Genomic DNA, 72,089 nt, shown 5'->3' with positions numbered 1-72,089 from the left:
GGTCATCAGGCTTTGTCCACAGGCTATATATATACTTCATGCAGCATTTGCTTGGACCTGTCCCGCCCACAGCCATGACTCAGTCATGGGTACGGGACTGCAATAGACCAGGTGAGTGCTGCTGAGAGCAGTTCTGCTATTTATATGTGAGGCCGCATGGCACATTTTATAAAAATATTTTAGTGTAGGACTGCTTCAAATGAGATTTGCCGTGACGTGGCGAAGCAGCTCAAGAAATTGCAATTTTTTGCCAAAAATCTCAAAAAAAATTTTTATAATGCAGTTTGGAATATTTGATGCCTTAGTGCACATTGGTGCTGGCTCTTTGTTGTTTCTTTGTTGAATTGGTCGGTGGTTGACCTCCACCTTGCTATGCACCCCAATTTGGGATGTATTCCATCTGTATAGATTTTGGCGTTTGGTGACTGTTCACATTGGGTCATCAGGCTTTGTCCACAGGCTATATATATACTTCATGCAGCATTTGCTTGGACCTGTCCCGCCCACAGCCATGACTCAGTCATGGGTACGGGACTGCAATAGACCAGGTGAGTGCTGCTGAGAGCAGTTCTGCTATTTATATGTGAGGCCGCATGGCACATTTTATAAAAATATTTTAGTGTAGGACTGCTTCAAATGAGATTTGCCGTGACGTGGCGAAGCAGCTCAAGAAATTGCAATTTTTTGCCAAAAATCTCAAAAAAATTTTTTATAATGCAGTTTGGAATATTTGATGCCTTAGTGCACATTGGTGCTGGCTCTTTGTTGTTTCTTTGTTGAATTGGTCGGTGGTTGACCTCCACCTTGCTATGCACCCCAATTTGGGATGTATTCCATCTGTATAGATTTTGGCGTTTGGTGACTGTTCACATTGGGTCATCAGGCTTTGTCCACAGGCTATATATATACTTCATGCAGCATTTGCTTGGACCTGTCCCGCCCACAGCCATGACTCAGTCATGGGTACGGGACTGCAATAGACCAGGTGAGTGCTGCTGAGAGCAGTTCTGCTATTTATATGTGAGGCCGCATGGCACATTTTATAAAAATATTTTAGTGTAGGACTGCTTCAAATGAGATTTGCCGTGACGTGGCGAAGCAGCTCAAGAAATTGCAATTTTTTGCCAAAAATCTCAAAAAAAATTTTTATAATGCAGTTTGGAATATTTGATGCCTTAGTGCACATTGGTGCTGGCTCTTTGTTGTTTCTTTGTTGAATTGGTCGGTGGTTGACCTCCACCTTGCTATGCACCCCAATTTGGGATGTATTCCATCTGTATAGATTTTGGCGTTTGGTGACTGTTCACATTGGGTCATCAGGCTTTGTCCACAGGCTATATATATACTTCATGCAGCATTTGCTTGGACCTGTCCCGCCCACAGCCATGACTCAGTCATGGGTACGGGACTGCAATAGACCAGGTGAGTGCTGCTGAGAGCAGTTCTGCTATTTATATGTGAGGCCGCATGGCACATTTTATAAAAATATTTTAGTGTAGGACTGCTTCAAATGAGATTTGCCGTGACGTGGCGAAGCAGCTCAAGAAATTGCAATTTTTTGCCAAAAATCTCAAAAAAATTTTTTATAATGCAGTTTGGAATATTTGATGCCTTAGTGCACATTGGTGCTGGCTCTTTGTTGTTTCTTTGTTGAATTGGTCGGTGGTTGACCTCCACCTTGCTATGCACCCCAATTTGGGATGTATTCCATCTGTATAGATTTTGGCGTTTGGTGACTGTTCACATTGGGTCATCAGGCTTTGTCCACAGGCTATATATATACTTCATGCAGCATTTGCTTGGACCTGTCCCGCCCACAGCCATGACTCAGTCATGGGTACGGGACTGCAATAGACCAGGTGAGTGCTGCTGAGAGCAGTTCTGCTATTTATATGTGAGGCCGCATGGCACATTTTATAAAAATATTTTAGTGTAGGACTGCTTCAAATGAGATTTGCCGTGACGTGGCGAAGCAGCTCAAGAAATTGCAATTTTTTGCCAAAAATCTCAAAAAAATTTTTTATAATGCAGTTTGGAATATTTGATGCCTTAGTGCACATTGGTGCTGGCTCTTTGTTGTTTCGGTGTTGAAATCTATGTTGTGAAATGCTTCTATTAGCTTAGTTTTTGCCTTTTAATAATTACATTTCTATTTATTTTTTTTTGTGGTTTTTGTGTGCAGAATACATTTTTGTTAATACATTCTATTTTGTTAACAACAGTTATTAACCCGGGCGAAGCTGGGAAGTACAGCTAATATATATACATATATATATAGATGAGAGGAGCTCCTGGAATCAGCTCCAATCTAGACACTACCATCGCCTCGCGCCTTGTGAAATCAGGCCACGCCCCTAACACGTGTCAGAGGTGAAGGAGCCCGTACATTCTAGCAGGTAACATCCATGTAGCCATAGGGCAGCGTCTAGAATGGAGTTGATTTTTTGAGAGAATGACGTCACCGGAAAAGGCGGAGCCTCCTCCGAGCAGGGCAGTTCTGTGAGCAGGAAGCAGCAGTGCTTGGGCTCCTGTGCAGAGGGTTGAGCCTAGAATGTACAGGCTGCAGTCAGGTCATGGGCGTGACCGTTTGGGTTAGGGGCGTGGCGATGTTTTCCTGTCCTCTATTATCCTGCAGGCTCCGCCCCCTGCACTCCCCCATCTGGAGCTGTTACCCCCAGACCCCGCCTCTATTATAATCACCTCTGTGCCCACGTGGTCTAGAATAAACATTGCTTTTCTGTCTGGAAAGTTCGGGCTGGAAACATCAGGCTGCATTGTGACCACGCCCCATCACATGACCAGTGACGTCATACCTGTCAGGAGCCCGTACATTCTAGCATCTCTCCTGTGCAGAGCGGACGGATCCTGACCCTGTGGTGGGGAAGATTCAGCTTTTCCTCATTAGTTATAGAGCTGAGGTCACACTGGATTTTGGGGGAAGAAATAAAAGTGTCTCCTGTCACTACTGGGGCTGCAGCTCGTGTATATATCACAGGGAAGGGGCTGAAGCTGCAGCACAGGGCTGTGGAGGCTTCCATAAGGAAGGGGGATATGGGGGGCTACACAGGGCAGGGGGCGATGCTGCATATTGGGGGGCTTACACTGGGCAGGGGGCGATGCTGCATATTGGGGGGCTACACAGGGCAGGGGGCGATGCTGTATATTGGGGGGCTTACACAGGGCAGGGGGCGATGCTGCATATTGGGGGGCTACACAGGGCAGGGGGCGATGCTGCATATTGGGGGGCTACACAGGGCAGGGGGCGATGCTGCATATTGGGGGGCTACACAGGGCAGGGGGCGATGCTGCATATTGGGGGCTTACACTGGGCGATGCTGAAGTTGGTTTCTTATTCGTCCAGTTTCTTATTCGGGGCTGAAGTTGGTTTCTTATTCGTCAGTTTCTTATTCGGCAATTTAGTTTTTTCAGTTTTTTATGCATTTAACAACAAAAATAACACATCATAATAATAAAATACAATGCACTGATGCCCTAATATACATACACTCAAAACCAGCTGCGAAAATTAAAAAACTGGCAAAAAAATGGGCATCAAAGTGGGCACCGAAGTATGTTAGTGAAAGGGTTAAATGGCTTTGGGCCACTGATCTAACACCAGAATTGCATATCTAGTGATGCCTCTAATCAAACTCAAGTGTCTCCAGCCTGGCCCAAAGGGGTTCTGGGCATCAAAACTGGCATCAAAGTGGGCACACAGCCAATTTTCACAGATTTGAATAAGTAACTGGTGTTTTGAGGGGTTAAATGGCTTTGGGCCACTGATCTCACACCACATTTACATACCTAGTGATGTCCCACATCAAATTCAGATCACTCCAGCCTGGCCCAAACAGGTTCTGGGCATCAGAACTGGCATCAAAGTGGCCAAAAACCCAGTTTTCACAGATTTGAATAAGTAACCAGTGTTTTTGAGGGGTTAAATGGCTTTGGGCCACTGATCTCACACCACATTTACATACCTAGTGATGACACACATCAAATTCAGATCACTCCAGCCTGGCCCAAACAGGCTGGAGTGATCTGAATTTGATGTGTGGCATCACTAGGTATGTAAATGTGGTGTGAGATCAGTGACCCAAAGCCATTTAACCCCTCAAAAACACCAGTTACTTATTCAAATCTATGAAAACTGGGGTTTTGCCCACTTTGATGCCAGTTCTGATGCCGAGAACCTGTTTGGGCCAGGCTAGAGTGATCTGAATTTGATGTGTGGCATCACTAGGTATGTAAATATGGTGTGAGATCAGTGGCCCAAAGCCATTTAACCCCTGAAAAACACCAGTTACTTATTCAAATCTGTGAAAACTGCGATTTTGCCAACTTTGATGCCAGTTCTGATGCCCAGAACCTGTTTGGGCCAGGCTGGAGTGATCTGAATTTGATGTGTGGCAACACTAGGTATGTAAATGTGGTGTGAAATCAGTGGCCCAAAGCAATTTAACCCCTCAAAAACACCAGTTACTTATTCAAATCTGTGAAAATTGGGGTTTTGCCCACTTTGATGCCAGTTCTGATGCCCAGAACCTGTTTGGGCCAGGCTGGAGTGATCTGAATTTCATGTGTGGCATCACTAGGTATATAAATGTGGTGTGAGATCAGTGACCCAAAGCCATTTAACCCCTCAAAAACACCAGTTACTTATTCAAATCTATGAAAACTGGGGTTTTGCCCACTTTGATGCCAGTTCTGATGCCGAGAACCTGTTTGGGCCAGGCTAGAGTTATCTGAATTTGATGTGTGGCATCACTAGGTATGTAAATATGGTGTGAGATCAGTGGCCCAAAGCCATGTAACCCCTCAAAAACACCAGTTACTTATTCAAATCTGTGAAAACTGGGGTTTTGCCCACTTTGATGCCAGTTCTGATGCCCAGAACCTGTTTGGGCCAGGCTGGAGTGATCTGAATTTAATGTGTGGCAACACAAGGTATGTAAATGTGGTGTGATATCAGTGGCCCAAAGCCATTTAACCCCTCAAAAACACCAGTTACTTATTCAAATCTGTGAAAACTGGGGTTTTGACCACTTTGATGCCAGTTTTGATGCCCAGAACCTGTTTGGGCCAGGCTGGAGTGATCTGAATTTGATGTGCGACATCACTAGGTATGTAAATGTGGTGTGAGATCAGTGGCCCAAAGCCATTTAACCCCTCAAAAACACCAGTTACTTATTCAAATCTATGAAAACTGGAGTTTTGCCCACTTTGATGCCAGTTCTGATGCCCAGAACCTGTTTGGGCCAGGCTGGAGTGATCTGAATTTGATCTGCGGTATCACTAGGTATGTAAATGTGGTGTGAGATCAGTGGCCCAAAGCCAGTTAACCCCTCAAAAACACCAGTTACTTATTCACATCTGTGAAAACTGAGGTTTTGCCCACTTTGATGCCAGTTCTGATGCCCAGAAACTGTTTGGGCCAGGCTGGAGTGATCTGAATTTGATGTGTGGCATCACTAGGTATGTAAATATGGTGTGAGATCAGTGGCCCAAAGCCATTTAACTCCTGAAAAACACCAGTTACTTATTCAAATCTGTGAAAACTGCGATTTTTGCCAACTTTGATGCCAGTTCTGATGCCCAGAACCTGTTTGGGCCAGGCTGTAGTGATCTGAATTTGATGTGTGGCATCACTAGGTATGTAAATGTGGTGTGAGATCAGTGGCCCAAAGCCAATTAACCCCTCAAAAACACCAGTTACTTATTCAAATCTGTGAAAATTGGCTGTGTGCCCACTTTGATGCCAGTTCTGATGCCCAGAACCTGTTTGGGCCAGGCTGGAGTGATCTAAATTTGATGTGTGGCATCACTAGGTATGTAAATGTGGTGTGGGATCAGTGGCCCAAAGCCATTTAACCCCTCAAAAACACCAGTTACTTATTCAAATCTGTGAAAACTGGGGTTTTGCCCACTTTGATGCCAGTTCTGATGGCCAGAACCTGTTTGGGCCAGGCTGGAGTGATCTGAATTTGATGTGTGGCATCACTAGGTATGTAAATGTAGTGTGAGATCAGTGGCCCAAAGCCATTTAACCCCTCAAAAACACCAGTCACTTATTCAAATCTATGAAAACTGGGGTTTTGCCAACTTTGATGCCAGTTCTGATGCCCAGAACCTGTTTGGGCCAGGCTGGAGTGATCTGAATTTGATGTGTGGCAACACTAGGTATGTAAATGTGGTGTGAGATCAGTGGCCCAAAGCCATTTAACCCCTCAAAAACACCAGTTACTTATTCAAATCTGTGAAAACTGCAATTTTGCCAACTTTGATGCCAGTTCTGATGCCCAGAACCTGTTTGGGCCAGGCTGGAGTGATCTGAATTTGATGTGTGGCACCACTACGTATGTAAAGCTGGTGTGAGATCAGTGGCCCAAAGCCATTTAGCCCCTTAAAAACACCAGTTATTTATTCAAATCTGTGAAAATTGCCTGTGTGCCCACTTTGATGCCAGTTCTGATGCCCAGAACCCCTTTGGGCCAGGCTGGAGACACTTGAGTTTGATTAGAGGCATCACTAGATATGCAATCGTGGTGTTAGATCAGTGGCCCAAAGCCATTTAACCCTTTCACTAACATACTTCGGTGCCCACTTTGATGCCCATTTTTTTGCCAGTTTTATTATTTTCGCAGCTGATTTTGAGTGTATGTATATTAGGGCGCATCAGTGCATTGTATTTTATTATTGTCATGTGTTTTTTTGTTGTTAAATGCATAAAAAACTGAAAAAACTAAATTGCCGAATAAGAAACTGATGAATAAGAAACCAACTTCAGCATCGTACTGGAGGCTGCAGTCACCTCACAATATCACCTCCATTCTAGTCCCCTCAGTACAGAGCCGTCTACACTGGAGACTGCAGTCACCTCACAATATCACCTCCATTCTAGTCCCCTCAGTACAGAGCCGTCTACACTGGAGACTGCAGTCACCTCACAATATCACCTCCATTCTAGTCCCCTCAGTACAGAGCCGTCTACACTGGAGACTGCAGTCACCTCACAATATCACCTCCATTCTAGTCCCCTCAGTACAGAGCCGTCTACACTGGAGGCTGCAGTCACCTCACAATATCACCTCCATTCTAGTCCCCTCAGTACAGAGCTGTCTACACTGGAGGCTGCAGTCACCTCACAATATCACCTCCATTCTAGTCCCCTCAGTACAGAGCCGTCTACACTGGAGACTGCAGTCACCTCACAATATCACCTCCATTCTAGTCCCCTCAGTACAGAGCCGTCTACACTGGAGGCTGCAGTCTCCTCACAATATCACCTCCATTCTAGTCCCCTCAGTACAGAGCCGTCTACACTGGAGACTGCAGTCACCTCACAATATCACCTCCATTCTAGTCCCCTCAGTACAGAGCCATCTACACTGGAGACTGCAGTCACCTCACAATATCACCTCCATTCTAGTCCCCTCAGTACAGAGCCGTTTACACTGGAGACTGCAGTCACCTCACAATATCACCTCCATTCTAGTCCCCTCAGTACAGAGCCGTCTACACTGGAGACTGCAGTCACACACAATATCACCTCCATTCTAGTCCCCTCAGTACAGAGCCGTCTACACTGGAGACTGCAGTCACCTCACAATATCACCTCCATTCTAGTCCCCTCAGTACAGAGCCGTCTACACTGGAGACTGCAGTCACCTCACAATATCACCTCCATTCTAGTCCCCTCAGTACAGAGCCGTCTACACTGGAGGCTGCAGTCACCTCACAATATCACCTCCATTCTAGTCCCCTCAGTACAGAGCCGTCTACACTAGAGACCGCAGTCACCTCACAATATCACCTCCATTCTAGTCCCCTCAGTACAGAGCCGTCTACACTGGAGGCTGCAGTCACCTCACAATATCACCTCCATTCTAGTCCCCTCAGTACAGAGCTGTCTACACTGGAGGCTGCAGTCACCTCACAATATCACCTCCATTCTAGACCCCTCAGTACAGAGCCGTCTACACTGGAGACTGCAGTCACCTCACACTATCACCTCCATTCTAGGCCCCTCAGTACAGAGCCGTCTACACTGGAGACTGCAGTCACCTCACAATATCACCTCCATTCTAGTCCCCTCAGTACAGAACCGTCTACACTGGAGACTGCAGTCACCTCACAATATCACCTCCATTCTAGTCCCCTCAGTACAGAGCCATCTACACTGGAGACTGCAGTCACCTCACAATATCACCTCCATTCTAGTCCCCTCAGTACAGAGCCGTCTACACTGGAGGCTGCAGTCACCTCACAATATCACTTCCATTCTAGTCCCCTCAGTACAGAGCCGTCTACACTGGAGACCGCAGTCACCTCACAATATCACCTCCATTCTAGTCCCCTCAGTACAGAGCCGTCTACACTGGAGGCTGCAGTCACCTCACAATATCACCTCCATTCTAGACCCCTCAGTACAGAGCCGTCTACACTGGAGGCTGCAGTCACCTCACAATATCACCTCCATTCTAGTCCCCTCAGTACAGAGCCGTCTACACTGGAGGCTGCAGTCACCTCACAATATCACCTCCATTCTAGTCCCCTCAGTACAGAGCCGTCTACACTGGAGACTGCAGTCACCTCACAATATCACCTCCATTCTAGTCCCCTCAGTACAGAGCCGTCTACACTGGAGACTGCAGTCACCTCACAATATCACCTCCATTCTAGTCCCCTCAGTACAGAGCCGTCTACACTGGAGGCTGCAGTCACCTCACAATATCACCTCCATTCTAGTCCCCTCAGTACAGAGCCGTCTACACTGGAGGCTGCGGTCACCTCACAATATCACCTCCATTCTAGTCCCCTCAGTACAGAGCCGTCTACACTGGAGACTGCGGTCACCTCACAATATCACCTCCATTCTAGTCCCCTCAGTACAGAGCCGTCTACACTGGAGGCTGCGGTCACCTCACAATATCACCTCCATTCTAGTCCCCTCAGTACAGGGCCGTCTACACTGGAGACTGCGGTCACCTCACAATATCACCTCCATTCTAGACCCCTCAGTACAGAGCCGTCTACACTGGAGACTGCGGTCACCTCACAATATCACCTCCATTCTAGTCCCCTCAGTACAGAGCCGTCTACACTGGAGACTGCGGTCACCTCACAATATCACCTCCATTCTAGTCCCCTCAGTACAGAGCCGTCTACACTGGAGGCTGCAGTCACCTCACAATATCCCCTCCATTCTAGTCCCCTCAGTACAGAGCCGTCTACACTGGAGGCTGCGGTCACCTCACAATATCACCTCCATTCTAGTCCCCTCAGTACAGAGCCGTCTACACTGGAGACTGCGGTCACCTCACAATATCACCTCCATTCTAGTCCCCTCAGTACAGAGCCGTCTACACTGGAGACTGCGGTCACCTCACAATATCACCTCCATTCTAGTCCCCTCAGTACAGAGCCGTCTACACTGGAGACTGCGGTCACCTCACAATATCCCCTCCATTCTAGTCCCCTCAGTACAGAGCCGTCTACACTGGAGGCTGCAATCACCTCACAATATCACCTCCATTCTAGTCCCCTCAGTACAGAGCCGTCTACACTGGAGGCTGCAGTCACCTCACAATATCACCTCCATTCTAGTCCCCTCAGTACAGAGCCGTCTACACTGGAGACTGTAGTCACCTCACAATATCACCTCCATTCTAGTCCCCTCAGTACAGAGCCGTCTACACTGGAGGCTGCGGTCACCTCACAATATCACCTCCATTCTAGTCCCCTCAGTACAGAGCCGTCTACACTGGAGACTGCGGTCATCTCACAATATCACCTCCATTCTAGTCCCCTCAGTACAGAGCCGTCTACACTGGAGGCTGCGGTCACCTCACAATATCACCTCCATTCTAGTCCCCTCAGTACAGAGCCGTCTACACTGGAGGCTGCGGTCACCTCACAATATCACCTCCATTCTAGTCCCCTCAGTACAGAGCCGTCTACACTGGAGACTGCAGTCATCTCACAATATCACCTCCATTCTAGTCCCCTCAGTACAGAGCCGTCTACACTGGAGGCTGCGGTCACCTCACAATATCACCTCCATTCTAGTCCCCTCAGTACAGAGCCGTCTACACTGGAGACTGCAGTCACCTCACAATATCACCTCCATTCTAGTCCCCTCAGTACAGAGCCGTCTACACTGGAGACTGCGGTCACCTCACAATATCACCTCCATTCTAGTCCCCTCAGTACAGAGCCGTCTACACTGGAGACTGCAGTCACCTCACAATATCACCTCCATTCTAGACCCCTCAGTACAGAGCCGTCTACACTGGAGACTGCAGTCACCTCACAATATCACCTCCATTCTAGTCCCCTCAGTACAGAGCCATCTACACTGGAGACTGCAGTCACCTCACACTATCACCTCCACTCTAGTCCCCTCAGTACAGAGCCGTCTACACTGGAGACTGCAGTCACCTCACAATATCACCTCCATTCTAGTCCCCTCAGTACAGAGCCGTCTACACTGGAAGCTGCAGTCACCTCACAATATCACCTCCATTCTAGTCCCCTCAGTACAGAGCCGTCTACACTGGAGGCTGCAGTCACCTCACAATATCACCTCCATTCTAGTCCCCTCAGTACAGAGCCGTCTACACTGGAGACTGCAGTCACCTCACAATATCACCTCCATTCTAGTCCCCTCAGTACAGAGCCGTCTACACTGGAGACTGCAGTCACCTCACAATATCACCTCCATTCTAGTCCCCTCAGTACAGAGCCGTCTACACTGGAGGCTGCAGTCACCTCACAATATCACCTCCATTCTAGTCCCCTCAGTACAGAGCCGTCTACACTGGAGACTGCAGTCACCTCACAATATCACCTCCATTCTAGTCCCCTCAGTACAGAGCCGTCTACACTGGAGGCTGCAGTCACCTCACAATATCACCTCCATTCTAGTCCCCTCAGTACAGAGCCGTCTACACTGGAGACTGCAGTCACCTCACAATATCACCTCCATTCTAGTCCCCTCAGTACAGAGCCGTCTACACTGGAGACTGCAGTCACCTCACAATATCACCTCCATTCTAGACCCCTCAGTACAGAGCCGTCTACACTGGAGACTGCAGTCACCTCACAATATCACCTCCATTCTAGTCCCCTCAGTACAGAGCCGTCTACACTGGAGACTGCAGTCACCTCACAATATCACCTCCATTCTAGTCCCCTCAGTACAGAGCCGTCTACACTGGAGACTGCAGTCACCTCACAATATCACCTCCATTCTAGTCCCCTCAGTACAGAGCCGTCTACACTGGAGGCTGCAGTCACCTCACAATATCACCTCCATTCTAGTCCCCTCAGTACAGAGCCGTCTACACTGGAGGCTGCAGTCACCTCACAATATCACCTCCATTCTAGTCCCCTCAGTACAGAGCCGTCTACACTGGAGACTGCAGTCACCTCACAATATCACCTCCATTCTAGTCCCCTCAGTACAGAGCCGTCTACACTGGAGACTGCAGTCACCTCACAATATCACCTCCATTCTAGTCCCCTCAGTACAGAGCCGTCTACACTGGAGACTGCAGTCACCTCACAATATCACCTCCATTCTAGTCCCCTCAGTACAGAGCCGTCTACACTGGAGACTGCAGTCACCTCACAATATCACCTCCATTCTAGACACAACCGTCACCTCGCGCCTTGTGATATCAGACCACGCCCCTAACACGTGTCAGAAGTGACGTCATACCAGACAGCAGCCCGTACATTCTAGCTTCTACCATCCCAGTGGCCAGAGGGTAGCGTCTAGAATGGAGTTGATTTTTTGAGGCACTGACGTCACCGGAAGGGGCGGGGCCTCTCGTGCTGTGCCGTGCAGATCTGTGACCGGAAGCAGTGGTGCTCGGGCTCCTGTGCAGAGCGGACGGATCCTGACCCTGAGGTGGGGAAGATTCAGCTTTTCCTCATTAGTTATAGCTCTGGGGTCTCAGCCTGGATGTTGGGGGCACAGAGCAGTGTCTCCTGTCTGTGTTGGGAGCTGCAGCTCGTGTATATGTCACAGGGAATGTACGGAGGCTGCAGCACGGGGCTGTGGAGGGTTCCATAAGGTAAGTGGCTTATGGGGGGGGTTACACGGAGCAGGGGGTGATGCTGTGGAGGTTTCATAAGGAATGTGGGGGTTACTCTAGGCAGGAGGCGACGCTGCATGTTTGGGGGGCTTGCAGGAGGCAATGTGGAACAATTTGGGCGGCTCGCACTTGCCACAGAGCGACTCTGCATGTTTGGGGTGGACTCGCACTGGACAGGGGGTGACGCTGCACGTTTGGGGGAGGGGGGGGGGGGGGGCTGGCACTGGGCGATGCTGCACGATGGAGCGGGCTAACGAAAAGAGGCTGTACATTGAGGGGCCTCGCAGGGGGAAGAGACTGCACGGGGGGGGGGGTCTCGCAGCGGGAGAGATTGCACATTGGGGGGTCTCGCAGCGGGAGAGATTGCACATTGGGGGGGCTCGCAGGGGGGAGAGACTGCACATTGGGGGGGCTCGCAGGGGGGAGAGACTGCACATTGGGGGGGCTCGCAGGGGGGAGAGACTGCACGTTGAGAAGGGCTCGCAGGGGGGAGAGACTGCACGTTGGGGGGGGGGCTCGCAGGGGGGAGAGACTGCACGTTGGGGGGGAGAGACTGCACGTTGGGGGGTGCTCGCAGGGGGAGAGACTGGACGTCTGCACGTTGGGGGGTGCTCGCAGGGGGAGAGACTGGACGTCTGCACGTTGGGGGGGGGTTCGCAGGGGGGAGAGACTGCACGTCTGCATGTTGGGGGGGGTTCGCAGGGGAAGAGACTGCACGTTGGGGGGGGTTGGCAGGGGGGAGAGAATGCACGTTGGGGGGGTGTTGGCAGGGGGGAGAGAATGCACGTTGGGGGGGTGTTGGCAGGGGGGAGAGAATGCACGTTGGGGGGGTGTTGGAAGGGGGGACAGACTGCACGTTGGGGGTTGTTGGAAGGGGGGACAGACTGCACGTTGGGGGTTGTTGGAAGGGGGGACAGACTGCACGTTGGGGGGGGTTGGTAGGGGGGAGAGACTGCATGTCTGCACGTTGGGGGGGTATGCAGGGGGAGAGACTGCACGTTTGGGGGGGTTCGCAGGGGGAGAGACTGCACGCTTGGGGGGGGTTCGCAGGGGGAGAGACTGCACGCTTGGGGGGGGTTCGCAGGGGGAGAGACTGCAAGCTGTGGGGGTGCTCGCAGGGGGAAGAGACTGCAAGCTGTGGGGGTGCTCGCAGGGGGAAGAGACTGCAAGCTGTGGGGGTGCTCGCAGGGGGAAGAGACTGCAAGCTGTGGGGGTGCTCGCAGGGGGAAGAGACTGCAAGCTGTGGGGGTGCTCGCAGGGGGAAGAGACTGCAAGCTGTGGGGGTGCTCGCAGGGGGAAGAGACTGCAAGCTGTGGGGGTGCTCGCAGGGGGAAGAGACTGCAAGCTGTGGGGGTGCTCGCAGGGGGAAGAGACTGCAAGCTGTGGGGGTGCTCGCAGGGGGAAGAGACTGCAAGCTGTGGGGGTGCTCGCAGGGGGAAGAGACTGCAAGCTGTGGGGGTGCTCGCAGGGGGAAGAGACTGCAAGCTGTGGGGGTGCTCGCAGGGGGAAGAGACTGCAAGCTGTGGGGGTGCTCGCAGGGGGAAGAGACTGCAAGCTGTGGGGGTGCTCGCAGGGGGAAGAGACTGCAAGCTGTGGGGGTGCTCGCAGGGGGAAGAGACTGCAAGCTGTGGGGGTGCTCGCAGGGGGAAGAGACTGCAAGCTGTGGGGGTGCTCGCAGGGGGAAGAGACTGCAAGCTGTGGGGGTGCTCGCAGGGGGAAGAGACTGCAAGCTGTGGGGGTGCTCGCAGGGGGAAGAGACTGCAAGCTGTGGGGGTGCTCGCAGGGGGAAGAGACTGCAAGCTGTGGGGGGTGCTCGCAGGGGGAAGAGATTGTAAGCTGTGAGGGGCTCGCAGGGGGGCAGAGACTGCACGTTGGGGGGGGCTCGCAGGGGGGAGAGACTGCACGTTGGGGGGGGAGAGACTGGACGTCTGCACGTTGGGGAGGGGTTCGCAGGGGGGAGAGACTGCACGTCTGCACGTTGGGGGGGGTTCGCAGGGGAAGAGACTGCACGTTGGGGGGGGGGGTTGGCAGGGGGGAGAGAATGCACGTTGGGGGGGTGTTGGCAGGGGGGAGAGAATGCACGTTGGGGGGGTGTTGGCAGGGGGGAGAGAATGCACGTTGGGGGGGTGTTGGAAGGGGGGACAGACTGCACGTTGGGGGGGTGTTGGAAGGGGGGACAGACTGCACGTTGGGGGGGTGTTGGAAGGGGGGACAGACTGCACGTTGGGGGGGTGTTGGAAGGGGGGACAGACTGCACGTTGGGGGTTGTTGGAAGGGGGACAGACTGCACGTTGGGGGGGTTGGCAGGGGGGAGAGACTGCAAGCTGTGGGGGTGCTCGCAGGGGGAAGAGACTGCAAGCTGTGGGGGTGCTCGCAGGGGGAAGAGACTGCAAGCTGTGGGGGTGCTCGCAGGGGGAAGAGACTGCAAGCTGTGGGGGTGCTCGCAGGGGGAAGAGACTGCAAGCTGTGGGGGGTGCTCGCAGGGGGAAGAGACTGCAAGCTGTGGGGGTGCTCGCAGGGGGAAGAGACTGCAAGCTGTGGGGGTGCTCGCAGGGGGAAGAGACTGCAAGCTGTGGGGGTGCTCGCAGGGGGAAGAGACTGCAAGCTGTGGGGGTGCTCGCAGGGGGAAGAGACTGCAAGCTGTGGGGGTGCTCGCAGGGGGAAGAGACTGCAAGCTGTGGGGGTGCTCGCAGGGGGAAGAGACTGCAAGCTGTGGGGGGTGCTCGCAGGGGGAAGAGACTGCAAGCTGTGGGGGTGCTCGCAGGGGGAAGAGACTGCAAGCTGTGGGGGTGCTCGCAGGGGGAAGAGACTGCAAGCTGTGGGGGTGCTCGCAGGGGGAAGAGACTGCAAGCTGTGGGGGTGCTCGCAGGGGGAAGAGACTGCAAGCTGTGGGGGTGCTCGCAGGGGGAAGAGACTGCAAGCTGTGGGGGTGCTCGCAGGGGGAAGAGACTGCAAGCTGTGGGGGTGCTCGCAGGGGGAAGAGACTGCAAGCTGTGGGGGTGCTCGCAGGGGGAAGAGACTGCAAGCTGTGGGGGTGCTCGCAGGGGGAAGAGACTGCAAGCTGTGGGGGTGCTCGCAGGGGGAAGAGACTGCAAGCTGTGGGGGTGCTCGCAGGGGGAAGAGACTGCAAGCTGTGGGGGTGCTCGCAGGGGGAAGAGACTGCAAGCTGTGGGGGTGCTCGCAGGGGGAAGAGACTGCAAGCTGTGGGGGTGCTCGCAGGGGGAAGAGACTGCAAGCTGTGGGGGTGCTCGCAGGGGGAAGAGACTGCAAGCTGTGGGGGTGCTCGCAGGGGGAAGAGACTGCAAGCTGTGGGGGTGCTCGCAGGGGGAAGAGACTGCAAGCTGTGGGGGTGCTCGCAGGGGGAAGAGACTGCAAGCTGTGGGGGTGCTCGCAGGGGGAAGAGACTGCAAGCTGTGGGGGTGCTCGCAGGGGGAAGAGACTGCAAGCTGTGGGGGTGCTCGCAGGGGGAAGAGACTGCAAGCTGTGGGGGTGCTCGCAGGGGGAAGAGACTGCAAGCTGTGGGGGTGCTCGCAGGGGGAAGAGACTGCAAGCTGTGGGGGTGCTCGCAGGGGGAAGAGACTGCAAGCTGTGGGGGTGCTCGCAGGGGGAAGAGACTGCAAGCTGTGGGGGTGCTCGCAGGGGGAAGAGACTGCAAGCTGTGGGGGTGCTCGCAGGGGGAAGAGACTGCAAGCTGTGGGGGTGCTCGCAGGGGGAAGAGACTGCAAGCTGTGGGGGTGCTCGCAGGGGGAAGAGACTGCAAGCTGTGGGGGTGCTCGCAGGGGGAAGAGACTGCAAGCTGTGGGGGTGCTCGCAGGGGGAAGAGACTGCAAGCTGTGGGGGTGCTCGCAGGGGGAAGAGACTGCAAGCTGTGGGGGTGCTCGCAGGGGGAAGAGACTGCAAGCTGTGGGGGTGCTCGCAGGGGGAAGAGACTGCAAGCTGTGGGGGTGCTCGCAGGGGGAAGAGACTGCAAGCTGTGGGGGTGCTCGCAGGGGGAAGAGACTGCAAGCTGTGGGGGTGCTCGCAGGGGGAAGAGACTGCAAGCTGTGGGGGTGCTCGCAGGGGGAAGAGACTGCAAGCTGTGGGGGTGCTCGCAGGGGGAAGAGACTGCAAGCTGTGGGGGTGCTCGCAGGGGGAAGAGACTGCAAGCTGTGGGGGTGCTCGCAGGGGGAAGAGACTGCAAGCTGTGGGGGTGCTCGCAGGGGGAAGAGACTGCAAGCTGTGGGGGTGCTCGCAGGGGGAAGAGACTGCAAGCTGTGGGGGTGCTCGCAGGGGGAAGAGACTGCAAGCTGTGGGGGTGCTCTCAGGGGGAAGAGACTGCAAGCTGTGGGGGTGCTCGCAGGGGGAAGAGACTGCAAGCTGTGGGGGTGCTCGCAGGGGGAAGAGACTGCAAGCTGTGGGGGTGCTCGCAGGGGGAAGAGACTGCAAGCTGTGGGGGTGCTCGCAGGGGGAAGAGACTGCAAGCTGTGGGGGTGCTCGCAGGGGGAAGAGACTGCAAGCTGTGGGGGTGCCCGCAGGGGGAAGAGACTGCAAGCTGTGGGGGTGCCCGCAGGGGGAAGAGACTGCAAGCTGTGGGGGTGCCCGCAGGGGGAAGAGACTGCAAGCTGTGGGGGTGCCCGCAGGGGGAAGAGACTGCAAGCTGTGGGGGTGCCCGCAGGGGGAAGAGACTGCAAGCTGTGGGGGTGCTCGCAGGGGGAAGAGACTGCAAGCTGTGGGGGTGCTCGCAGGGGGAAGAGACTGCAAGCTGTGGGGGGTGCTCGCAGGGGGAAGAGACTGCAAGCTGTGGGGGGTGCTCGCAGGGGGAAGAGACTGCAAGCTGTGGGGGTGCTCGCAGGGGGAAGAGACTGCAAGCTGTGGGGGTGGTCGCAGGGGGAAGAGACTGCAAGCTGTGGGGGTGCTCGCAGGGGGAAGAGACTGCAAGCTGTGGGGGTGCTCGCAGGGGGAAGAGACTGCAAGCTGTGGGGGTGCTCGCAGGGGGAAGAGACTGCAAGCTGTGGGGGTGCTCGCAGGGGGAAGAGACTGCAAGCTGTGGGGGTGCTCGCAGGGGGAAGAGACTGCAAGCTGTGGGGGTGCTCGCAGGGGGCAGAGACTGCAAGCTGTGGGGGTGCTCGCAGGGGGCAGAGACTGCAAGCTGTGGGGGTGCTCGCAGGGGGCAGAGACTGCACGTTTGGGGGTGCTCGCAGGGGGCAGAGACTGCACGTTTGGGGGGTGCTCGCAGGGGGAAGAGACTGCACGTTTGGGGGTGCTCGCAGGGGGAAGAGACTGCACGTTTGGGGGTGCTCGCAGGGGGAAGAGACTGCACGTTTGGGGGTGCTCGCAGGGGGAAGAGACTGCACGTTTGGGGGTGCTCGCAGGGGGAAGAGACTGCACGTTTGGGGGTGCTCGCAGGGGGAAGAGACTGCAAGCTGTGGGGGTGCTCACAGGGGGAAGAGACTGCACTTTGGGGGGGGAGAGACTGCACGTTGGGGGGAGTTCGCAGGGGGGAGAGACTGCACGTCTGCACGTTGGGGGGAGTTCGCAGGGGGAAGAGACTGCAAGCTGTGGGGGTGCTCGCAGGGGGAAGAGACTGCAAGCTGTGGGGGTGCTCGCAGGGGGAAGAGACTGCAAGCTGTGGGGGTGCTCGCAGGGGGAAGAGACTGCAAGCTGTGGGGGTGCTCGCAGGGGGAAGAGACTGCAAGCTGTGGGGGTGCTCGCAGGGGGAAGAGACTGCAAGCTGTGGGGGTGCTCGCAGGGGGAAGAGACTGCAAGCTGTGGGGGTGCTCGCAGGGGGAAGAGACTGCAAGCTGTGGGGGTGCTCGCAGGGGGAAGAGACTGCAAGCTGTGGGGGTGCTCGCAGGGGGAAGAGACTGCAAGCTGTGGGGGTGCTCGCAGGGGGCAGAGACTGCACGTTTGGGGGTGCTCGCAGGGGGAAGAGACTGCACGTTTGGGGGTGCTCGCAGGGGGAAGAGACTGCACGTTTGGGGGTGCTCGCAGGGGGAAGAGACTGCACGTTTGGGGGTGCTCGCAGGGGGAAGAGACTGCACGTTTGGGGGTGCTCGCAGGGGGAAGAGACTGCACGTTTGGGGGTGCTCGCAGGGGGAAGAGACTGCAAGCTGTGGGGGTGCTCGCAGGGGGAAGAGACTGCACTTTGGGGGGGGAGAGACTGCACGTTGGGGGGAGTTCGCAGGGGGGAGAGACTGCACGTTGGGGGGAGTTCGCAGGGGGAAGAGACTGCACGTCTGCACGTTGGGGGGAGTTCGCAGGGGGAAGAGACTGCACGTCTGCACGTTGGGGGGAGTTCGCAGGGGGAAGAGACTGCACGTCTGCACGTTGGGGGGGGGGTTCGCAGGGGGAGAGACTGCACGTTGGGGGGGGGTTCGCAGGGGGAGAGACTGCACGTTGGGGGGGGGGGGTTCGCAGGGGGAGAGACTGCACGTTGGGGGGGGGGGGGTTCGCAGGGGGAGAGACTGCACGTTTGGGGGTGCTCACAGGGGGACGAGACTGCAAGCTGTGGGGGGCTCGCAGGGGGGAGAGACTGCACGTTGGGGGGGGGCTCACAGGGGGGAGAGACTGCAAGTTGGGGGGGTGCTGTAGGAAGGATAGATGGATTGATGGATGGGGGTGCTGTAGGAAGGATAGATGGATTGATGGATGGGGGCACACCTGGGGTGGGCCTGTAGGAAGGATGGATGCACATCTGGGGTTTTTATATCCAGTGACTAAAGACCACAATGTGCGTCAATCAGTGACGTTTCGGTGCTTCCTTGGACCTTTATCAAACTCACACTATAAAGATACATAAGAAAAATACAAAGTGAACATTCTCTCAAAGGTACCGTATTTTTCGGACCATAAGACGAACTCCCCCCCCCCCCCCCCCAAATGTTGGGGGAAAGTGGGGGGTGCGTCTTATGGTCTGAATGTAGGGCTGCGGGGAATGAGGGTGCTGCGGTGGAGCGGGTCATCGGGGGCACGAGCAGGCTGCGGCAGCGCCTGCCGTGACCACGTGGGCCCACTCATTCCATATGCACGCCCATCCTCCCGCCCATCTCTCAGCGCTGACAGGTGGACGGGATGATGGGCGAGGGATAAACAGCCGGCCGCATGATCACCCCTGGCAACTACAGCCTGGAGTGATCATGTGCGGCTGTATTCACTGCTCCCCGTGCATCATCATCAGCGCGGGGTGCAGTGAATCAGTATACTCACCTGTCCCCGTTCCCCTACAGTACCGCGTTCTCCTCCTGGCTGGCCGCCGGCAGCCAGGAGGAGATCGCGGTACTGCAGGGGAACGGGGACGGCTCCACTCAGCGGCGCTGCCGCTGACACAGACGGGAGGAGGGGCTGCAGGGAGTGAGGTAAGGTGAGTATGAACGTTTATTTATTTTTTTTTTTTTTATGTGCCACAGGATGCGGGCCGTATACCAGCATGGGGGTGTATAGCAGGATGGGGGTATATTATGAGCAAGATGGGGGTATATTATGAGCAAGGATGGGGGTATATTATGAGCAAGGATGGGGGTATATTATGAGCAAGGATGGGGGTATATTATGAGCAAGGATGGGGGTATATGAGCAGGATGGGGGTATATACTGTATATACAAGGCAGGAGGATCATTACCATGATGGGGTATCCTAGTAGAGAATTTGGGGACATTAACCCATAACAGTGTCAGCAGCAGATCCTCGCCCTATAATAAGTGTCATGACCACATTTTTTGCTTAAAATTTTATTTTCTATTTTTCTGCTCTAAAACCAGGGTGCGTCTTATAGTCCGAAAAATACGGTGCATGAATATTAGAGCAAACATCATACATATTACTTGTGGAAAGATCCATAGAAAAGATTTATCTCTATAACAGAAAATGGGCACGATTGGAACATGGCCACGTCCCCAGCGGCTGCAATATCCCATAATATTCACTTTGTATTTTTCTTATGTATCTTTATAGTGTGAGTTTGATAAAGGTCCAAGGAAGGACCGAAACGTCACTGATTGACACACATTGTGGTCTTTATTCACTGGATTTAAAAAAAAAAAAAAAAAATTGAAAATATTTTGAATGCCGGATTTATTTCTTCACTTTATTCTGATTTGATGTCAGATAGTGAGAAAAACCCTGCAGATGTGTCTGTATAGAGAGCGGAGGGAAAAACCTGCAGATGTGTCTGTATAGAGAGCGGAGGGAAAAACCTGCAGATGTGTCTGTATAGAGAGCGGATGGAAACTTCTCGTTTTTCTCCTCAGCCCTGGTGTGGAGGAAGTGACTGTGGAGGTATCATACAGTGCTTGTATTATACATTATGGGGCAGTGAAAGGGGAATCTTTGGGCTTCATTAGGAGGAAAGTTACTTTTTAAGGGCTGTAAAGTTGTGAGAGAGGTTCTTATATGACCCAGTTGAATATTAATTACATTTTTATTTTTTGGGGGAGGGGGGTACCAATTACAACTTCCGCTATGGGGTCCCATGATTTTATGTACACCTCTGTTCGTCCCGTTAAAGAAAAACAATTGAATAAAACTAATTTTTTCCAGCACCCATGACTGCACCACGAGAGAGGGGATCCGCCCTTCAAGGACAGTAAACCTCCAGAATAAAAAGGGGCGGCACCTCTCCCCGCATCAGTTGGTTTCCTGTCCTTGAACAGGGAGCCTCCAGGGATCCACTGGATCCAAGAAGGTCCTGATGGGCCGAAGATTCAAGTCTGGCGCCCGGCCGGCCGACTCTGGCAGCGGCACGGGTCCTGCTGCGGTCGGCCGAGGTGCTGTGGAGCTGCCGCAGCGGACCAGTGGGGGTCAGGATTGCGTGCGGCGCGCCCGATAGGAGCGCCATGAGCCTGCGGGGACCAGGTATGTCCGGTCGACCGCAGGGCTCTCCCGACGCAGCATACCCACGGGGGTCCTGTCTGCACGTGGGCTCCTTCCCTCCCTGCTCCCGGCCCCCCCCCTCTCCTTACCACGTCGTACCAGCACCAGGGGCTGGGATACGGGTGGCTGCTGCTGCGCTCCCTGCGGGGCGTCCTCATGGCGGCAGATGCTATGGCGCTTCCGGGTGACTGAGCGCCATGTTGTGTGTGGCGGCGGGGATGTCTGGGCGGTACGCATGCGCAGCGCGCCTTTTCCTGTTGGACGCGCGGATGGGTTGTCATCTACCGGAAATAGGGGGCGGAGTTGCCAAGGTTTTTTTTTTTTGAAAATCAGAGCGGCAATCTTCTCTATGGTGCCTGTGCTCGGTTACCATGGCTGACAAGCAGTCAGCTGCGTCTCCTTCGCCTCCCTCCTTCCCAAAGCCTCCCTCTGATCATGGATACTGCCTCCCTGAAGCGGCAGCAGAGAGGTGGCAAGGATGACAGTGTCACTGGCTCGGGGGTCAAGCGTGGGATGACTGACGATCGGTCCTCCAAGCGGAAGGACCCTGACTCTCCTGACAGAAAAAGGCCCTCTAAAGGAGGGAAGTCAGATGATGTCCCTGCTGACCCGGTATAGCCTCTTGCATCTGTGGGTGAGTGCTACCTCATGAGTTCCGCTTCTAACCGGCGGTCGTCTTGTCTGTGTTTTTTATAGGATCGCAGTAAACCTAAGAAGTGTTTATCTAAATCCAGCCATAAGGAATGTGCCTTGTGCTGTAAAGAACTTTCTGGTTCCTGGACTAAGAGGCTGTGCAAAGGCTGCATTCAGCAGACTTTGTCGGTGGAACAGCCGGGATTTGCCTCCGATCTCCGGTCCATCATAAGGGAAGAGGTCAGGGACTCCCTCCGATCCCTGTCTGGGGCGCAGAGTGCTGGGGGTTCTAGGCCCCCTTCGCCTACCCTCGAGGACTCTGATAGGTCTGATGGGGATTGTGATTCCTCTGGCTCTACTTCCCGCTCCTCTTCAGATAGCGACTCAGGGGGTCGCCAGTGCTTCCCAATCGAAAATATGAAGAAGTTGGTTAAGGCGGTGCGGACCACTATGGGCATCCCGGATGAGAAACCTGAAAAATCTATCCAGGATAGGATGTTCGGGGGCATGGAGCAGAAAAAACGACGCTCCTTCCCGGTGGTGGATAAAGTACAGGCCTTGATTGCCCGGGAATGGAAGAGACCTGATAAGAAGCATTCCCTTCCAGGCGCCTTTAAGAGAAAATATCCGTTTGAGGAGGCCTCCTGCTCCACATGGGATAAGGCGCCAAAATTGGATGTGGCTGTCGCTAAGGCGTCCAAAAAGTTTGCCTTGCCATTTGAGGACATGGGCTCCTTGAAAGACCCGTTGGATAAGAAAGCTTATCACTTCCTGAAGATTACCTGGGAAGCTTCTGCTGGAGGACTGAGACCCGCAATTGCGGCTACATGTACGGCTAGATCCCTGACTATATGGATTGACGAACTGGAAGACCAGTTTAGATCACGGGCACCTAAGGAGGAGATTGCTTCCTCCCTCTCCAAATTGCGGGGGGCGGCGGCCTTCCTTGCGGACGCCTCGGCGGACTCCACTAAGTTGGCTTCAAAGTCAGCGTCCCTCTCCAATGCGGCTAGAAGAGCTCTCTGGCTGAAATGCTGGCCGGGGGATCTGCAAACTAAGTCTAAACTTTGCAATATCCCCTGTCAAGGTGAATATCTGTTCGGGCCGGTCCTGGATGACATCCTGGAAAAAGCTAGCGACAAGAAAGGTGGTTTTCCCTTTCCGTCATTTCCTTCTTCACGGCGGTCCTTTCGCCCCACCCGGCCCCGGGATCGGAATACCTGGTCCGATAGAAAGAATCCGGGAAAGGGGTTCATGTTCAAGGGCCCCTCAAAAGATCAGAATAATTCGTCCAAGTGACTCGCTTTCCCAGGTCGGAGGGAGGCTCTCTCAGTTCCTTCCGGCTTGGGAAAGGACTTCATCCAGTGCATGGATCCTGGGCCTCATACGCTCAGGCCTCCGGCTCCCCTTCCATCACCCTCCTCCTCCCCGATTCCTGGTTACCCCTCTGCGTCGTTCTCTGGCGGAACAGCTGGCTTTGGAAGCAACCTCCTCTTCAAGGGGGTTCTCATGGAAGTTCCCGCACGGGAACAAGGAGAAGGATTCTACTCCACCCTCTTTCTGGTGGGGAAGCCTGACTGTTCCTATCGCACAATCATCAACCTGAAAGCCCTCAACCGGTTCCTTCAAATAGACAGCTTCAAGATGGAGTCCGTGCGGTCCATCGTGAAATATCTGTATCCCCATTGTCACATTGCTGTCATAGACTTGTGCGATGCATATTATCATGTCCCAATCCACTCTCTCTTCCAATGCTTCCTCAGAATAGCCCTCCACATGGACGGTCGGGTCTGCCACTTTCAATACAAAGCCCTCCCCTTCGGTCTGGCCATCGCCCCGAGAATTTTTACGAAGATAATAGCAAAAATGTCGGCATATCTGCGTCAGAGAGAGATCCTTCTGATTCCTTATCTGGACGACTTCTTGATTGTGGGCGCCTCAGCTCGCAATTGTGCGGCCCTTCTACGGCAGGTGCAAGCTTCCCTACTGGAGTTGGGCTGGTTGATCAACGAGGAGAAGTCCAGATTAATCCCCTCCAAGGTTCACCTGTTTCTGGGACTCACTTGGGACTCCAACACTCAACTATGTCGGTTGCCTCCTTCCAAAGTGGAAGCCCTCCAGACCCAGATAGACCGGACTCTGCGGCACCAGCGCATGTCTCTCCGGGGTGCGATGTCCCTCCTGGGCTCCCTGACTGCGGCCATCCCGGCAGTCCGATGGGCTCAGGCACACACCAGGGTCCTGCAGTGGAATATCTTGCAGCATCAGACCGCTCACGGAGACCATCTGGACAGACTCATCATTCTCGACCATAGCACATTGCAGTCCCTCTATTGGTGGCTAGATCCGGTCCACTTGGGCAGAGGGGTGCCTTGGATGGCGCCGGAGCCCGTGGTGGTAACCACCGACGCCAGTCTCTACGGTTGGGGTGCACACTTGGACACTCAGTTCATTCAGGGACGATGGTCTGGAGGAGAAACTCAAAGTTCCTCGAATACAAGGGAATTGCTGGCGGTGGAAAAGGCGTTAGGTCGTTTCCTGCCGTTATTGCGGGGTCGCCATGTGAAAGTTCTGTCTGACAACCAAGCGACAGTAGCGTATCTCAACCACCAGGGGGGTACTCGCTCCAGGCACCTAATGTCCATCACAAGCAGGATCATGTCTCAGGCAGAAGCTCATCTGGGCTCCCTGTCGGCAGTGCACATCCGAGGGAAGGAGAACATTTTGGCGGACTTTCTCAGTCGCACCCAGTTTCACCAAGGCGAATGGACTCTAAATCAGTCCGTTTTCGACAGGATAACGGAGATGTGGGGGGTTCCTGAGATATACCTCTTTGCAACCCGAACCAACAGGAAGGTTCCCCGATTCTGTTCCCTGGATCCGAGGGATCATCCCCACTCGGTGGACGCCCTATTACTCAGATGGGACTTCCGCCTCGCATATGCCTTCCCTCCGATCATCCTCCTCCCTGCAGTGCTCAGGAAGATACGGGAGGATCAAGCAGCCGTGATTCTCATAGCACCCTTTTGGCCAAAGAGACCTTGGTTTTATTGGCTGACGCATCTGTCCATCACCAATCCGTGGGTTCTCCCGGACCTACCGGATCTCCTATCCCAGGGTCCAGCCTTCCACCCGCAGAACACCAGGTTACACCTGACGGCGTGGCGCTTGAGCGGTCACTGTTGGGCCACAAGGGGTTTTCTCCAGGTCTGATCTCCACCTTGATGCAGTGTCGAAAGCCTGTCGCTACTCGTATTTATGGGCGCGTTTGGGCCAAATTCCTGACCTCTACGGGTGCGGATCCTACTAAGCCACCCTCTGTCCCGCTTGTCCTAGAATTGCTCCAGAGGGGTTGGGAACTGGGTCTGTCGGTTAGTACCATAAAGGTGCAAATCTCCGCACTGAGCGCCTTGTATAACCATGCCCTGGCCGGAAATCCCTGGGTGTCTGGGTTCGTTAGGTCCTGTGCTAGGTCTAGGCCTCGGGGCAACATGCCACTGCCGTCCTGGGACCTTAACTTGGTCCTTTCAGCTTTAACACGGCACCCGTTTGAGCCCTTAGATTCTATCTCACTCAAGCATCTGTCCCTCAAAACGATTCTCCTGGTCGCACTCACTTCCGCTCGTAGGGTTAGTGACCTTCAGGCCTTATCCATTTCTCCTCCGTATACCCAGTTTTTTGATGACCGAGTGGTTTTAAGAACTGACCCTGCCTATTTGCCGAAGGTGCATTCCCACTTCCATAGATCACAAGAAATAGTGCTCCCCTCTTTTTATGCCAACCCTTCTACTCCGGAGGAGATGGGATGGCACTGCCTGGATGTTAGGCGTTGTCTTCAACGGTATCTGTTGGTCACCTCAGAAGGGAGGAGGGATAAGTCTCTGTTTGTAGTCTTCCAGGGTTGTAGGAAGGGGCTTAAGGCTTCTAAATCCACCTTGGCCAGGTGGATCAGGGATGCCATCTCTGTTGCTTACACGGCCGGGGGTGAAGCCGTACCTCCTGGTATGAAGGCGAACTCCACGCAAGCGATGGCATCTTCCTGGGCGGAGAGGTCAGAGGTCTCTATCGAGCAAATATGTAAGGTAGCAACCTGGTCTTCTCCGTCCACCTTTTTTAATCACTATCGCCTTGATTTGTCGTTCACCGACATCACCTTTGGGAGACGGGTTCTGCAAACTGTTGTCCCTCCCTAGGTCTTCCTCTCTGTAATTCTCTCGTGGTGCCATCATGGGTGCTGGAAAAATACGTAATTACTTACCGGTAATGTGTTTTTTCTGAACCCATGACTGCACCCTTACATTCCCTCCCTGCACTTAGGGGTTGCTAGTTTGCTTCCTTTTTCGCTCCTCTTCACTGGGCGGTTCTGGTGGCGGGATATGTTTTAACGATGTTCCTTGTTTCGGAGGTCCTGTCATGCTCGGTAATCAACTGATGCGGGGAGAGGTGCCGCCCCTTTTTATTCTGGAGGTTTCCTGTTTTGTAAGGGCGGATCCCCTCTCTCGTGGTGCCATCATGGGTTCAGAAAAAACACATTACCGGTAAGTAATTACGTATTTCCTCAAAAAGACTTTCAAAAATATAACATTGTTGACTAAACCAATTCTAAAATGATGGAAAAATAAGCATTAGGGCATCCAAATTGTGAAGACAAAACAATGAAGGAAATCCCAATGTCATAATGTACCACACTAAGTGGATCCTGCCACGTCTGCTTCTATCCCTGCTGAACTGACTCTGGGGCAGCACGGGCGATATAGGAGGCGTAGAGGCCAAGCATCGATTGGTCTCAGGTGCCATAAGACTCTGGTAGCAGAAGCGTCAATCTAGAACAGTGTTTCTCAACTCCAGTCCTCAAGACCCACCAACAGATCATGTTTTCAGGTTTTCCTTAATATTAGAAAGGGAATAATTCCATCACGTGCAACATTAAGGAAATCCTGAAAACATGATCTATTGGTGGGTCTTGAGGACTGGAGTTGAGAAACGCTGATCTAGAACCTTCCACATGACTTTTCCTTCTGTCCATGACTTTTACATTATTTATTTTACAGCTTTGAAATTCAGGGAAAAGATATGCAGAACGCTGCAGACACAATGGAAAAAGGAGAAATGGATGTGCGGGGTGATGAACGGAGTAGAGACCTTTCCACAGGTAACCCTCCTCAGTGAAGAGTCACCATTAAATAACAAGGAGAACAGTCACATTCCCAGCTGCAAGGAGATAATGAATTTACATTCTCCCTGCTGCCGCTCGTATACAGTCACCGATGCAGTGCGGGAAACAGTAACACTTACCGCTCACAGGCTGTCAGCCAAGGAACAAGAGGGTTGATTACTGTGCACCCACTATGTAGTGAGTGGTGACTGTTTCAGCCTCTCCCACTGTGCTGGTGACTGGAAGTGAGCAGCTGCTGGGAGAATGTAACTGCATTTTTTCCTTGTAGTTACTGTGTCACACTCTATCCGCTGTCTTGTACACTGAGTGACAATTTTGGCTCCCTATGGAATCCGGGTCGTGCCAAGCTGTTTGTTGAGCGAAAGCTCAGTTCAATCTGAAACTGGGAGGTGCTTGGTTTCTTCAGGGGTTCCCTGTTCTGAGTAATCAGTCCTAAACCCAGAGTATCATGGAGGTGCCAGGATAGCTGGAGCAGGGACCCTAAAACTGGCCCTCAAACTAGGGAACTTGTGCTGTCCCTGATCCCAGAGGTAGGCTTGATGGTATCCAGGTCTGGACCTCCAGCTTAACCCTAATGACCCGCCCCAGGGCCGTGGGGTACTCGGTTCCAGGTGTTGGTTAATGGGATTATGTCACGGGGGCCTGTGCCCAGTTCCATGGCCCTGGTGTTCGCTGAAACTCACTAAATAATAAAAATAAAATAAAAAAAATAATAAAGAAAATTAAAAAAAAATAAAACTTTCGTGACGCCACCTACGGTTCCAGTATGGTTACTGGGGCTGCAGGTCAGACCTCTGGGGTGATGGTTAGGCAGCCAGTTGTTTATGCTTCCCGTAGGTGAAGCGGGGTCCCCAGGGCAGTTTTAGCAGTCTCTACACAGATATGGCGGTTTTTCCTCACAGCCTTTTCAACTGTCACTTTAGTGCAGCAGCCTATGGCTCCTCAGATGAAGAAATAAAGTGCGTTACACCAATTCATTAACTCTGACCAGGTTTTACTTGCAGGTGTTATTAAAAATGGGTTCAGTTTCTGATGTGACAGTTTTTGGGTAATCTGGAAACAGTTCAGGATCTCTGCACCATGTTAGTTGTGAGACCTCCCTGCTGCGCTGTCTCTCTCCTTCGTACTAGGCTGCCTGTAGCTATACCTTGTCCCTCTCTCACTGTCTTCACCTGTATGGCAGGCGGCGGGAGCTTCTTTAAGGGGCACTGCTGTACTCACTGCGGTCCCTAAGCTCTGTGTAGCGGCTTTGCCTTCAGGTGCTGCTGCGGCCAGGAGACCTGGAGTCTTCCTGGCCTCCGGTCTTTATTGCTGGGTAGATTAGATCCCTCACAAACTCGGACGCCGGTGTCCCGTAATCAGCGCTGTTCCTTGGGGATGAACCGATCTGGCTCCACCTTCCCGGTCACTCCTCTTTTGCCTCACTCCTGACCCCTCAGGCGGTCACACAGTTGCTCGTACGGGCTAAGCACAGCCCTCTCTATTTTGATGTCTTCCCTCACTCTCTGCTCGCACTGTCTCCTTTTCTCCAACTGTCAACTGTCTTTTTAACTCCGCCTCCAAACCTGGATTTAAAGGGGACCTCACCTGAACTCTGCTTGTAGAGCTCCCCCTCCAGGCTTGGAGTGGAAGTGTTGTATGTGGGACTACCTGATGTGGAGATCCTTCCCTGCCCCGGGTACAGGTATATTTGTGGCAACTGAAGCCTGGGGTGCCACACTAACACCTGTCCAAACCCTGATCTAACCCTCTCCCCCCCCCCCCCCCTCCACCGGGAGTGGAGATGCAAACCCCACAAAGAATCGCCACAAAAACCGGAATGACAGGAGCATAAACTGAAGGTATCATCTGCAGTTACAAGAGGAATCTCAAACCTTAAATGGGGAGAAGACAGCTGAAAAGAAATTAGCCCCCTGAGTCTCAAGAAGCCACAAACCACTCCACAGGACTGGAAAACAGTGTAAAACACTCAGCTGAGGCTGAGCAACTAATTTTAGGTTGCCTGTGAACAGAGTCCGTCGCCACTGTGGCTCCCTGCGAATGTGGGCCTTGGTTATCTGTGCTCTGATCTATAGCTGGGAGACCTTGGACCTCCTCTGACCATCCATTTGCCCATATCCGCTATCCTCCTGATATTCTGACCCCAGAGCTGACTACGCCTTTGTCTTTCCCCTTAGTTCATGGCATGTTCTTTGTATTTGACCCCAGAACATTTGATAACCCTGCCTCACGGCTTGTCCATGCAGTGACTAGCGTCACACACTGTTCTAATAAACCAGATAGAGATCATTTAATGCTAGGTACTCAGATTACCACTATATCTGCAGGTAAATAGTGTTTTTGTAGCTGCCAGATTTTCTTTAACCCCTTCTCGATATATAACATATTATTACATCCTATTGCTTCTGGCGGGCTCAGAAGCTGAGTCTCCATTATTGCCAGCAGATGATGTCTGAGTTATTCAGTGGAGGTAGGCTTCACCCACTGCTGTTAACTTTTCAATCTTTGACAGCAGCATTCGCAGCTTGCAGCCTATGGGGTACAACGTTCCACCTATCCAACGCCCCCAGCAACATTTATCATTGGGTGCATATGGGTCGCCATAATAGCTGGGGTCTGCTAAAGACCCCTTGCCCTATATAAGGGTACTTCTATGATCTCCACACCTAGATACATTCCTTCAGTGGTGTAGATTTCAAAATGAGATAATTTGTGGGGTGTTCCACTGTTTAGGCACATCAAGGGCTTTACAAACATGACATGGCATCCTCTAGTTCAGCCAGTTCTGTTCTCCAATAGTCAAATGGTGCTCCTTCCCTTCCGAGTCCTGGGATATCGGCGTACACACGAGAAATTGCACAACAGAATTATATGGTCCATTTTCTCATCTTACCCTTGGGAAAATAAAAATTTGTGGTAACGCAACACTTTTGTGGGAAAAATTAAAATGTTTTTTTTTTTCCTTCCACATTGCTTTAATTTCTGTGATGCATTATTGCTGTAGGAATATTACAAAAAAGGGATAAATACATAGCTAATGTGAAAAATGAGTAAAAAGACATAGGCATTGCATTACTGCTTTAGAGATATTTGCAAAGAGAGATTCTTAGCTTATGTATTGGCCAATCCATGTGAGGCCGATCACCTTGACAAGGTGATCTCATTATATTGGGAACCTAACCTTAAATGCCTCTGTGTGGTTAAAAAATCTGCATTTCTGCTTCCTGGCTAAATAAGATGGTGGACACACCCTGGCTATAGGGCAGAGTGCTTGGTCAGGTGCTTGTCACGGTTATCGGGCTCACATGGATTGGTCAATACATAAGCTAAGAATCTCACTTTACAAATATCTCTAAAGCAGTAATGCAATGCCTATGTCGTTTTACTCATTTTTCTCATTACCTATGTATTAATCCCTTTTTTCTAATATTCCTACAGCAGTAATACAATGCGAAAGTATCCTTATATTATTGAGTGCCACTGGATATGCTTTTGTAGATATGTTTTATTGAATGTCATTTTGAGCCCTTCGAAGGGTGCAGTTTTTAAAATGATGTCATTTTGGGTATTTTCTGTCACATAGGCCTTTTAAAGTAGAACACTACACACTTTCTTTGGAATTTGTATGGATTTATGTGTGTCTGTGTATGTTTGAGGTTATATTATTAAAAGCTTATAACTTCAATTTTATTTATGGCAGATGACGGTACCAGGAGTTCCACACAGAATGCTAAGGAAAGTGAAAGTAACAAAGAAGCGAAGCCATATTCATGTGCAGAATGTGGGAAATGTTTTGCTAACAAATCAAATCTCATTAAACATGAGAGAATTCACACAGGAGAGAAGCCATATTCATGTTCAGAATGTGAGAAATGTTTTACTTGGAAATCAGATCTTGTTAAACATGAGAGAATTCACACAGGAGAGAAGCTATATTCATGTTCAGAATGTGAGAAATGTTTTGCTTGCAAATCAAATCTTATTAGACATGAGAGAATTCACACAGGAATGAAGCCATATTCATGTGCAGAATGTGAGAAATGTTTTGCTTGCAAATCAAATCTCATTAAACATGAGAGAATTCACGCAGGAATGAAGCCATATTCATGTTCAGAATGTGAGAAATGTTTTGCTTGCAAATCAGATCTTGTTAAACATGAGAGAATTCACACAGGAGAGAAGCCATATTCATGTTCAGAATGTGAGAAATGTTTTGCTTGCAAATCAGATCTTGTTAAACATGAGAGAATTCACACAGGAGTGAAGCCATATTCATGTTCAGAATGTGGGAAATGTTTTGCTCGGAAAGCACATATTATTAGACATGAGAGAATTCACACAGGAGAGAAGCCATATTCATGTTCAGAATGTGGAAATTATTTTGCTCGGAAATCAGATCTTGTTAAACATGAGAGAATTCACATAGGAGAAAAGCTATATTCATGTTCAGAATGTGAGAAATGTTTTGCTCGGAAATCACATCTTATTAGACATGAGAGAATTCACACAGGAATGAAGCCATATTCATGTGCAGAATGTGAGAAATGTTTTGCTGACAAATCAAGTCTCATTATACATGAGAGCATTCACACAGGCGTGAAGCCATATTCATGTTTGTTTTGCTCGGAAATCAAGGCTTATTACACAGGAGTGAAGCCATAGTCATGAATAGAATGTCTGTTTTAGTAAATATTAATAGACTTTTACTATCTGTTAATAAAGAGTTAATTTTATGTCATTACGGTTGTGTACTTTTTATAATGGATCATTTACAAATTATTCATTTTTTTTACACATTTTTTAAATTTTTGATGAAGAATTTTTTTTTTCTTTATTTTTTTTTTATAGCCAAGTTGTATGCTTTACTCATCCATTTGTGTATTGCTTGAATGAGAGCAGAATTCATTTTGTTAAATCTACACTCCATTTTGTCTTTGTGTAAAGCCCCCGTCACATGTAACGACTTACCAGTGATCCCGAAAACGATGTGACCTGATAAGGATCGCTGGTAAGTCACTGGGAGGTCGCTGGTGAGATGTCACACAGTCAGACCTTACCAACGATGCAGTAACGATGAGCGAACTGTATAGGAGGTCATTGTTAGGTGTCAAACACAGCGATGTGTCCTGCCCAGCAGGACATCACCTTTGAAGAAAATGCTCCGGACCCTTCGGCAACGATTAGCGATCTCACAGCAGGGGCTTGATCGCTGGTAAGTGTCACACATAACGAGATCGCTGGCAAGATCGTTACTGCGTCACAGAAACGGTGACACAGCAACGATCTCGGTAGCGATCTCGTTGTGTGTGACGGGACCTTAAAGCCTAGGTCACACGTAGCGACGCAGCAGCGATCACGACGACGATCTGACCTTATCTGGATCCCTGCTGCGTCGTTACCTGGTCGCTGGTGAGCTGTCAAACAGGCTGATTTCACCAGCGACCAGTGACCAACCCCCAGCCAGCAGCGACGCGTGGAAGCGATGCTGCGCTTGGTAACTAAGGTAAATATCGGGTAACCAAGCAAAGTGCTTCGCTTGGTTACCCGATATTTACCTTGGTTACAAGTGCACACCGCTTAGCGCTGGCTGAATGCACTCGTAGCCAGAGTACACATCGGATTAACATGCAAACCGCTTTGCTTATAGTTACCCGATGTGTACCTTGGCTACGTATGCAGGCAGCCGGCTTCAAGAAGCTGCGGACGCTGGTAACAAAGGTAAATATCGGGTAACCAAGCAAAGCCTTTGCTTGGTTACCCGATATTTACCTTGGTTACCAGCGTCCGCAGAAGCCGGCTCCCTGCACGTTTAGTTTGTCTCTGTCTCACACACATCGATGTGTGCTTCACAGCGGGAGAGCAACGTCCAAAAAATGGTCCAGGACATTCAGCAACAACCGGCGACCTCACAGCAGGGGCCAGGTCGTTGCAGGATGTTACACACAGTGACATCACTAGCACGGTCGCTGCTACGTCACAGAAAATGGCGACAGCAGTGACGATGTCGCTGTCGTTGTGTGTGACATGACCATAAGAGTCTGTACTGTGTCTCCCCTGGTGTAATGCAGCAGAGACCTCCTGTTTACGTTAGATAAGGACTTCTATAGTTTCAGTTTCTTTGTTAAAAGTGAAGTTCAGGAATGTGAAACTAAAAAGTTTATAGTCTTATATAAATGAGTGATGATGATGTAATCTTTTATTTATTTGAGACAAAGGGAGAGCTACGTCTGATACTTTATTGTCTCAGAGGGGTGTCTCCTATACATACATACATACATACATACATACATACATACATACATACATGATCTATTTAATTTAATTAGGACCACACACAAAATCTTTTATGTCCCATGCTGAATGGTGACAACAAAATCTGGTGCCTGAACAGGGACCCGCTATTCCTGAGAACCGCTGATCCAACCACCTTGCCTTCCTCAGAAAGGCAACTCGAGCTGTATCAAAAGGTAAGAAGCTTATTCTTACAATATTCGAATTTGATAATGTATAAAGAGAAAACACAGGAGCAATTGCGTATTTAAAAATTAAGAAAATTACTTTTATTACAAAATAATTACAACAACATTAAAAAAGACATACATAAACCTAAAATTGAAGTGTGACAGTGTACAAAACACACATAGATGACTCCCTGCTGCATGCTGGGTCTAGTCAACATTACACAACCATCAAAGCCATTCCAGTTGGTCAGTTCATGAGAACGAAGCGGATCTGTTCCACCCCACAAAAATTTGAACATCAGGCAGAGATATTGAGAAAGAGATTCCAGTCACGAGGGTACAGTAACAGAGCCATCAAAGAAGGCTACAACAGGGCAAAGAACTCTACCAGAGAAAGCAGACTCCAGTCTTCAAAACGAACTTCCAAGGATAATGACCATATTAGATTAATTTCGACCTTCTACTCACAAAGTGAGGAAATTAAGAAAATCTTATAGCGTTACTTGTCAGTTCTCCAAACTGAACCAACTTTGAAGAACTACCTATTGGATTACCTCCAGATGTCTTATAAAAGAAACAAAAATCTGAAAGATTTGTTGGTTAGAAGCCACTATGTGGTAACTACCAACAAACCATTTGGGACGGGCCCACCAATCGGGGTTTTATCTGTATGGTGGATTCAAGGCATGTGCCAATATGAGTAGAATGAAAACGTTTAAAGGGGGCTTTACACGCTGCGACATCGCTAATGCGGAGTTGTTGGGGTCACGGAATTTGTGACGCACATCTGGCCGCATTAGCGATCCCGTTGCGTGTGACACCGATAAGCAATTTTGCATCGTTGCAAAATCGCTAATCGGCGACATGGGGGTCCATTCTTAAAAATCGTTACTGCAGCAGTAACGAAGTTGTTCCTCGTTCCTGCGGCAGCACACATCGCTGCATGTGACGCCGCAGGAACGAGGAACCTCTCCTTACCTGACTCCCGGCTGCTATGCAGAAGGAAGAAGGTGGGCGGGATGTTACGTCCCGCTCATCTCCGCCCCTCCGCTGCTATTGGGCGGCGGTTCAGTGACGCTTCAGTGACGTCGCTGTGACGCCGCACGGACCGCCCCCTTAGAAAGGAGGCGGTTCGCCGGTCACAGCGACGTCGCCGGACAGGTAAGTATGTGTGACGGCTCTGGGCAATGTTGTGCAGCACGGGCAGCGATTTGCCCGTGTCGCGCAACAGATGGGGGCGGGTACCCACACTAGCGATATCGGGACCGATATCGCAGTGTGTAAAGTAGCCTTAAGTCTTCTGGGGGTGATAAAGAATTTACAATCCGACAGTATATCACCTGCTCCACTACGCAGGTTATATACTACGCGGTTTGCGGATGCAACCTGATTTATATCGGGTTGACATCTCGCCAACTGCGAGTCCGGACGAGAGAACATGTCCGTGACATTCTTGCGGTAAAAACTGTTACCAGTTTGGAGGATTTAAAAACAATCCCACGACATTTCAAACTTAAAGGTGCGGGGATCACATCCATGTTTAAGGTGAGGGGTATTGAACAAGTGTCAGTAGGAATTCGTGGTGGTAACATAATAAAACTGCTGCAGCAGGAATGTAAATAGATCACCCTGCTGCAAACGGAATCACCTATAGGGCTAAACGAAATTAACTCATTTGCATGTTTTTTGTGAATTAGTCCATGGTCCACCTTAGTCTTAAAATAGATCTTAAAATTGGCCTTCTAGGTCTGGTTTTGGATTTTTGCGCAGCATCTATGATACTTATTAGTACTTTAAACAGTTGTTATATTTCCATTACTCTCCTACACTGTTTGTTTTTAAGCTATTTTAATTTGTGTATTTGTTGACAGGTAATTTCTCCCTTGCCATCCTGAGGAGCACCTTGTATGTGAAACTGATCCCAATGGAACTGCATTTATCTCCTGGTGATATCCCACACCACCTGGGAACCAAGTCATCACGAACATTAATCACCCTGTATATATTTTGTGAGGCAAACATGTCACATACCTTGTATCCACATAGAATGACATGCGGAGTACTGGTGTGTATGGTGCCGCATTCTAGTGGATGTGATCAGTCCCAGGTGTGTTCCTGTGCGCGTGCCCGCTGCTCTCCACCCATCCCCCGGGTGGCACCGCTGTCATGGGCGACGCACGTGATCATTGGCGTTCTGAGCCACTGAGCACGCACGTGCGATGCTGACGAGCGGCGCTCCCGGGAGGGCCGGTGGACGTCAACGCACATGCGCCGGAGTGTGATCGCAGGTGAGACTCATTTGGGTGACCACACTATAAAAGGTGAGGGTATATCGATTAACAGCAGACCCCTGAGGAAGCATTCTATTGTGAAATGTACATTCGGGTGGAGGTTGAACAGTGCTGATCCACCAATTTACAATGGGTAATGTGATGCCATGATTGCCTGAGCCATTTAGGTCATATGGTAACCTGCACTGAATGAGATGTGAATTTTTACGGATGACAGATTACTAACATGCGCAGGTCCTCTTTTTGAGCCAATTCTATGACCTCTATTCCAGGAATATAGTATTCTTACCTATACTGGTTTATATTATGATGATTGTATTTTACTATAACCATGTTATTTGACCGGATGTAGTGGCTATATATATATTTATTAGTGATGAGCGAGTACTAAAAAGCTCGGGTGGTCGAGGCTCGGGCCGAGCATCCCAAGATACTCGTGTACTCGGCCCGAGCACCGAGCCCAATGTTATCCTATGGGAGACCCGAGTATTTTTATGAAATGACCCCCGGCAGCATGTAGAAACCCTAAAAATGTCACAAAAGTCTCAGAAGAGTGCTCAAATGACATGGAAACAGCATGGGGAAGACCCCTTGAAGCATTTATTACTCAAAAGTCACAGCTGTGAACAATTTTGTCCGCGTTTTACGCCATTTTTACGGACTCACCAGAAAACCTTCAAAATGACACCAAAATGAATTTTCATGGCGGAAATGTTAAGGGCACATACCCAATAGTGAGATAGAGCTGGTGTATGTTACTTTTTGAGATTAAAACATGAAAGATTTTACGTAAAACATTGTGTGGCACTCCGATGTCCCTGAGAAGAGACGTACATGAAGGCCTCTTGAGTCTAATGTGCCCATTTTGAGGAAGTGAGTCTTTGTAGTATTTTCCTTTGCCAGGGCAGTCCAAAATTGTGAGGTTCACCAATGCCCCTGCATACAGACGTGCATGAGGGCCTGTAAACCTGAAGTGCCCATTGTAAGGAAGTGGGTCTATTGTAGTATAGCCCTTAGGCAGGGCAGCCAAAAATTGGGAGGCTCCACATTGTCCCTGGATAGAGACGTGCATGAGGGCCTGTAAACCTGAAGTGCCCATTGTAAGGAAGTGGGTCTATTGTAGTATAGCCCTTTGGCAGGGCAGCCAAAAATTGGGAGGCTCCACGTTGTCCCTGGATAGAGACGTGCATGAGGGCCTGTAAACCTGAAGTGCCCATTGTAAGGAAGTGGGTCTATTGTAGTATAGCCCTTTGGCAGGGCAGCCAAAAATTGGGAGGCTCCACGTTGTCCCTGGATAGAGACGTGCATGAGGGCCTGTAAACCTGAAGTGTCCATTGTCAGGAAGTGGGTGTATTGTAGTATAGCCCTTAGGCAGGGCAGCCAAAAATTGGGAGGCTCCACGTTGTCCCTGGATAGAGACGTGCATGAGGGCCTGTAAACCTGAAGTGCCCATTGTAAGGAAGTGGGTCTATTGTAGTATAGCCCTTAGGCAGGGCAGCCAAAAATTGGGAGGCTCCACATTGTCCCTGGATAGAGACGTGCATGAGGGCCTGTAAACCTGAAGTGCCCATTGTAAGGAAGTGGGTCTATTGTAGTATAGCCCTTTGGCAGGGCAGCCAAAAATTGGGAGGCTCCACGTTGTCCCTGGATAGAGACGTGCATGAGGGCCTGTAAACCTGAAGTGTCCATTGTCAGGAAGTGGGTGTATTGTAGTATAGCCCTTAGGCAGGGCAGCCAAAAATTGGGAGGCTCCACATTGTCCCTGGATAGAGACGTGCATGAGGGCCTCAAAACATTGTTCCCATTGCAAAGGAGCGGGTCTCCTGTCGTTGTAATGTCCATTCTGAAAGAATGGGCGAAAAAATTTACCACTGGGGGTATACCTGAAACAAAGGCCTAACTATTGTAACGTTCATCATGGTGGCGCATGAGGAGAAGGAGGAGCAGTCCAGCGATTATCCAAAGTCCAGAAGTGTGTACCCATGGGTTAGTGGAGGTACATGGCAAATTCCCGTTACAAACTTTAAATTCCGCTCTCATTTGCTGGTGGTGTGGTGAAGTCTGGCCCAATCCAACCCTTGTTCATCTTGATCAGAGTCAGCCTGTCAGCATTTTCAGTTGACAGGCGGGTGCGTTTATCTGTAATGATTCCACCTGCGGCACTAAAAACACGCTCTGACAAAACACTAGCGGCAGGGCAGGCCAGGACTTCCAAGGCGTAGAGAGCCAATTCATGCCACGTGTCCACCTTGGATACCCAATAATTGTAAGGCACAGAGGAATGTCGGAGTACAGTTGTTCGATCTGCAAGGTACTCCTTGAGCATCTGGGCAAACTTAGGATTTCTTGTGGCACTACCCCGCACCTCAGGGGCTGTGGTACGTGAGGGGCTGAGAAAACTGTCCCACATCTTAAAGACTGTTCCCCTACCTCTGGCGGATTGGACTTGTGCCTCTCTCGGCTGTACGCCTTGGTTGTCCACTGATTCCTGACCTATGCCGCTAGCGTTTTGTGAGGGGAATGCTTTGCCTACTTCCGTGACTATGGCCTTCCGGAACGGCTGCATTTTGACTGACCTCTCCGCCTCGGGAATAAGAGACATAAAGTTCTCCTTGTAGCGTGGGTCTAACAGTGTTACCAACCAGTAATGATTGTCGGCCAAGATGTTCTTAACGCGAGGGTCACGAGACAGGCAGCTTACCATAAAGTCAGCCATGTGCGCCAGACTCTTAACAGCCAGTACTTCAGTATCCTGACCAACACGATGACTGAACATCTACCCTGTCCTCTGGCCAGCCACGCTGAACCAAGGATATGACTGGTGTGCATGTCATATCCTCAATTTGGCCGGAGAGTTGCTCCATGTCTTCATCCTCCTCCTCGTCATAGTCCTCCACTTTTCGTTGTGATGAGACGAGGCTGGGCTGTGTGTTATCACCCACACCCACTACTGTTTCTTGCTCCAACTCATCGCGCTCCGCCTGCAATGCATCATGTTTGTTTTTGAGCAGAGACCGTTTTAGAAGGCAGAGAAGCGGTATGGTGACGCTAATAATGGCGTCATCACCACTCACCATCTTGGTGGAGTCCTCAAAGTTTTGTAGGATGGTACATAGGTCGGACATCCATCTCCACTCCTCAGGTGTTATGTGTGGAGTTTGACCCATTTCCCGACGGCTTAGGTGATGCAGGTACTCAACAACTGCCCTCTTCTGCTCACATATCCTGACCAACATGTGCAGAGTTGAATTCCAATGCGTGGGGACATCACACACCAGTCTGTGAGCCGGAAGATGCAAACGGCGCTGAAAGCCGGCAAGGCCGGCTGAAGCAGTAGGTGACTTTCGAAAATGTGCAGACAGGCGGCGAACTTTTACCAGCAGATCAGACAGCTCTGAGTATGACTTTAGAAACCGCTGAACCACGAGGTTGAGCACATGGGCCACGCATGGAACATGTGTCAGCTGGCCTCGCCTCAAAGCCGCCACCAGGTTCCGGCCATTGTCACACACGACCTTTCCTGGCTTTAGGTTCAGAGGTGTGAGCTAGTGATCTGCCTGCTGTTTCAGAGCTGTCCACACCTCTTCTGCATTGTGGGGTTTGTCACCTATGCAGATTAGCTTCAGCACAGCCTGTTGCCGCTTTGCCGAGGCAGTGCTGCAGTGCTTCCAGCTTGGGACTGGTGTGGAGGGTAAAGTGGATGAGGATGCGCAGGAGGAGGAGGAGGCTGAAGAGCATGACATTCCGGAGCTGTAGAGTGTGGGTGAAACCCTGACTGAGGTAGGGCCTGCAAACCTTGGTGTGGGAAGGACGTGTTCCGTCCCTCGCTCAGACTGGGTCCCAGCTTCCACAATATTAACCCAGTGTGCCGTCAACGAGATGTAGCGGCCTTGCCCACAAGCACTTGTCCACGTGTCTGTGGTTAGGTGGACTTTGGGTGAAACAGCGTTGTTCAGGGCACGTGTGATGTTTTGTGACACGTGGTTATGCAACGTGAGGACGGCACACCGGGAGAAATAGTGGTGGCTGGGGACCGAGTAACGTGGGACAGCTGCCGCCATCAGGTCGCGGAATGCTTCTGTCTCCACCAGCCTAAAAGGCAACATTTCCAGCGCAAGCAGTCGCGAAATGTTAGCATTTAGAACTGTGGCATGTGGGGCGTTGGCAGTGTATTTGCGCCTGCGTTCAAAGGTTTGCTGAATGGATAACTGAACGCTGCGCTGGGACAAGGACGTGCTTGATGATGGTGTTATTTCTGCGTAGGCAACTGCAGGTGCAGGACCGGAGGAGGCTTGTTCGCAGGCAGCATGGACAGGGGATTGGCTCGCATGCACAACAAGCGAAGACGTAGCAGTGACATCAGCAAGCACTGCTCCTCGACTCTGTTGTACATCTCACAAAGTCGGGTGCTTGGCTGACATGTGCCTGATCATGCTGGTGGTGGTCAGGCTGCTAGTTTTGGTACCCCTGCTGATGCTGGCATGGCAGGTGTTGCAAATGGCCTTTTTAGAATCATCTGGAGCCAACTTAAAAAACTGCCAGACTCGGGAAGACCTAACATTTGTACAGGCACCTTGTGTCGTGTTGTTGTTCTGGGGAACGGTTGCCTGACTTCTGCCTGGAGCCACCACCCTGCTTCTTACTGCCTGTTGGGATGCTACGCCTCCCTCCCCCTGTGCACTGCTGTCCTCGCTCTGCATATCCTCCTGCCAGGTTGGGTCAGTTACTGGATCATCCACCACGTCGTCTTCCTCTTCCGCACCCTGCTCCTCCTCCTGACTTCCTGACAATTATGTCTCATCATCGTCCACCCCTTGTTGAGACACGTTGCCAACTTTGTGAGAACGTGGCTGCTCAAATATTTGGGCATCTGTACATACGATCTCCTCATGACCCACTTCAACATGAGCTGGCGAGAGGCCAGAATGTGCGAATGGAAACGTGAACAGCTCTTCCGAGTGTCCAAGTGTGGGATCAGTAATGTCCGAGGACGTGTACTCAGCCTTGTGGTAGGAAGGAGTATCAGGTTCTGAAATGTGCGGTGCAGTATCACGGCTACTGACACTTGACCGTGTGGAAGACAGAGTGTTTGTGGTGGTGCCAATCTGACTGGAAGCATTATCCGCTATCCAACTAACAACCTGTTGACACTGGTCTTGGTTCAAGAGCGGTGTACTGCTGCGGTCCCCAAGAATTTGGGACAGGACGTGCGAGCGACTAGATGTGGCCCTTTGTTGTGGCGAAATTAGAGCTTGCCCACGACCTCGGCCTCTGCCTGCACCACCATCACGTCCACGTCCTTGTTCGTTGCCAACGCCCTTGCGCATTTTGCAATGCTGTGCTGACGTGTATTCACTAGACTTGTGCGTTATATCCAAGTTTGTGCAAAACGCACACAAGTGCACCTGTACGCTGCCACCGACAGGCACACACGTGCGGTTTTTAAATGCACGCACGGACGCACTAAGAACCTAACAGGTTTTTAGGAGCGACAATTACTGAGAAGTCTGACACTATCAGACACTGCAGACTGACGTGTATTATACACTAGACTTGTGCGTTATATAATAGTTTGTGCAAATCGTGCACCTGTACGCTGCCACCGACAGGCACACACGTGCGGTTTTTAAATGCAAGCACGGACGCACTAAGAACCTAACAGGTTTTTAGGAGCGACAATTACTGAGAAGTCTGACACTATCTGGACTGTTTTAGACTGTGTACACCAGCCCCAGATATGATGAAGGCTGGTATACGGTCACCACTAGGAATGGCTATATACCCTGCCTGCCTGCCTGCCTGCCTGCCTGCCTGTATACTGCTACAATAGTCCTGACAAGGACTCTTCTGGTCACTAGCCTGTATTCCGACCTGGCTATACCCTGCCTGTATACAGCAACAATAGTCCTGAGAAGGACTCTGCTACTGTACTCCGACCTGGCTATACCCTGCCTGCCTGTATACAACTATAATAGTCCTGAGAAGGACTTCTGGTCACACTGTTTGCAGCCCTGCTACGGAAATAGCTATAAAGGGCCGCAAACCTTTCCCTGAAGCAGCAACACTCTCCCTGCACTGACTGTCTGGATGGCTGTGTGCAGAGCACAGCGCGCCCGCCGGTATAAAGGCTCGGTCATGCTGTGCAGGCCGGCCAATCACTACAATTCCACAACTAACAGGGCTGTGGCATTGCAGTGGTCTGCCAGCCAATCCCTGCATGAGGGCTGGCTCTCAAAAGAGCGCCAACATGCAGAAATGAAGACCACGAGTACAGCACGAGTATCGCGAGATTACTCGGTCCCCGCCGAGTAGCCCGAGTACAGTGATATTCGTGCGAGTACCGAGTAGTAACAAGCATACTCGCTTATCACTAATATTTATCTATTCTCTGGATCACATAGCATCAGTTTACATGCTGTATGCACTAAGCACTTTAATTGTATATTCTATGGTGTAATGCTGTCTGTGGGCATGGTCGTTTGGATGCAGAGGCGCACCTCATGAACTTAACCCTTTAATGGCCACGATATGAAACCGTATACTGAGTGTTTTTCGTATATACGCATTTGCATACATGTAGCTCATGCTCCACAGTTCTGCACTCCGTTACTGTGTAATAGCAGAGGGATATAACCAATGTGGGTTCCTTCACTTTTTACTTGCAATAAGCAAATAACATTATAGCATCGGAAACTCAGCCAGTTTCAATCCTCCCCATCTATGTGTGTGTTGTACACTGTCACACTTCAATTATATGTGTTTATGTATGTCTTTTTTTATGTTGTTATTATTTTGTAATAAAAGTAATTTTCTTAATTTTGAAATGCGCAATTGCTCCTGTGTTTTCTCTTTATACATTATCAAGTAGTGGAGTTAGCATATAATATATTTATGGGGGCGTGGCTAGACATGGCCGTGTAGAGACGTGCAGCTCCTGAGCTCCGCTGCAGAATCCCACGATCCACCGGCATCCCCACACCAAAATGGTGCGTACCGCTGCCAAGAAAGCCTGGTCCCGTTCTGCTGCCCGCCCGACGTCCCCACAGCACACTATGGAGGCTTACCTCACCAGTGCGGGGAGTGAAAAATCTGAGGCCTCCATGCGTCCTGCCCGGGGACCAGATTGTCAAGCTGAATCCGCCGCCGCGGCGAGCGGGACCCTGGCACCGGAGGAAGCGGGAAGCACCCCAGCTCAGACCCGAAGGAATGGGTCCGTAATCGGAACGATCGGGACCCCCATACCGGAGGCGGAGAGGCCTGGCGCGGCAGCGGCGCCATTCCAAGATGGCCGCCGCAGCAGATCCCCAGCCGAGACGGACCGGGTAAGCAGGCCCCAGACCCTGCAGCTGAAGCAGCTGACAAGCGGCGATCAGGCCGCACAAGAGGGAGGGGGAGGACTATGCCTGGGACACCAGTCGCCCTTGATCCTGGCAGAAAATCCGGAGCCACAGATGGGAGTAGCTGGAGTCTGTCCAGGCCCCCCCTCCAACCCAGCTTACGATCCCAATGGGTGTGGAAGCACAGAGCCCGGGGTCTCACAGAGAGCTGGGGACACCTGCCCCCCACATATGGGAGAGGAGGATGGGGAGTCCCCCCCCCAGAAAGATGAGGCTGTCATGCAAGAAAGGTTACAGAGGGAGGAGGCAGCATCAAGCCCCCCAACCAGATGGTCCACTGGCTCATCATGGGCAGACAGCCCCCCCGCCAAGCACCCGGTCACACCTGAGAGGCATCCCACCTTGCTTCTAGCGGGCCCTGACACTCAAATGGTACCTCACACCCCAATCATGATCGCAACTCCGAGAGAGGGGAGACCACAAATATACAGGCCACAGTCAAGCTTCCATACCTCCCATGTGGCCTTTTCTCCGACTGCAGGGGGTGAGGATAGGCCGGCCTCCCTGGCGGACCTCCGAGCATTCATGCAGGCGATACCTACCAAAAGTGACATCGCGGCTCTAGCGAACCAAGTCGTTGCGGAATGCAAACTGGAATTTGCTCAATTCAGAGCGGAACTCTCATCTCTAACAGATAGAGTGGATACGGTTTCCACGATACAAGAAAATAACTCTACCTCTATCCATGCCTTACAAGCTACAGTGACAGAACACGCCAAACAATTGTTCTCCCTGCAGCAAAATATGGACGATCTAGAGAACCGCAATAGGAGAAACAATCTCCGTGTCAGAGGATTGCCAGAATCTATTGCTTCCGTGGATGTACCATCGGTGCTCACCACAATTTTCAACAGGCTGCTCGGGCGCCCGCCAGGGGTCAGAATAGAGCTGGACAGAGCCCATAGAGCACTCCGCCCTTTCAATCCGGAGGACCCCCACCCAAGGGATGTTATCTGCCGGGTCCATTTCTACGCTCTCAAGGAGGCGATCCTACTGGCGAGTAGGAAAAAAGCTGACCTCTCCTATAATGGGACCCCTATTAGAATCTTACCGGACCTTTCTCGCCATACACTAGCTCAAAGAGCGGCCCTCAAACCTCTATTAGATGTTTTAAAGGATAGAGAGATCCAGTTCCGATGGGGATTTCCTTTCTCCCTTTCGGTCCGCCAGGGCTCGAAATACTTCACCCTCCGTACACCCGAGGACTTGCCCTCTTTTACTACGGGCCTTGGCTTGCCGCCGATTCTTCTCCCCCAGTGGCCTAACACGCTGCTCCGTCCATGGGGTATGGGGCTACGCACGGGTCCTCCTGAAAGCCCCTCCACGAATCGGCAGTCTGCGGGACCCCCTCGGAGAGAGGAGAGATTCCGGGGCAAGAGACACCCACATCTGAGCCGCAGTAGTCTGGACCCCGCCTGAAGGAACCTCTCTAAGATATCTATAGTACATGATATTGATTACATGAGATGCCGATGGTTTCGTACCATGCTAATGTTATTTGTCTCTCTGTATTCATGCTCAATTGGAAAGGAGTTGTCTTTTGGTTATGTCTGACCAGTTTCTCCCCCCAATAGGTTGGAAGCCCCTGCCCCGCCGGTGTGCGGCGGGCATGCTCCCGTTGATTGTATTAACTTGCTTAGTGTTAAGTGCGGAGGCTTTCCCTCTGCTTTTGTTTTGTTCCTCTGAATCGTCTCCCTTCCTCTTTTCTCTCTTTTTCCTAATCTTCTTTCTCTGTACTAGACCTCGCCATGGGGACTGTCCACCAAAACTGCAGCCCTGCCCTCCTTCCATCGCAACATCCGGATTCCCCTCTAAATGGCGGACCTGAACATTACATGCTTCAACGTGAAGGGTTTCAATACCCCAGAGAAACGGGCCCAGATCCTTTATCACCTGCACAAACGTAAGGTACACCTGATCTGCCTCCAGGAGACGCACTTTAAAACTAACCACACCCCAAAGATCAAAAACAAATACTACACCACATGGTTTCTTGCCAACAATCCAGAGACACGTTCAAAGGGGGTGGCGATAGGCATACACAAATCACTCCCTCACCAAGTATTGGACGTTAAAATAGATGAGGCGGCACGTTATATTGTTTTATCATTATCTCTCAGTGGACAGGATTTTACTATAATTAATGCGTACGCACCCAATCAGAACCAAGACTGCTTTGTCGCCGTATTAGTACGTTCGACCCTCCCTTTGGTTAGGGGTTCAGTGGTTCTCTGTGGGGACCTAAACATTACGCTCGATCCGGCTATGGATAACTCGAAGGGTCGATCAAGCCTCTCCTATGCACTAATTAAACGAGTTAAAAAATCTTTATTACAGCTCCAACTGTATGATGCGTGGCGCATACAGCACCCCTCGGACAGGGATTACAGCTTCTACTCACACTCGCAGGACTCGTACAGCCGCTTGGATTATATTCTGGTTCAGCATAATGTTTTATCTTGGCTGTCCCATACGGGGATTGGAAACATCCTATGGTCGGATCACGCTCCAGTGTTCTGCTCCATGCATGTTCCATCCATGGCAAAGACGGCAGGATCCTGGCGGCTTAACGAGTCCCTGCTTTTGGATGAGAGCTGCACTTCAGATATCTGCACCTCTATCACAAATTTTGTTGGGGACCACGCATCAGACAGCACTGCGCCTGTGTTTAAGTGGGAGGCCCTGAAATGTGTCCTCCGTGGGACTCTCATTAAACACGGCTCTCGAATTAAAAAAAGTAGGGCACAAGCCATCAAAGACGCTCTTCAAAAAGTCACAACACTTGAACTCTTCCATAAACGTGCTCTGGCGGCCTCGACACTCCAAGCACTTCTGAGAGCGAGGTTGAGGTTAGGAAATTACTGGACTCCTCATATAGACACATTATCCAATTGGGCAGGAGCAGATTTTACGAGTTCGGCGACAAACCAGGCAAAATGCTAGCCAACGCGTTACGAGCCAAAAGGGCAACAAACCTGATTTCACATATTCAGGACTCATCGGGTGGCCTGGTGCATACTACCCCAAAAATTTCAAGTGCCTTTCATGAATATTATTCTAGGTTGTACAATCTACCCCCTCCTAGGGTGTCCCCCAACGCCTCAATGGGTGCCCCCCCTTCCCCCTTTAAAAAACTGAATAGCGCCATAATAGAAAATCTTGAGGCCCCGTTCACGATAGAAGAACTATTGCAGGTTATCCAGAGCGCTCCTGGCAATAAAAGTCCAGGTCCGGACGGGCTAACGGCAAAATTCTATAAATCCTTTTCGACCCTACTTGCGCCTCTGATGTTGGAGTCTTTTAATTCAATTTCAGACACCACCCTCTTTCCAACGGACTCTACAGCGGCGCACATTACAGTTATTCCCAAAGTGGGCAAGGACCCGGGCGTTTGCGGTAGCTACAGACCGATTTCCCTGCTCAATGTAGATGTCAAGTGCTAGGCTAAACTTATTGCCAATAGGCTGAATCCTCTCCTTCCGGATCTGATCCACCTAGACCAGGTTGGGTTTGTCCCGGGACGAGAGGCTAGAGACAACACTCTTAAAACTCTAGATATTATTCAATTTGCTCGCAACTGAGGGATCCCATTGATGATCCTGTCCTTAGATGCCGAGAAGGCCTTCGACAGGATTTCATGGGAGTCACTCGCCCAAACATTAAATCATCTGCAGCTGGGCCCAAACCTAACGGCTAAAATCCTTGCGCTGTACCACACCCCATCGGCGCGTATAAAAATCAATGGCACCCTGTCGGACCCTGTCACCATCCATAACGGGACGAGACAGGGATGCCCCTTATCCCCTCTTCTATACATCCTAGTGATGGAGCATCTCATGGCGGCCCTGCGAGCCAACCCAGACATCCACGGGATCAAGATAGCGAACCATGAATATAAATGCTCGGCTTTCGCCGATGACCTATTAGTTTATCTCACTAATCCGCTTGAGGCACTCCCATCCCTGATGTCAGAGTTGGATAGCTTTGGGAGATGGCCCAATTTCCGGATAAACCTCGACAAATCAGAGGCTTTGAACATCTCCCTCCCTCCAAATCTAGTTTCTTCCCTACAATCCAAACACCCTTTTAAGTGGCCACAAAACAATAGTATCCGATATTTGGGTATCACCATTCCATCTGACCTGTCCAAACTGTTTCCACTTAACTTCCAACAATTTCTTATCAAATTAGAGAGGGACCTAGCCACCTGACATCAGGGGGTGGTGTCCTGGTTTGGTAGGGTTGGCGCCCTCAAAATGACAGTTCTGCCCCGATTATTATACCTCCTGCAGACGGTACCCGTCCACATCCCTGCGTCATACTGGTACAAAATTCAACAATTATTTATCCAGTTTGTCTCGGCCAAGGGCCGACCTAGAATACGAGGTAGTGTTCTGACCAGACCAAAGGACGCGGGAGGGTTGGGACTGACGGACTGCCGAAAGTATCACCTAGCAGTGGCCCATGCCCGTGTCCTGGACCTGCTGCACGGTGAGGGGTCTAAACTATGGGTGCGTTTGGCCCATGATCTATGCTCTCTGTCGGCGTCAACTCTGCCTTGGACGTGGCCACGGCTGAACCGTCGCAAACTTGTGGTGGGGTACAGTGTCGACCAGACTCTGCGCACCATACATGCCCCTGGAAGGAAATGCGATTTGATTCGTGCATATGGACCGCTGATGCCGGTGACCGATAGTCCGAATTTCCTTCCGGGTGCCTCTGTTACCCGCTTCCTGGAAGGAACTAAACGGACGCCTCTTCGGCTCATCCATATTGCCCCACAGGGACGGACACTACCACTCTCTGTAATTTTGGGGGAGAAACCCCAAAAACTACGCCACAATTTCGAATACGCCCAACTCCAGCATTTTATTACATCACTTACACAGACGCATGAGCTTTCACTCTCTCCATCCCCTTATGAGGCCATGTGTACAACAAAGACTGCCCGAATCACAACATTTCAGTTATATACAAATTGCTGGTCTCCGGGGGCTTGGAAAATCCCCCCCCCTTTTGCGGAGCATGGGAGGGGGAACTCAACCAAACATTCTCTAGAGAACAATGGGGGCGATGCTTCCATTTGTCACACAAGTCGGTGACTGCTACTAAGTCCCAGGAGACCAGTTATAAAGTCATATCACGATGGTATCGGGTCCCTTCCCTCCTACATCGGTGGTGGCCTGAGACCCCAGATAACTGTTGGAGGTGCGGAAGCCAAGGGGGTACCATGACGCATATATGGTGGTCGAGTTTAGCCTTGCAGTTGTGTCGCCCTGGACAAGCCAGGGGACACGAGTAACAACACCACCACACCCCACACTCCAGGTAGGCACACCTGCTAACCAGAAATCCTTGTTGCCTTCCTCCAGAGGTTGATGATGCACACCAGGGGGTGGGCCAGGCGGTTGGCTCCGCCCACCAACGAGCTCACAACACTGGAGGCAGGAAGTAACCAGGCAGTTAGAGTCCAGTGAGAGTCGAGTGAGGGAGGAGGAAGTGGAAGGAGTGAGGAGTAGCCCAGGCAGGGGCTAAAGTAAACAACAAGGTGAAAGTGAAGGGAGAAAAGGAGGAAAGCAAGCAAAGTGACAGAAGGAAAGAAAGCCTGAGAGCCCAGCCGTGTGTAGGGCCAGAACAGCAAGGTCAGCGACGGCGGTGACTGTCCGGAGTGGGACCGTTCGGAAGTTCCTGGAAGGACCCCGTTGGCTGTGTGCCCGGTGGTCTGGAGCAGTGTTCCGAAGGACAGTCAGCACCAGGGCAGGGGCCTCTCGAACCCCGACAAGGCTAGGAGTCGCCAAATTTGCCAAATCCGTCAGTGACGGGGACGCAGATCCCCCAGCAACCAAGTCCCGATTGACGGCAACAGCCCGATCATTACCGGGGAGACACCGCCACCGCCAAGGCACAAGTTTCCCCAGGGCCAGCGCCTGCGGGCAAAGTGTAGAGCTCCTCCGGCCCAGATTGCAGTCGGGGAGCGGGTAACCGGAGGGAATCCACCGCTACCATCAGACAACATAGGTGCAAGGAAGAGAAACGTCACCGTTACCTACCGGGAGTGCAGGTGCAGCCGTCCGTGGGACCGTCCTACCAGCCGTTGGTTTACCGTACAAACTGTGTCCGTGTGTCAGGCTGAGTGAGTACCATAGTGCCGCAAGGCACAGCGCTGCCCCCGCGCCCCTGCGCCCTCCAGGCCCTACACTTCACATCTCATCACCGGGCCCCGGGATCACCAACCCCTACCCACGGAGGGGCAACACAACACCTGGCTGCTCCGCATCACCATCCCCGGGACCCCCACACTGAGCAGCGGTGGTGCAATCACCACAACCGTGGGTGGCGTCACGAACTATAACAATCCCCACACCCAACAAACACCCCCTTTCACTCACGGGCGAGGAGTGTCGCTCGAGACACCCCGGGATCCGGCCCACGGCTCGAGCCACCAGGAGCAACTGCCGGACCCGAGCAGAAGGGGTGAGCGCGGTGTGCTGACACCCTCCTCCCCGCCCGCGACAACTTGGCGTCACGAACAGGATCTTACCGCTCTGCCGTCAGGTAGAGGTGCGCCTTGTTACCGCCGGAGGCATCCGGCAGAAAAATTTCAGAAGCCGCCATCTTTGGCGCGAAAAGTTCCCGCTCGAGCGTCTTCTCGAGCAGTAGAAGCGCGAAGGCCAAAACCCCGCCCCGAGAGAGGAGGGGCCGGAAAGAGCTAAGGGGGACGGAAACAAGATGTCTGCGCCCGACGGAGCCGCTGGAGGAGCGGTGGTCGCAGCCGCAGCGGCACCCGCGGATGGGAATGGGCCTGCCCAAGTCCCGGTTGTACCGGCGGGAGGTGCCGCGGCCCCCGCGCTTGCTCAGGTCATGCCGTTTTCCTTGCCCTATGCACCCGGAGCTGCCTGGCTACCGCAGTATGACGGGAAACCGGATGCCCTACAGGCTTTCCGGAAGAAGCTTAACCCGTTGCTAGAGCTGTATCCCCTGACTGATAAGCAACGTGCGGCGATAGTGCTAGGCCAGTTAACCGGTGCGGCGGAGCAGGAAGCGGAGACCTGGGCCGAGGGGGACCGGCTCTCTGTAGCCGCCATCTTCGAGAGGCTACAGACTGCCTTCGAGACCCGGACCGAAGCTGAGCTGAGGATGCAGTTTTACCAGTGCCGGCAATGAGCTGGGGATAGCATTCGGGACTATGCTCTACGTCTGCAGACCGCCCTCCGCACGCTGAAGCGGGTGAACCCTATTAATGAGGCGGATAGCAACAAGATGTTAGTGGAGCAATTTGCGCAGTGGATGAGGTCCCCTGAGGATCGTAAACAACTCCGGCTGTGGGCCCTAGAACACCCTGATGTGGACTTTGCTGTGTTAAAGGAGCGGGCTATTAAAGCACTACAGCCCCTAGCTGCTGAAGTTCTGGAACCCGTCCCGTGGCCCGTCGAGACAGCTCCTGTTATGGCGGCCTCAGCCAACCCAACCTCTGTAATGCCTGCAGCTCCGAGCAGCACCGTCGAAGAGTTGGCCGCCCAGGTCCGTCGCCTGGACGGAGACCTTGCCAAAATCCTTGCTGCACTGCAACCTCTGACCAGATCCCAGCCTCCAGCGCAGATACAGCTCGCTGACAGTCCCGAAGATGTTCCCTGGATGCAGCGGAGAAGCGTTAACAACCCGCGGAGCAGACCTCCAATCTGCTACAAGTGCCGTAAGCCGGGCCATTATTACCGACAGTGCCCGTTAAACGAGCAACCCCTGGGGCCCCGGGCCAATCCTCAGGAGTAGAACACCGTGGCCCCCCGGACTGGCGAGACCGATATGTCGGGGCCCGCCCTATCATCCCTGTGGCTGTGGACGGCATACCAGTGATGGCTCTCTTGGACACTGGATCACAGGTAACTACCATACCGTACACGTTGTATCAGCAGTATTGGGCCACAGACGAGCTGGCGCCTCCAGACCCTAGTATAAATTTGATTGCCGCTAATGGACTTCCATTGACCCAGGTGGGGTATAAAGAAGTGGCTATGACAGTGGGGCAAGCTGAACTGCAACATCAGGGCATGATTGTGATCATGAATGAATCCAGTGATCATAACCCGAAAATAGTGCTGGGAACCAATGTGATGGAACACTGCATGGCTGATGTGTTGAACCTTTTGCAACGGCTAGCCGCCACGGCGGCGGGGAGCCGGCAGAGGGCTGTGCAGCGTGAGATCCGCGCCCTGATGTACCGCCAGCATGTAAGCTCAACCGGAGGGGAGATTGGTGGAGTGCGAGTGATGGATGTTGCTCCATTGACTGTGCCCCCTAGGAGTGAGATGATGATCTGGTGTAGGGCAGCAGTAGGGCCTCAGGGGCGTGACTACCCTGCGATGATGGAGCCCATGCCTTCCGAGCACTGGCCCACTGTAGTGGCCGCCCGAGGGGTGGTAGATGTGAAGAAAGGGAGAGTGCCTGTGAGAGTGTTGAACTGTGGGGAGGAAGAAGTCAGGCTCCCCCGGTATGCCACCATTGCCAAACTGCTCACCCTGGACCCTCACACTATCCAGGAAGCCCGTCCATCCACACTCTCACCTACCACCAGCACTTCCCCACCCCAGGGGGACACCAAGGAGTGGCACCAACAGCTACATGTGGGCACTGATGATACCCCTACACATCACAGGGCAGGGGTACACAGGGTAGTGCAGGAGTACGAACAGGTTTTCAGTAAGCACCCCCTAGACTTTGGGCAGATCAAGGGGGTCCAACACCACATTCCCACGGGTGAACATCCCCCTATCAAAGAGAGGTATAGACCTATTCCCCCTGCACATTACCAGTGTGCCAAAGATATGTTGAAGAATATGAAGGAGGCAGGGGTTATTCGGGACAGTTGTAGTCCCTGGGCCGCTCCGTTGGTACTGGTCAAGAAGAAGGATGGTACCATGCGGATGTGTGTGGACTACCGGAAGATCAACCAGATAACCCATAAAGATGCCTATCCATTGCCTCGTATTGAAGAATCTTTGGCTGCACTGAGAACTGCAAACTACTTCTCGACCCTTGACCTCACCAGCGGATACTGGCAAGTGGCCGTGGCCCCCGAGGACCGGGAGAAGACCGCCTTCACCACCCCGATGGGGCTCTGCGAATTCAATAGCATGCCGTTTGGGCTGTGCAATGCCCCCGGGACCTTCCAACGGTTGATGGAGTGCTGTTTGGGACATTTAAACTTCGAGACCGTCCTGCTGTATTTGGATGATGTGATTGTTTATTCCCAGACGTATGAAGCCCATTTGGAGCACCTGGCCGAGGTGTTCGCGTCCCTTGCCAAGTTCGGGATGAAGTTGAAGCCCTCGAAGTGCCATCTGCTGAAACCCAGGGTGCAGTATCTAGGACATGTGGTGAGTGCGGATGGTGTTGCCCCCGACCCTGAGAAGATCACTGCCATCCAGAGCTGGCCGAGACCAACCACAGTGAGGGAAGTAAGGCAGTTCCTGGGTCTGGTAGGGTACTATCGGCGTTTTATAAAGGGGTACACGAAGATGGCTGCCCCCATGCAAGATCTCCTCGTGGGACAGACCAAAGGTGGTAGACCCACTGGGTCCCCACTGTTGTGGGAGGACAAGCATGAGGAGTCCTTTGGCCAGTTAAAGGCGGCCTTGACCGGAGAAGAGGTCTTGGCGTACCCTGACTATGGGCGCCCGTTCATTCTCCACACGGACGCCAGTAATGTGGGACTAGGAGCGGTCTTGTCCCAGGTCCAGGATGGAAAGGAGAAGGTGATTGCCTACGCCAGCCGAAAACTCCGGCCGACCGAAAGGAACCCTGAGAACTATAGCTCCTTCAAGCTCGAGCTATTGGCGTTGGTGTGGGCTATCACCGAGCGGTTCCGCCACTACCTGGCGGCAGCAAAATTCACCGCGTTTACGGACAACAATCCGTTAACTCACCTGAACACGGCCAAGTTGGGCGCGCTGGAGCAGCGATGGGTAGCCCGGTTAGCCAACTATGATTTCACCATAAAGTACCGAGCTGGTCGTGTCAACATCAATGCAGATGCACTCTCCCGGATGCCCCATTTGTCAGAAGAGGGGTGTGAGGACGACGACCTCGAGGAGATTGAGTTGCCTGCGTTTCACCAGCCGCCTACTGAGAGGGTACAGGTATGTCAGCAAAGGGTGGATCTGGACCCGCGGCCCAGTCAAGAGTGGCAGGACGGCCAGGACCAAGCGCCGGCTGTCCGCCTTGTCAAGACTCTGGTGGAACAAGGCGCCATGGGAATGGACCCCGGTGCTCCAGCCGAAGCCCAACGCTTGTGGAAAGAACGGAAACGGCTTTACCTACACCAAGGGAGGCTGTACCGTGAGCTGATCAACCCGAAGACCCATTAGAAAATATGCCAGTTAATCGTTCCTCAGACTGATGTCGCTACTGTACTGCGGGCATACCATGATGGTGCTGGCCACTTCGGGTGGAAGAAGCTGGAGATGCTGTTGAGGGAGCGATTCTATTGGAGTGGGATGCGTGAATCGGTGGAGGCCTGGTGCCGAGAGTGCGGTCCTTGTACGCTGAGGAGAAAGGACGAGACTAGCCAGAGGGCACCGTTACATCCCATCGTCACCCATCAGCCGCTGGAACTGGTCGCCCTAGACCATGTTAAGCTCACCCCTAGCCGAAGTGGGTACACCTACGCATTGACCATGGTAGACCACTACTCAAGATTTATGGTGGTAGTCCCCGTCAAGGACCTGACTGGTCGAACTGCTGCTCGTGCGTTCCAGGCTTATTTCTGCCGACCTCATGGGTACCCCGAGAAGGTGCTGACTGACCAAGGTCCGGCTTTTGAAGCAGAGGTGTTTCACGAATTCTGCCAGTTGTACGGCTGCAAGAAGATCCGGACCACTCCGTACCACGCCCAAACCAACGGCATGTGCGAGAAAATGAATCACTTGGTCCTGGGGCTCCTCAAGACGCTACCGCTGGAAGAACGGAACATGTGGCCGGAAAAGTTACCCGACTTGGTCGACATGTACAATAATATCCCAACCAGCTCGACGAAGTGCACCCCAGCGTATCTGATGAGGGCTCGGCCTGGCCGCCTGCCGGTGGATCTGGAGATGGGGTTGGAGGCTCCGGAAGCACTCCCTTCAACGGCGGAGTGGGAGAGTCGAAGGAGGGCCCAGTACCGGCAAATCCAGGAGTATGTAGAGAAAAACCTCAGTCGAAGTCGAGAACAGCAAGAGCACCGGTTCAACCAGAAGGCGCCTGCAGGTCCTTTCCAGCCAGGAGATGTGGTGCTGAAACGGAAGAGAAAAGCCCACAAACTGGATGACCAGTGGGAGCAAGTCCCTTACGTCGTACAACCCACCGAGTGGGACAATGGGAAAACCTACCAGATCAGTCGTGACCAAGGGGGCACCCTGGCCACAGTTTCTCGGGACCATCTAAAAAAATGCCCCCCAGCGTTGAAAGCAGAGGCTGAAGTACCGGTTTCTCCCACAGTGGAAAAGGCAGCAGAGGTAATCCACACTGTAATGGGTGACTTCCCAGCAAACTGGCCTACACAGAACGGCGCGGTGATACTTCCAGTGATACTGTTCCCACAACCCGTGGATGAAGAAGTAGTGGAAGCGGTTAACCGTGAGCCAGAACCCGTGCCAGTGCCCAGGGATGAACCTGTACCCAGCCCCCCTGCATCTCCGTCTGCTCCACACTATAGCCGGGAGGAGGAACCGATTGTTCCCTCTACCCCACTGTCTAGTACCACTGACACCGGGCCCCGAAGGTCCACCCGTTCCAACCTAGGTAGACCCCCACTTAGGTACAGGGAGACCGTTCTATGAATGAAAGGGGTCCGCAAATGTAAAAGAGTGCTGTTTGTTTGTTTGAAAAAGTTTGAAAGTTTGAAATGATGAAAATGAAAATGACCGAGTACTTCACCTGATTCACCGTGTGATTTGCAACCGGCTGGAGCCGGCACCGTTGTCCCCGTGGGGACCGATTAAAGTTTCATTTGCATAGGAACTATCCATGGACAAGCCCGTGAACTCTGCAGGGCAACCACAAACGTTAAGTGGCTTGTAAATATGTTGGGTACCGTTACCGTTTCCGCAATACCGCCTCCGGAGAGGCAGGTTGGAGGGAGGGCCCTGAGCAGAGCAGGCCAGGGCCCAGCCACCAAAGGAACCGGTGGCCACCCTCTGGAGGGGAAGGACAGATCCCGCTCGGGTGACTTGTGCTGGACTGTGGGTCAAGGGGTGCTGCCTGGGTTTTAGGGGCAGCATCAGGGCCAGGTTGCTTGGGCGGGAGAGAGCGGAAACCGTGACCGTATACCGTTGCAACGTTTAAGAAAATGTGCCTCCCGTTTGGGAAGAGTTTATGATTAAAAAAATGTAATTGATGTTTGATTAACCCTTGTTATCCCCTTTTACAGAAAAATAAAACCGGTGTAGGACGGCAGCCCGCGGACGGTCTGCATTTTGCTAAGGGGGAATGTGTCGCCCTGGACAAGCCAGGGGACACGAGTAACAACACCACCACACCCCACACTCCAGGTAGGCACACCTGCTAACCAGAAATCCTTGTTGCCTTCCTCCAGAGGTTGATGATGCACACCAGGGGGTGGGCCAGGCGGTTGGCTCCGCCCACCAAGGAGCTCACAACACTGGAGGCAGGAAGTAACCAGGCAGTTAGAGTCCAGTGAGAGTCGAGTGAGGGAGGAGGAAGTGGAAGGAGTGAGGAGTAGCCCAGGCAGGGGCTAAAGTAAACAACAAGGTGAAAGTGAAGGGAGAAAAGGAGGAAAGCAAGCAAAGTGACAGAAGGAAAGAAAGCCTGAGAGCCCAGCCGTGTGTAGGGCCAGAACAGCAAGGTCAGCGACGGCGGTGACTGTCCGGAGTGGGACCGTTCGGAAGTTCCTGGAAGGACCCCGTTGGCTGTGTGCCCGGTGGTCTGGAGCAGTGTTCCGAAGGACAGTCAGCACCAGGGCAGGGGCCTCTCGGACCCCGGCAAGGCTAGGAGTCGCCAAATTTGCCAAATCCGTCAGTGACGGGGACGCAGATCCCCCAGCAACCAAGTCCCGATTGACGGCAACAGCCCGATCATTACCGGGGAGACACCGCCACCGCCAAGGCACAAGTTTCCCCAGGGCCAGCGCCTGCGGGCAAAGTGTAGAGCTCCTCCGGCCCAGATTGCAGTCAGGGAGCGGGTAACCGGAGGGAATCCACCGCTACCATCAGACAACATAGGTGCAAGGAAGAGAAACGTCACCGTTACCTACCGGGAGTGCAGGTGCAGCCGTCCGTGGGACCGTCCTACCAGCCGTTGGTTTACCGTACAAACTGTGTCCGTGTGTCAGGCTGAGTGAGTACCATAGTGCCGCAAGGCACAGCGCTGCCCCCGCGCCCCTGCGCCCTCCAGGCCCTACACTTCACATCTCATCACCGGGCCCCGGGATCACCAACCCCTACCCACGGAGGGGCAACACAACACCTGGCTGCTCCGCATCACCATCCCCGGGACCCCCACACTGAGCAGCGGTGGTGCAATCACCACAACCGTGGGTGGCGTCACGAACTATAACAATCCCCACACCCAACAAACACCCCCTTTCACTCACGGGCGAGGAGTGTCGCTCGAGACACCCCGGGATCCGGCCCACGGCTCGAGCCACCAGGAGCAACTGCCGGACCCGAGCAGAAGGGTTGAGCGCGGTGTGCTGACACCCTCCTCCCCGCCCGCGACACAGTCCTTTTGGGAGGGGGTGCTAGAGGCGATCAGAGAGGTTTCAGGAGTGATCGTGCCTAGACGCCCTGAGGCGGTTCTGCTCTACATGTTCCCTATGCCGCAGGCTGCGTACAAAAAATCTGTTCTGCGACACCTCCTACAGGCGGCCAAGACGGCTATACCCCGTCACTGGAAGAAGGCAGACTCTCCAACCTTAGAAGAGTGGATTGACGAGGTGAATGCAATATATCGGATGAGAGGGTTCTGGTCCAGTCGCGGGGGGATGCAGAGTCTGTGATCACAAAATGGTCTCACTGGGAGTCTTATTTGGCAGGGTCTGGCTCAAACCCATGACATGACTCAAATCCCCTTTTTGATCGGAACTTTTTACCTCCTTACATAAACATGGCGGGCAGGTGAAGGCCCCATGGCACCCTCTTTCGATACTCTTTCTCCCTTTCTGTCTTCTTTCCTTTCTCCTTCCACTCTCTGACCTTTCTTATTAGGAGTTTTCTTTCATGGTAAGTTTCCTTTAGGAGGGTAAGAGAGGGGTGGAAGGGGGAGTCTGTGCGCCAGGAGTTCTTTTATGTGGCGTATTGGATAATTGTCACAATATCGTCTACGTGCAATGCCCTCCAGCCCCCTCTCTCCCCTTCTTTCCTTTGCTTGTTGGACCTCATGGTCCCAATACTCATAGTTGTTATGCAACATGTAACTGTATGACCTGACCCGTTATGTTGTCTTTTTTCATGAAAACCAATAAAACACTTAAATTTCAAAAATAATATATTTATAATGAAAATCTGGATATATGTACTAATATTCGAATTTGATACGTGGACAATTTTGCAAATTTTCCCACCTCCAAAGAATGGAGAGGGCTGTAATTTTTATTGTAGGTAACTTCAACTGTGACACAATAAAAAAACAATACAGAAAATTACATTGCATGATTTTTAAATAATGAATTTATATTTTATTGCGTGAAATAAGTATTTGATACAATGGAAATACAGAACTTAGCATTTGGTACAGAAACCTTTGTTTGCAGTTAAAGAGGTCAGACGTTTCCTACAGTTCATGACCCAGTTTGCACACACTGCAGCAGGGATTTTGGTTCACTCCTCCATACAGATCTTCTCCAGATGTTTCAGGTTTCTGGGCTGTCACTGGGCTGCATTGAGTTTCAGTTCCTTCCAAAGATTTTCTATTAGGCTCAGGTCCTTAGTTGCCCTGTCTGTGTGTTTCGGGTCATCGTCATGCTGTTAAGGCCACTTTACACGCTACGACATCGCTAAAGCGATCTCGTTGGGGTCACGGAATTCGTGACGCACATCCGGCTGCATTAGCGATGTCGTTGCGTGTGACACCTATGAGCGATTTTGAATCATCGCAAAAACGTTCAAAATCGCTCATCGGTGACATGCCACCCTAATCTCGAATATCGTTGCTGCTACTGCAACGATGTAGTTCGTCGTTCCTGCGGCAGCACACATCGCTATGTGTGACACTGCAGGAAGGAGGAACCTCACCTTACCTGCCGCCGGCTGCAATGAGGAAGGAAGGAGGTGGGCGGGATGTTTATGTCCCGCTCATCTCCGCCCCTCTGCTTCTATTGGGCGGCTGCTTAGTGACGTCGCTATGACGCCAAACGAACCGCCCCCTTAGAAAGGAGACGGTTCGCTGGTCACAGCGACGTCGCTAGACAGGTAAGTAATTTGATGGGTGCACGCGATTTTGTGCGCCACGGGCAGCGATTGTCCCGTGACGCACGAACGATGGGGGCGGGTGTGCACACTAGCGATATAGGTCACAATATCGCAGCATGTAAAGTGGCCTTTAGACTCAGTCACAACCCATCTTCAATGCTCTAATACTAATTCTATTTTGGTCTCCCTTGACCACATGACCTTCTCCCATGCCTCTCTGGATCATCCAGATGGTCACTGGCAAGATTCAAATGAGCCTGGATGTGCTGGCATGAGCAGAGGGACCCTGTGTGCCCTGCAGAATTTTAATCCATGACGGCATAGTGTGTTACAGTAATATTTGAGAATTTGGTCCCAGTTCTCTTCAGTTCATTGACCAGGTCCTCCCGTGTAATTCTGGGCTGATTCTTGACCTTTCTCAGAATTATACTTACCCCCACGAGGCGAGATCTTGCATGGAGCCCCAAACCGAGTAAGATTGACAGTCATTGAGGGACGTGCATACAGCAGAGCATTGGGAGGTGTGTATGCTGCAGAGCACTGGGGGCCTGCATGCAGCAGAGCATTGGGGCGTGCGTGCAGCAAAGCATTGGGGGGCGTACATGCGACAGAGCATTGGGGGCGTGCGTGCGGCAGAAATTTGACGGCTGGCATGCATGCAGCAGATCATTGAAGGCGGGCATGCGGCAGAGCATTGCTGGTATGGGTTGTGCAGAGCGCTATGTAAGGAGCACTATGCAGCTGTCCTTGGTGACACCAGATATTAAGATCACTTTGCGCTCACCAACAAAATGGCTCCGCACTGTGATCCTTAACTTCATTCTCTGTTATCCTTTTGGAAACACCCAGAACAGAAGGCGGAGGTGACATCACACACATGAACAGATTCCACCCACGTATACTGCAGTTGTAATGTGAGCTAGTTATACAGTACAGTAGGTCTACAGTAGGATTTCAGCAGCTGCTCCCCCTAGTGCTTAAGTGTGCAAAATATTAAACATTTTATTTTTCTCTAGTCACCTTCCACGACAGCACACAGGAGTTTACCTCTCCACCCTAATAAGGACAGGAAACACAAAGAGGTTAAATAACCCCTTCCTACCTCCCATCTCCAGTGTTGTTTCCTGTCCCTATGGGACACGAAGAAGTGACCTGCGGTGCTTCTGTGGCCGGTGATGAGAACGTCGCATACATACTTCCTTACCAATCGGCAGCTGAGGTCTGAGCCAACCCGCTTCCTCCTCTATTGCTGCTTCTGTCTCATTCGGATTTGGGACCTGCCTGTCACTCCTGCGCCTCTCAGAGCTAATGCGAGGCAGGCTGACTCGCCAGGGGCTTCCTTTAGCTCCTCGGCACCTCCTCTCTCACGGACGGTGCCTGTGAGGCGAGCAGAAAGTGACGTCATCAGGGGCTCCTTGTCAGCGTCACTTTCAGATTTCATACGTTCCACTGTGGAACGCATGCGTGATCACAGCACCGTGGCGGTAAACCAGGCACTCACCCCGTTAGATGGCCTGCGTCCCCCTTACCAATGGTAGGGGTGGAGTCACCCCCACAGTGGGAAGCTGGGATATCATCTGGACCACATAAAGATCCCGGTCAGAGCACTCTCCAGGCTGGACTGAGGATGGAGAGAGATCGCTCTACCCACTCTGCTTCTGTGGAGCCCAACACAGCCCCCAGTTCAGTGAGTATACTGCAATTTGGGGGAATAGAAAAGTAAAGTATCTGGCTCAACCGTGATAATTGGTGGTTAGATGTCAAAATTTAACCAAGAGAGAGGAAAGAACTTCGGCACTCAAAAGTAAACAGTGGAAAATGTGTTTCTTTTGAAAAAGATTGCTTTTATTAATGGCTCTTCATACGAAAAAAGAAAAGAGAAAAAACAGTTGTTGACGTTTCGGCTAATACAGTAGCCTTTTTCAATAAGCTATATATACAGGGTATAATCAAAAAAATATATGCATGGAAAACCTCGTCACCAGTTTGACAATTCCATGGTCTGTTATGAGAAGGATAGCAAGAGTCTGCTCTTGAACCCAGTCGATGATAATCATGCAGTAGTGCATGTCAGGAAATTTCCTGTTATGAGAAAGATACCAAGAGTCTGCTCTTGAACCCAGTCAATAGTATACATGCAGTGATGGTATCTAGTGAGCACCTGATCCAAGGACAAAGTGAAGAAGACTGGTGACGAGGTTTTCCATGCATATATTTTTTTATTATACCCTGTATACATAGACAGTTTACTGAGAAAGGCTATTGTATTAGCCGAAACGTCAACAACTGTTTTTTCTCTTTTCTTTTTTCAAATGAAGAGCCATTAATAAAAGAAATCTTTTTCAAAAGAAACACATTTTCCACTGTTTCCTTTTGAGTGCTGAAGTTTTTTTCTCTCTCGCAACTTGGGGGAAGTTGGGGGAAACAAGAATGTGGCACCCAAGAAGGAGAAGACCTCCAGCCATAAATGTGTTGTGTAGCAAGAGGCTTCCTTCGAGCCATAATAAGAGACTATGCCAACCCTGTACTGACCAAGTAGTTAGAGAGGAACAACCCTCCCTCATTGAAGAGTTAAGAAGCCTGGTACGGCAGGAGGTTCAGTCTTCCCTAGCATCCCTCTCCCAGGCTCTTCCCATTGCAGCCCCAGCACCCAAAAAGAGGAAACAGCCTCATGGAGGAGTCAGAGTCAGACTCTTTAGAAGGTCCATCATCACTACCAGATGAGGTCATAGAGGAGAATGAAGGTATCTCTTCAGTGGATAAAGTCGAGAACAAATATTTCTTCTCCATGGATGATATGGATGAACTACTGGGAGCGGTGCGGGATACTATGGGGGTTGAGGAAAAGAAATCTGCCATGTCAGTACAGGAGGAAATGTTTGGGGGTTTAAGAACCCAAAAAAAAGTAGGATTCCCGGTGCATGAGATCATCAGAGATATGATTATCCAGGAGTGGGAATCCCCAGAGAAGCGCCTTATCATTCCTCGGGAATTGAGGAACTGGTTCCTGCTAGAAGACAATCCTGCCTGCTGCTGGGAGGTGCCTAAGGTGGATGTACAAGTAGCCTGAGCGGCCAGAAGGACGACTCTTCCCTTTTGGGGATTCATCACAATTTAAGGATCCCATGGACCGTAAGATTGACAGCGTTCTTAAGAAGTCCTGGGAGACCTCCGCGGTACTACATAGGACCGGGGTGGCCTCTACATGTGTAGCCAGATCACTGTTCAGGAGCATCTCGCCCAAGACACACCAAAGGAAGATCTCTTGGCTTCCCTTCCACCTCTACAGATGGCGACAGGATGTCTTGCAGATTCATCACCTGAGTCAGTCCAGGTGGCAGCAAGAAGTGGGGTTCTTTCAAATTCTGCAAGACGAGCCATTTGGCTTAACCTTTGGAGCTGCAATGCGGCTTCTAAAGTTAAGCTATGCTCTATCACTTTTCGGGGAGAATATGTTTTTGGCCTTGCCCTGGATGACATCCTGGAGATGGCAACAGATAAAAAGAAGCTTGCCAGAGGAGAAGCAAAGGAAGAAATGTTTTCGTCCTTCCCCCAGAGTCAGCCTACCCAGTACCAAGGGAAAGATAAAATGGGTCGGTGGAGTTATCAAAAAGGGGGAAAAGGTAGGTACATCTTTATGTTCCAGAAGTCCGAAGATTGGAGCCATCATCAAGAGAAGCAATGACGCCATCAGAAGAGGGGTTCGTCTATCCAGTTTTCTTCATCGGTGGCAAGAGATTTCTTCAAATCAGTGGGTCATAAACACCATCAGGGATGGTCTAAAATTCGAATTTGCCACATACCTACCACAATGTCTAAAGCCCGCTACACACGCTTCAATATATCTCACAATCCGTCGTTGGGGTCAAGTTGTAAGTGACGCACATCCGGCATCGTTTGTGAGGTATCTGCGTGTGACATCTAAGTGCGATCAGGATTGAATGCAAAACCGTTGATCGCAAACACATCGTATCTTTGTCTAGAATTGAGCGTTTTGTTGCACGAACCTAGTCAATTGTAACGTGTGACATCCCTCATACGATTTTGGTGTCTGATGCTATGTGCGCAGGTGTGCGCTCTGCACCACAGCTTAAAAAAGGTCCGCTTCAGAGCGCAGCTGAAAAGCTGCGTTCTGAAGCGCCTCACAATGTCTGTCAGTCACTAATCTCTGTCAGTCGGTCACTATCTCTGTCCCTCTCTCTCTGTCCATGTCAGTCTATCCCCCTCTCTCATATACTCACCGATCCCCGATCCCCGGCGCTGCACGGCGTTCACACTGCTCCGGCAGCTTTTACTGTTTTGAAAAAGCCGGCCGCCCATTAAACAATCTCGTATTCCCTGCTTTCCCCGCCCACCGGCGCCTATGATTGGTTACAGTGAGACACGCCCCCACGCTGAGTGACAGGTGTCACACTGCACCCAATCACAGCAGCCGGTGGGCGTGTCTATACTGTGCAGTGAAATAAATAATTAAATAATTAAAAAAACCGGCGTGCGGTCCCCCCAATTTTAAAACCAGCCAGATAAAGCCATACGGCTGAAGGCTGGTATTCTCAGGATGGGGAGCTCCACGTTATGGGGAGCCCCCCAGCCTAACAATATCAGCCAACAGCCGCCCAGAATTGCCGCATACATTATATGCGGCAGTTCTGGGACTGCACCCGGCTCTTCCCGATTTGCCCTGGTGCGTTGGCAAATCGGGGTAATAAGGAGTTGTTGGCAGCCCATAGCTGCCACTAAATCCTAGATTAATCATGTCAGGCGTCTATGAGACACCCTCCATGATTAATCTGTAAATTACAGTAAATAAACACACACACCCGAAAAATCCTTTATTAGAAATAAAAAACACAAACATATACCCTGGTTAACCACTTTAATCAGCCCAAAAAAGCCCTCCATGTCCGGCGTACTCCAGGATGGTCCAGCGTCGCATCCAGCGCTGCTGCATGGAGGTGACCGGAGCTGCAGAAGACACAGCCGCTCCTGTCACCTCCACACAGCAACTGAAGACAGCCGCGCGATCAGCTGAGCTGTCACTGAGGTTACCCGCTGTCACTGGATCCAGCGGTGGCCGCGGGTAACCTCAGTGACAGCTCAGCTGATCGCGCTACTCACCTCAGTTGCTGCGTGGAGCTGAGAGGAGCGGCGGTGAGTAGCGCGATCAGCTGAGCTGTCACTGAGGTTACCCGCGGCCACCGCTCATTTGTAGAATTTGCAGCATTATTAGGTCACATTCACTAAAATAAAAAGCTATTTAACTCCAAAACATCCTAACAGGCCAAGTGTTACGTCACCGCCGGAGTCCGCTCCATCGACTTCTGCTCCGATCGCCAGGCGAAGCCATGTTCCTGCCGTGGATGGTGCTGGTGATGGGAGAGGAGTAGATGCCAGCGGTACCGGTGGGCGCAGGCTCCGTACATCCACTGGTCTGGGTTTCCTGGGGATCTGCAGTGGCACTGGCTGACTGTAGGTGGCGGGTGTCTCCCAGCTGAGGTACCATCATTCAGCTACAGCCTATGGGAAGACACCACACCCTTTTTAATGCCCCTCCTGTCTGCTGACCTCTGCCAGAGATAGTTCTGAGAATTCTGGCGCCTGGTTCGTCCTGTGATTTCGTGTGCTGATTACCGATTGTTTCCTTATTACCCTCCTGCCTGCTGTTTTTGTACCTCACTGTCCGAACCGGTTTTGACCTCTGCTTATTTCTGATTACATCCTTTGCCTGCCGATTCTGTCCCTGTTCCGCAATTCCTTGTTTGACCCTGCCTGATGACTACTCTCTCAGACTGCAGCCTTCCACAGGTAGTGATCTCCAGGGCCCTGTGTAATTCCAAATCCCTGTATAGGGGTTAAAGGGTTTCAGGGTTCTGGGGGTTCTGCTTGGTTAGTGGCTTCCCTTTAGCCTGTATATTACAGCCCGTCTGAGTCTGTGGATCCAGGCAGGCGTTACACCAAGTTACATGTTAACATAGGAACCTTTCTTTGATATCACCTTCACAATTCTCGCATCCATTGAATTTGTGAGTTTTTGGAGAGTTTCTGTTTAAATTTCTTTGCATGATGTCAGAATAGCCTCCCCGAGCTGCTGTTTTGATGTGAACTGCCTCCCACCCTCATAGATCTTTTGCTTGATGATACTCCAAAGGTTCTCTATAGGGTTGAGGTCAGGGGAAGATGGTGGCCACACCATGAGTTTATCTCCTTTTATGCCCTTAGCAGCCAATGACACAGAGGTATTCTTTGCAGCATGAGATGCTACATTGTCATGCATGAAGATGATTTTGCTCCAGAAGGCACGTTTCTGCTTTTTGTACCATGGAAGTTTGCTATATAGTTTGCAGAGGTCATTTTCACACCTTCAGGAACCTTAAAAGGGCCTCCCAGCTGTCCCCCCATGATTCCGACCCAAAACATGACTCCTCCACCTCCTTGCTGACGTTGCAGCCTTGTTGGGACATGGTGGCCATCCACCAACCATCCACTACTCCATCCATCTGGACCATCCAGGGTTGCTCAACACTCATGAGTTAACAAGACTGTTTGAAAATTAGTCTTCATGTATGTCTGGGCCCACGGCAACCATTTCTGCTTGTGAGCACTGGTTAGGGGTGGCCGAATAGAAGGTTAATGCACCACAGCAAGTCTTTGAAGGATCCCACACCTTGAGGTTCGAGGGATTTCAGAGGCATCAGCAGCTTCAAATATCTGTTTGCTGGTGTGTAATGGTTTATTAGCAGCTGCTCTCTTAATCCGATGAACTTGCCTGGCAGAAACCTTCCTCATTCTGCCTTTATCAGCACAAACACATATGTGCTCAGAATCGGCCACAAATCTCTTCACAGGACGATGATCATGCTTAGGTTTTCGTGAAATATCAACCTACATATGACCATTGGTCACTTCTTAAATATTTAATATAATAAAGTCCAAAAATAGACAGACAGGTATTTTATGTCAAATTATTATAACAAACTTTATTTATATTTTCTGGGACATTTAGTGAAGAAAGAGTTAGATAAAAACCATGTGCAAACCCATGCATAAAACTAGACAGGGCAGTGTGGTCAATTGTACAATATCCTCATATGAAAAATGGTTGAATCGGGGAATATATAATACTTAAATGAATACAATAAATTATGAAAATATCCTTATATTAATATATATCACAATATTCGTATGGTCCATTACAGTTCGTTATTTTACTATATCGTAAAGATCACCATGTGTGGTGTCATAAATAAATTACCAATAGAAACTATTGCTGATAGAGTCGTCACTATTAAGGCATATGACCTATATTGTTCTATAATAAGACAGGTAAGCTGTTATAAATATGGGTGTCACCATGTAAATATACACGTTTATGCAGATCAAATAAATACAGCATAGATGTCAAAATTGTATCCTATATACAGAATGTCATAAAGGACCATGTATATAGAGAGTATATAAAAGTTAGTGACAAATTAGATCAGAGATACCTTTTACAATATCAAATAACACCATACACGTATAAGATATTAACATATAGGAATCACCACGGCCAGGCGTGTGGGTGAACTTCAGGCTCTTTCCATACTTGAATCTTATATGAAGATTCTTGATGATCGGATTGTCTTCCGTCTGGATTAATAGTTTCTTCCAAAATTGGTGTCAGACTTTTATAGAAACCAGGACATTATCCTACCATCTTTTTTTTGCCAGAACCCGGCTAACCAGAAAGAGATGGAATTCCATTCACTCGATGTGCGTAGAACGGAGGTACTCTACCTACAGAAGACCAAATCCTTCAGGAAGGATTCCAATCTTTTTATCCAGATTGTGGGTCGCAATGCTGGTAAAAAAACCGGCCAAAAGCACGTTATCCAACTGGATATAAAACGCTATCAAAGAAGCATACTCTAACCAGGGCCGCCTTCCACTAGATCGCCTAACAGCTCATTCCACACGCTCAATGTCGGTTTCCTGGACCGAGGGGGTGAATGCTTCCATGGAACAGGTTGGCTGTCAAGGAAGGGTAGGAACTGCCGTGTTGGAATTCCACTTGTTAATCCTTTTGTTCTCTTCAAAGATAATCCACCACCAGAGGAGGCCGACATCTGCTCTCTAATAGAGAACACAAGTACATTTGGCTGAGCATTCCTGTATGTGATAGTCAAAAGAGAGCTGTCGGCCAAAAAATTGTGGGGATTGGTTGTTTATGGGCCTTAAAGGGTTTGTGTAGTGAAAACAAGTTGGCACCTCTCCATGGGCTAGGTGATAATTTGCTGATCAGTGTCCGATCACCGGGACCCGCACTGATTGGGAAAATGAGGATTTTTTATCCATTACAGAATGGAACAATAAGATGAATGTCCAACCACTGCTCTACTCATTCTCAATGTGGCTGCCAGAAAAGAAAAAAACAACAAATACAGAGAGAAAGAAAACTGGAGAAAAATGCGCCAATAGGGTCTTATCCAGTAAAACAATCCGCGAGTGCAGGTGTATACACTCGCCTGGTAGGGTTGTGAAAGTCACAACTCCTAGAATTACAGTGCCTACAAGTAGTATTCAACCCCCTGCAGATTTAGCAGGTTTACACATTCGGAATTAACTTGGTATTGTGACATTTGGACTGTAGATCAGCCTGGAAGTGTGAAATGCAGCAAAAAAGAATGTTATTTCTTTTTTTATTTTTTTTTTAAATTGTGAAAAGTTTATTCAGAGGGTCATTTATTATTCAACCCCTCAAACCACAAGAATTCTGTTTGGTTCCCCTAAAGTATTAAGAAGTATTTCAGGCACAAAGAACAATGAGCTTCACATGTTTGGATTAATTATCTCTTTTTCCAGCCTTTTCTGACTAATTAAGACCCTCCCCAAACTTGTGAACAGCACTCATACTTGGTCAACATGGGAAAGACAAAGGAGCATTCCAAGGCCATCAGAGACAAGATTTTGGAGGGTCACAAGGCTAGCAAAGGGTACAAAACCCTTTCCAAGGAGTTGGGCCTACCTTTCTCCACTGTTGGGAGCATCATCCGGAAGTGGAAGGCTTATGGAACTACTGTTAGCCTTCCACGGCCTGGACAGCCTTTGAAAGTTTCCACCCGTGCCGAGGCCAGGCTTGTCCGAAGAGTCAAGGCTAACCCAAGGACAACAAGGAATGAGCTCCGGGAAGATCTCATGGCAGTGGGGACATTGGTTTCAGTCAACACCATAAGTAAAGTACTCCACCGCAATGGTCTACGTTCCAGACGAGCCCGTAAGGACCTTTACTTTCAAAGCATGTCAAGGCTCGTCTACAGTTTGCTCATGATCACTTGGAGGACTCTGAGACAGACTGGTTCAAGGTTCTCTGGTCTGATGAGACCAAGATCGAGATCTTTGGTGCCAACCACACACGTGACATTTGGAGACTGGATGGCACTGCATACGACCCCAAGAATACCATCCCTACAGTCAAGCATGGTGGTGGCAGCATCATGCTGTGGGGCTGTTTCTCAGCCAAGGGGCCTGGCCATCTGGTCCGCATCCATGGGAAGATGGATAGCACGGCCTACCTGGAGATTTTGGCCAAGAACCTCCGCTCCTCCATCAAGGATCTTAAGATGGGTCTTCATTTCATCTTCCAACAAGACAACGACCCAAAGCACACAGCCAAGAAAACCAAGGCCTGGTTCAAGAGGGAAAAAATCAAGGTGTTGCAGTGGCCTAGTCAGTCTCCTGACCTTAACCCAATTGAAAACTTGTGGAAGGAGCTCAAGATTAAAGTCCACATGAGACACCCAAAGAACCTAGATAACTTGGAGAAGATCTGCATGGAGGAGTGGGCCAAGATAACTCCAGAGACCTGTGCCGGCCTGATCAGGTCTTATAAAAGACGATTATTAGCTGTAATTGCAAACAAGGGTTATTCCACAAAATATTAAACCTAGGGGTTGAATAATAATTGACCCACACTTTTATGTTGAAAAGTTATTAAAATTTAACTGAGCAACATAACTTGTTGGTTTGTAAGATTTATGCATCTGTTAATAAATCCTGCTCTTGTTTGAAGTTTGCAGGCTCTAACTTATTTGCATCTTATCAAACCTGCTAAATCTGCAGGGGGTTGAATACTACTTGTAGGCACTGTATCTTAGTAGAATGGCGAACAGCCGTAGTCCCGGAGGTAATCAATAGGAGCGTGAAACACGAGAATCGGATGTTTTTGCCGCGCTATCACCAGGAGATAAACGATGTTGATATTACAGCATCTCTTTATTCAAATTCAAATTCAAATTCAAATTCAAATATGCTTTATTGGCAGGACCAAAATACAATTAGTGTTGCCAAAGCAAGAGAAATACAGTAAGTGTGGTGGGAGGGGATCAGGGTTATGGGGAGTTGGGGGGCACAATTTGGGCTCTGACAGTCCATTTAGGGGTCTTAGGTTCCCCTCAGCTATGCACAGGTCAGGTCAGCGCGTTTCAGAGATCGCATTCTCCTTCATCAGGACATCAGAGAAAAATCAACATTGAAGTATGGCCGGGGTGAACCCTTATATATACAAGTACATGCACGCCAGAGGACCGCCCGCTGTATTTCAAATACTGGCGGGATCTCTAACAGTTACAATAATGGATGTACAAATATCAGAGCACATGCATCAAAACAAAGTGTATAATCGCCTTATTAAATAAATTGTAAAAACATTTGTGAGTATTTAATAACCAAAATTGAGAAAAAATTTGTGAATAAATAATTAAAGAGAAAATCACTGTGAAAATTAAAATATATGGATCTTGGGAGACGTCATAAACAGGTCTAGAACTTAGCATCATAGAGTAGAGCATATATATTGAGTAAGGAGGTTAGTACGCGGCACTATAGTGGCATATGAATTAGGTGCCTGCGAGTTATGGGTATAACGATAAAAATGCAATAAAGAAAAAATTAATGTGAAAAATAATAAGACATTAACCATTGTCTTGAGAATATTCATGTAGAATACTCCTAGTTGGTGATATTGTAAGTGAAACAGTGTGTATAAAGGAAACTTAGAATAATTAAATAAAGTGTGTGTTGAAATCAAATGTAAAGAAACGGTTCTGTTTGCTGAATTTGTAAAAATTGAAAAATAATTAAATTAATGAATATAAATTAAATGGTGTAAATAGTAAAATAAAAGGGACATGTGTCATTGGGATAGAACTCTACGACGACGTGGGAGATCATCACGTACACCATTAGTATTAGCCTCCACCAGAAGGTATGGAGTAAAGGGAAAGCAAACACTGAGAAATGCCCAAGGCGCCAATGAAATGTATATTTGTATCATAATAGAATAGTGTGTGTTAGAGACACTATGAATGGTGATTCTATGTGAACGTGAAAAGAAGAGACCAGGTAATAACAGTCGTTTCACAAGGACGCGAGTGCCAGAGTAAAGGCCAAGTGCGCATGCGTCACCACAGTGCAACAGTCCAACACGCCAGTTCCTACCCTCCCTTTACTTCCATTCTTGAGGTAAGTCAGGAAGCCCCCATACTCATAGGATTGTTGTCTGATCCTGACAACTTTAGCCCTATGTCTATGGGAACCTTCATGTAATCTGTATAAGGGCTTATTCAGACATCTATGCACGTTGGTACAATCTCGGAACGCAATGCATGGACTGGCTGAGGCCGTCCTTATAGACAATACTGGGAGCTCTGAAATCATGAACCTCAGTGCAGCAACTCTGATCTTGTAATCTCTGTAGTGAGACAGCTAGAATGGAGTTGCTGCAGGGAAGACGTCCTTATAGACAGTACAGTACCCAGAAATCATGGACCTAGGGGCAACAACTCCGATCTAGTCATCTCTGTACTGAAACATCTATAATGGAGTTGCTGTACACAGGACATCCTTATAGACAGTACAGTAAGCTCAAAAATCATGAGCCTTATTGCAGCATCTTCAATTTAGTCACCTCTGTAGTGAGATAGAATGGAGTTACTGTACAGAGGACATTCCTTATAGACAGTGCTGGGAGATAAAACATCATGAGCCTCAGAGCAGCAACTCTGATCTAGAGCCTCTGTGGTGAGACAGCTAGAATGGAGTTGCTGTACAGAGTGTTTTCCTTAGGCCAGAGCCACACTAGCATAAGGCATCGGATGCGATATGCTAATAGCACTCGGATCAGGCTCTGCTGTGAGTGTGAAATGAGTGTCATTATACAGTGATCCAATCCAGTGATCGGATCACAGGTGCAGAGGAGAAGGAAGTATTAATCTCTCCATCTTCTCCATTGCTTGTCTCTGCGTATGTCCAGATGTCATCTGAGCGCAGTGCGATGTTTCACACTGTTATGGTTAATATTTGATATTGAGTTTTGATCATCATTTAAGCAATTTATATATGTTTAATAATTTTGTATTTTTTTATTAGCTTTATAAGTGTTATTCATAAAAGCAATAGCACTGGGTGTAGTCTCTTTAAAGAGGCCTTTGTCTAAAGTTTCTTTGTTACTGAAGGTCCAGAAAACTGGACAGATCTGGTTTTAAGGAATTCAGCAGGATCCATAATTTACGATTTTGTTATTTCCAACTTTCATTCCATTTTTGGTCATGTACTAAGCCGTCCCCTTATCTTTTGTGGTTTTAATAAACTACTGTTTGGGCATCTGAGATTCAGACAAAGCCTGGTACACGGACATTGACTGTGTGTTCTTGTGTTTGTCTCCGATGCATCGCTATTAATTGGACCAACATTGGCAGATCTGGAGATCACTTGCATCTCACCCTAAATTAGCTCTCCCAGGAAAAGGGGTTTCCACGATAGAACATGGTGCTGAAACCCGGGATGGTTACTGGACCTCTCTGTGACCCGACTACAAAGACCTTCCCAGGAACCACTGAACAAAATCCGCGGTGAGTAACCCATTGTGTTACAAATGTTTCAGTGCTTTCTGGAGGTCCGAGACGGGTACGTAGTGGTCCAACAAGACCATTCTTATCAAACCTCTGCCAGTGTTTGGATTTTGTGTGTATGATTGAAATAATAGAGATATGCCATCTGTGATCTGTTATATGTATCAATGTGTTTTTAAATGTGCGAATGATTGTTGAAGGAAATTGAATGAAGAGTATTTCATCTCTGCAGTTGAAAGATTATATGTTGTCCTGTGTTTTCTATATGACTGTTATGTCTGGAATTATATTTTAAGCTATGAGGATCCTTTAATGTGGGACTGATTGATCTTTGAGTGACGGATGTATTGTAAAAATCTGATAAACCATTGTGCGGGTGTTTATGTTCTCTTGTATTTGCATTTAAGATAGGAATTGGCTTAATAGGAGTTGTAGTTTTTTAATCATCCAGTTTATCCAGACAAAGAAACATATAGCCAGAGAGGGACAACTTATTGTAGATTTTATTTTTGGAGCTGCGCCCTCTACAGGACAAGAAAGGGAACTTGTTTGAGTAGTTCAAATCTGATCTGCTCTGGTCTGGATACACTGTCTCTTTTGTGTTTGATGTAATCTGTTTGAGTCAGAGGTAGATGGAGATTTTGTAGGGAATTAGCTTAGTCTCCCATGATATATTATATTGAGAAGTAGAAGTAATCCCAATAACTGTTGGTAGTAGAGTTTATGAATTGTTATTTGTTTGGTTCTGTATCAGAATTGTACGGGTACAAAGGGCTGGTAACCTGATGCTTCCTAGAAATTCTTCTCTTGCGAGAACAGTGGTTCTGGGAGTAGAAATCCTTCTCTTGCGAGCAAATTGGTGCTGGGAGAAGAGTAGAGTCTTCTGCGGTT

The 72,089-nt window shown here is 50.6% G+C and overlaps 1 protein-coding gene across 1 annotated transcript; it reads left to right on the top strand.

Annotated features, from left to right (window-relative positions):
* The first annotated feature begins 11,847 nt into the window (after positions 1-11,847).
* On the top strand, positions 11,848-31,496 carry LOC142258704 (uncharacterized). Its single transcript, XM_075331326.1, has 3 exons — positions 11,848-11,914; positions 26,634-26,734; positions 30,459-31,496. Exons 2-3 carry the CDS (start codon positions 26,656-26,658, stop codon positions 31,418-31,420), a joined length of 1,041 nt encoding a protein of 346 aa, XP_075187441.1. The 5' UTR covers positions 11,848-11,914; positions 26,634-26,655; the 3' UTR covers positions 31,421-31,496.
* Positions 31,497-72,089: the final 40,593 nt, after the last annotated feature.

Source organism: Anomaloglossus baeobatrachus, assembly GCF_048569485.1.
Source record: "Anomaloglossus baeobatrachus isolate aAnoBae1 chromosome 3 unlocalized genomic scaffold, aAnoBae1.hap1 SUPER_3_unloc_1, whole genome shotgun sequence".
Taxonomy (NCBI): Eukaryota; Metazoa; Chordata; class Amphibia; order Anura; family Aromobatidae; genus Anomaloglossus; species Anomaloglossus baeobatrachus.
The sequence above is the reverse complement of the archived record's forward strand: the minus strand, read 5'-3'. Positions and strand labels throughout refer to the sequence as shown.

Coding starts and splice junctions, on each gene's coding strand:
- LOC142258704 (XM_075331326.1), top strand. CDS start 26,656: ATGCAGAACGCTGCAGACACAATGGAAAAAGGAGAAATGGATGTGCGG. Junction 26,735..30,458: donor GAGTAGAGACCTTTCCACAG/GTAACCCTCCTC, acceptor TATTTATGGCAG/ATGACGGTACCAGGAGTTCC.